At 34.5% G+C, this 57,250-nt stretch overlaps 7 protein-coding genes across 10 annotated transcripts; 4 read left to right on the top strand and 3 right to left on the bottom strand.

Moving 5' to 3' along the window:
- Positions 1 to 201: 201 nt before the first annotated feature.
- On the top strand, positions 202 to 3,948 carry LOC106667655 (nucleosome assembly protein 1;4-like). The gene is made up of 10 exons (XM_014395734.2): positions 202 to 288; positions 374 to 455; positions 1,648 to 2,054; positions 2,113 to 2,342; positions 2,744 to 2,896; positions 2,964 to 3,240; positions 3,300 to 3,365; positions 3,446 to 3,499; positions 3,568 to 3,843; positions 3,903 to 3,948. Exons 3-10 carry the CDS (start codon positions 1,653 to 1,655, stop codon positions 3,936 to 3,938), a joined length of 1,494 nt encoding a protein of 497 aa, XP_014251220.1. The 5' UTR covers positions 202 to 288; positions 374 to 455; positions 1,648 to 1,652; the 3' UTR covers positions 3,939 to 3,948.
- Positions 3,949 to 6,175: 2,227 nt separating this feature from the next.
- LOC106667644 (proliferating cell nuclear antigen) lies at positions 6,176 to 11,079 on the top strand. Its single transcript, XM_014395720.2, has 5 exons — positions 6,176 to 6,594; positions 10,104 to 10,269; positions 10,328 to 10,472; positions 10,543 to 10,682; positions 10,754 to 11,079. The coding sequence occupies exons 1-5, from the start codon at positions 6,374 to 6,376 to the stop codon at positions 10,865 to 10,867; spliced, it is 786 nt and encodes a 261-aa protein (XP_014251206.1). The 5' UTR covers positions 6,176 to 6,373; the 3' UTR covers positions 10,868 to 11,079.
- Positions 11,080 to 12,861: 1,782 nt separating this feature from the next.
- Positions 12,862 to 17,679, bottom strand: LOC106667604 (putative ATPase N2B). 3 transcript variants are annotated; one of them, XM_024227983.1, is made up of 9 exons: positions 17,176 to 17,219; positions 14,553 to 14,757; positions 14,373 to 14,498; positions 14,129 to 14,314; positions 13,833 to 14,074; positions 13,585 to 13,756; positions 13,362 to 13,502; positions 13,173 to 13,292; positions 12,990 to 13,112 (listed from the first exon to the last, which is right to left on the bottom strand). In XM_024227983.1, the coding sequence occupies exons 1-9, from the start codon at positions 17,202 to 17,204 to the stop codon at positions 12,990 to 12,992; spliced, it is 1,344 nt and encodes a 447-aa protein (XP_024083751.1). In that variant the 5' UTR covers positions 17,205 to 17,219. The 3 variants fall into 3 exon arrangements, with proteins under 3 accessions (XP_024083750.1, XP_024083751.1, XP_014251142.1); XM_024227982.1 differs by having other exon boundaries at positions 12,862 to 13,112; positions 14,373 to 14,757; XM_014395656.2 differs by lacking the exon at positions 17,176 to 17,219 and adding an exon at positions 17,410 to 17,679 and having other exon boundaries at positions 14,373 to 14,757.
- Positions 17,680 to 19,327: 1,648 nt separating this feature from the next.
- On the bottom strand, positions 19,328 to 22,367 carry LOC106667605 (general transcription factor IIE subunit 1). The gene is made up of 6 exons (XM_014395657.2): positions 21,973 to 22,367; positions 21,791 to 21,919; positions 20,152 to 20,378; positions 19,899 to 20,088; positions 19,606 to 19,813; positions 19,328 to 19,541 (listed from the first exon to the last, which is right to left on the bottom strand). The coding sequence occupies exons 1-6, from the start codon at positions 22,264 to 22,266 to the stop codon at positions 19,372 to 19,374; spliced, it is 1,218 nt and encodes a 405-aa protein (XP_014251143.1). The 5' UTR covers positions 22,267 to 22,367; the 3' UTR covers positions 19,328 to 19,371.
- Positions 22,368 to 23,752: 1,385 nt separating this feature from the next.
- On the top strand, positions 23,753 to 26,601 carry LOC106667651 (60S ribosomal protein L18a). The gene is made up of 4 exons (XM_014395730.1): positions 23,753 to 23,887; positions 24,045 to 24,224; positions 26,123 to 26,299; positions 26,401 to 26,601. Exons 1-4 carry the CDS (start codon positions 23,870 to 23,872, stop codon positions 26,560 to 26,562), a joined length of 537 nt encoding a protein of 178 aa, XP_014251216.1. The 5' UTR covers positions 23,753 to 23,869; the 3' UTR covers positions 26,563 to 26,601.
- A 1,187-nt stretch (positions 26,602 to 27,788) lies between these two features.
- Positions 27,789 to 32,959, bottom strand: LOC106667483 (mitotic spindle assembly checkpoint protein MAD2A). Its single transcript, XM_014395441.2, has 4 exons — positions 32,584 to 32,959; positions 32,368 to 32,514; positions 28,299 to 28,541; positions 27,789 to 28,243 (listed from the first exon to the last, which is right to left on the bottom strand). The coding sequence occupies exons 1-4, from the start codon at positions 32,657 to 32,659 to the stop codon at positions 28,074 to 28,076; spliced, it is 636 nt and encodes a 211-aa protein (XP_014250927.1). The 5' UTR covers positions 32,660 to 32,959; the 3' UTR covers positions 27,789 to 28,073.
- Positions 32,960 to 35,650: 2,691 nt separating this feature from the next.
- Positions 35,651 to 55,605, top strand: LOC106667539 (endoribonuclease Dicer). 2 transcript variants are annotated; one of them, XM_024227995.1, is made up of 29 exons: positions 35,651 to 35,797; positions 36,066 to 36,103; positions 37,361 to 37,543; positions 37,601 to 37,778; positions 37,839 to 37,964; positions 38,021 to 38,196; positions 38,287 to 38,512; positions 38,573 to 38,718; positions 38,764 to 38,962; positions 40,749 to 40,879; positions 40,952 to 41,192; positions 41,260 to 41,384; positions 41,446 to 41,593; positions 41,661 to 41,879; positions 45,352 to 45,525; positions 45,598 to 45,811; positions 49,501 to 49,667; positions 50,181 to 50,359; positions 50,426 to 50,649; positions 50,705 to 50,943; positions 51,006 to 51,050; positions 52,835 to 52,939; positions 53,010 to 53,219; positions 53,293 to 53,420; positions 53,480 to 53,654; positions 53,715 to 54,000; positions 54,694 to 54,914; positions 54,982 to 55,150; positions 55,219 to 55,605. In XM_024227995.1, exons 3-29 carry the CDS (start codon positions 37,380 to 37,382, stop codon positions 55,470 to 55,472), a joined length of 4,869 nt encoding a protein of 1,622 aa, XP_024083763.1. In that variant the 5' UTR covers positions 35,651 to 35,797; positions 36,066 to 36,103; positions 37,361 to 37,379; the 3' UTR covers positions 55,473 to 55,605. The 2 variants fall into 2 exon arrangements, with proteins under 2 accessions (XP_024083763.1, XP_014251027.1); XM_014395541.2 differs by having other exon boundaries at positions 38,788 to 38,962.
- Positions 55,606 to 57,250: the final 1,645 nt, after the last annotated feature.

Raw genomic sequence — 57,250 nt, forward strand, 5'->3', positions numbered from 1 at the left:
TGTTTATGGGTGTTTCGCTTTTATGTGTGTGTGTGATTTTGTATGTGTGTAGTTTTGTATGTGTTATGTTATGTTGCCTGCGTAGTATATTCAAATAAACAAAATTTTAACCCTCTTCAGCTTTTTGTTTGTAAACCAACCTCTAATAATAAATAAAACAGGCTTTTTGTTTATTAGGAGATTTGAATTTGAATTTTTCAAAAGCACAACTGGAAACGACCAGGGATCGATTGTCAACCCAAAAAATCGACCTCGTTCCCAACCAAATGGGAGAATACATTTAGATAGGTTTGTAAACATTCGGCCCTTTATGAATAATTACGTGTTTTTTAATTATATTTACAGAAATAAACAGAGTTAATATCTTTAATAGGCCGTAATGTTCATGTTGAGGAGGAGGTGAAGCACAACCAGCATGAGTGTCATCAAAGGGGCTTGAATTTTTTCCAATATAGGTGACTATTTCTTTTCTTCGATAAGTATCTCGGAATCAATTTAATTATACTGGTAAATGTAATTTTTCCCATTTTCATCCCAGTCGTTCAATTACACCCAAATTATTTATAGAACAGCGCTTTTTTTTTTGCGGTTTTGTCCAGTTGGTTTGTTAACATGTCATAGTTTTAAGTCTATTAAATAAAGGACTTATCTGTCGACGTTGAAACATAAAAAACCTCACAATTGTCTCTTTTATTTTCCAGATCAAAATTACTTCACTATCAGTTGTTTTTTCTAATCAAAAGCACACACTTTCTTGTAAAATCCAAGCTGTTGCCTGAAAAAAAACAACTAAATCATTAGCATGTTTGTTAAAATATAACTTTCCAACAATCATCAGTATACTAAGGTCTCAAGTTTACTTAAATCAACAGCTATGAGATACAAACCATAATCAGCATGTTGTTTGTTAAGTGTTAAAGTCTCAAATCGCACTTGAAACATAATTTCATACAATCATCTGTAAATGTTTGTATTATCTTCTGCCACAAAAATCTTCAAGTTGTTCTTGCCTGAAAAGGTATAAGTTTCATCAAACCTTCATCAGCATGTTGTTTGTTAAAGTATAACTTTCAAACAATCATCAGAATACTTGCTAAGGTCCGAAGTTGTACTTAAATTAAAAAAAAAAATACAAATCATCATCAGCACACTTTAAGAAACACAGATGTGTTAAGGTTTCTAACAAGTCTAAAGAATAAATGTTTTGTTATATTTAAGATTTGATTTGCATTGGTGTGTTAAGGAATAAAGTCATACTTGAATCAAAATTATTAGGTACGAACCATCATCAAAAGGTCTTATATCATTGTACTTACAACCTGTTAAGGATTTTGATCAAATCGTTCTTACCAAAAGAGATCATTATTCATCAGCATGGATTTTTTAAGTAAAAATCTTTGTTGTTCTTGCCCAAATAGTTATAATTTTATCATACCTTGATCAGCAAGTTGTTTGTTAAAGTATAACTTTCAAACAATCATCAAAATAATTGCTAAGGTCCAAGGTCGTACGTAAATCAAAAGGTACAAGTTACAAACCATCATCAGCACTAAAATTTAAAAAAAATTTTTTTTTTTAAGTGAAGGTTTTAAATATTTTAAATATAAATAATCTTAAAAGTAACAATATTGTATTTTTGCATATCAGAGGATATGATGGTTGGCTCAGGGATGCCTTCACCTGACAGTTCCAGTCAGCAATCACAGTCACAGGGTTCACAGTTGGGTGTCAACAACGCCGGTGATTACACCAGCGCCAACAGCAGTCATCCATGGTCGCAAGTTTCGTCGCAGAGGAGAGGAATGATAAGAGGCAACTACCCTCCACCAGTTCAGAGGAGGATGGACATGTACTACCCTCCACCGAGGTTTCCGATCAACCCGCAACAGTACTTTCAGATGAAGCAACGTCCACCATGGAGGATGCCACGACTCCCGAGATTCCCACCGAATGCCAACCATGAGAACTATATGAATTATCCACGATTCTGGAATTCAAATAACCAAGGGTCTACACAAGCCACTGCCACGCCTTCATCGACTGAAGAAGAAAATGTAAAAAAAATTGTTTATTGTTTGTGAATTTTATTTATTTATTTTTGCTTGTTTTTAGACTGAAGAGGCAGTTCCTAAGAAGAAAAGAAGATCAACCAATGGCACTTCAAGACCATGGGACAGAGAAGCAGCAGAAAAAGCGCTCGCTCTTGAAATGGAATGTCAGAAAAGCGCTGGCACAAATGCCATTGTCATTCGCTTCCCTGATCCGGAACTCTCTAAAGAAATTGTACAAAACTTTCACAGTTCAATTGAAAATGTGCATTTTCAAGCACCATGCGGTGCCAGGTATTTAAATTAATAATATAATTGATAAATTACTGACAGATAAATTTTTCGTGAGATTTCTCTGTATTGTCTGTGAGGTGATGAACCTGAAATTTGGTCGTTATGCTTTTACTCGCTGGGTTGGTCTATCGTACATGTTATTGCATTTTGCAATCTTCGGTTTCACTGTATCTGTATGATTTCTGTGAAGTCAAGTCTATTTGGTAGCTTATTATCATATGGGGCATTATTTTTGTTTTTCAGTGCCTTTGGTTGATTGAGTCTGAGTTTTTTTGATCTGACAGACCAACCTGGCGAGGACAAAATGATAGGTAACGACTGTGTAGCTACGAATGAAATAATCATAAATAAATATTTAAAGAGTTAATTTTATTGGTAATTTTGATTTTGTTCTTTCCTAGGTACTGTTTTGTGACATTAAAAGACGATGCAAATGTAGAAAAAGTTATGAAAGATATCAATAAAGTTAAATTTGGTGTCGGATATTTACAAGCGGAGAAAAAAGTACAGAAAGTTGAAGAGACAGTGGGCCCTGAGAATATCGATCCTTTTACGTATGTGTATTTATTATAAGCAGAAACATACAGTTTAAAACTAAACTTTTTCCTTGGTTTCCTTTAGATTATATGTTGGAAATTTGCCGACGAACATTAGCACATTGGAAGTGAAGGAAAAATTCCCGACAGCGACGAGAATCGATGTTGGTTATGCACAGAAAATGAAATACACAAGATATGCCTTTATACGTTATTCGACGGCAGAGGCTGCTTTCGAGGCTTATAAGACTTCTGTGAATTCGATCATAGCGTCGAGGTCAATCATCCTCCGGTTTAGAAGGCACAAGGCGCCAGTTGGGCCGCCGGGTCAGAAACCGAGCCCGAGTGTTCTAGAAGCAAAGGTACTAAACATACGACAAAATTTAACCTATTAAAAAAAAAATCATTTATTATTTTTCAGCCTGGTGAAAAATTAACAGTAGGTGCGAAATTAAAAGCGAAGAAAGAAAAAGCAAAGGCTGAAAAGGTGAAATTTCGAAGAAAAAAATCAAATTTGATCATTTTAAATAACCCTCATTTTTTTAACTCTTGAAAATTTTCTTGCAGCTTGCAAAAGAAAATGAACTTAAAAAACTTAAAAAATCCAAGAAAATAAAAACAGTGAGTAATGTTTTATTTTACTTATGTTTTACATTTTTTAAAACAATTTTTCTTTAAATTTGATAAAGGAGGATGCGTCATCGGACGAAGAGGAAGTAGAACTCGAAAAAGACGAATCGGAATTCGGCAGTGGCGAGGAGGATGACGACGACGACGATGATGATGATGACGATGATGATGACCCAGACGATGATGATGACGACGACGACGATGACCCTGATGATGACATGGTCCAATATGAAGACGATAATGTAGACGATGACGATGATGATGACGACCTGGACGATGACATCGAGGCGAATGTGAAAGTGGAAGATGACGACGATTATGCCAGTTACGGATACGTAAGTAATGAGTGTATATTTTAAATTTTACAAATTTTAACTTTTTTTTTTTTTTTTAGGCAGTGAATCTAGATCAGTTGACTGAAAACAAATAAAATTGATGAGGAAAAATCAAGCGTATTATTATTTTTATTTTTTTTCTAATGAGAATATCTGGTTTACTCAAGTCATTATTGATTCATATTGATATTTGTATGAATTGAAAGAAATCGTATCATTATTATTTTCACAATGGTTTTTAAATTCATAACTAAATTGATTTAATATCAATTTTTTTCTTCTTATTATTCAGAATTGAATGTTTAAGTAAAATTATGTAAATTTTAGCAGACTTTTTTTAATGAAAATCACAACAGGTGGACAAATAAAAATTGTTCTCCACTAAATTTCTCCTTATTGAACCCGACCAACAATCCAACTTTGTTTATATGTAAGTTTTTCTTTCTTTTTTTTTAATCTATCTTTGATATTCCATGACTCCAGCTCCATTGGTGTCTCTAAGATCCAAGTGGAATTGTTTATTGAAAAATGGCCAACTCCGACCTGAAATCTGATCAAGGAGTTCAACAATGAGTACAAGCCTTCGCATGCCCTCTGTTCAACATCAAGACTTGGTACAATTAACGGACATGAAAGAAATGAAAAAGACCGTCAGGAAATGACAAAAAAACAGCTTTGCCTAGAAAATATTAAGGAAATCTCTTTTAATACATGAAATGATAAAACAAAATCAATATTTTGGAATGACTTGTGTAAGGATCATGAACAAACTTATGATTTATTAATCCATACTTGTTTATTGACCATATTAATTATTCTTTCTAAGGTTTTGGTTGAGATGAAAAAATTATGATTTATTTTCAACAGTTTAGTTATGATCAACATTAAACATACATTAAAAATTGATTTAAATTCCTCTTGTTTGGATTGAGATATTAAATAAAACTTTTAATACATGAAATGATGAAACAGTCGACTTTTTGGAATGATTTGTGTAAGGACCATGAACGAACTTGTGATTTATTAATCCATACATGTTTAGGGGTCATAAATGACCATATTATCCCCATCTATATAATCCTGAAAAGATAATCAGGCTCTCCATTTTTTCCTATTGTTGGCCCTGTCAGCTCTTTTCACCTAAAAATGTCTATTCCCAACTTCCCTCCCCACCCCTTCAAAAGCCAATGTATATATACATAAAAACCAACATCTTACTGGCACTCTCAACATGACACACAAGAATGACACATCTGCACGGAAAACAAACTCTTTAAATGAGTACAAATACTTTGATTGAATCTAAAAAAATTTCTAGAATTGTATAAATTTTTTTTTAATCTAAAATTTTCTAGCATTGTATAAATTCATTTTTTTCACATCCTACATGTATTTGTAAAATTGAAACAGTGTCTATAAATCCCAGGCCCTGAAGAAGATCTCAATAAAGATTGAAACGTTGGCACGATAAAGAAAATGTTCTAAAACCTACATCACACCAGACCGCATCTCACAATCTTCGAATAATCAATGATCATATTAATTATTTCAATTAATTGTTCTTTCTTTCTAAGGTCTTGGTTGAGATGAAAAAATTATGATTTATTTTCAACAGTTTAGTCATGATTAACAATCAACACACATTACAAATCGAAAAATTGATTTAAATTCCTCTTGTTTGTATTGAAATATTAAAGAATCTCTTTTAATACATGAGATGATAAAACAGTCACCTTTTTGGAATGACTTGTGTAAGGACCATGAATGAACTTATGATTTATTAAGCCAAACATGTTTAGTGGTCATAAATGACTGTATTATTTATTTCAATTAATTATTTTTTTCTTTCTAAGGTCTTGGTTGAGATGAAAAAATTATTAACAATGATCAACATTAAAAATGAAAAAAATTAATTTAAATTCCTCTTGCTATTTAAAATTCTAACAAGACTATTTACTACTAGATGTCAGTTATAAATAATGAATTTTTTTGTGAAAGAACTTGCAGTTTATTAGTTACACATGGTTCTTTATGCAAATTATCTTGGTGAATAATTATAATAAAATAAATTATATATAAAAAGTGGACGAATCAACAGGTTGTATTTTTTATAGTTGTTTTTCTGAACATGATCAACTTTTCATGAGTTCGTACGTAGAAGTCATTTTGGCGCCTGGCGGTCATTGTTCCCAGGTGCGTATGCCTGGAATTCTCCCGCCTGTTGATCACTGTCAGTATGATTGAACCTACCTTATATTGATTATTTCATTTATCGCCAGCATTTTATTAATTTGTGACATCGTCGTACCAGAGTAAAACTCGGCTCAGGTTGTTTTTCTATTTGTTAGGAAATCAGTCAAAATTGAAAATATCCTCCGGAGTTTCATCATCGGGGGTTTTTACCGCCAAACCTCAACACCTGGCCCCGGTTCCCGCTTGCGGCCAAGCATAACTTGCCAGTGCGTCCGCCGTCCACCTCGTGCCGTTTCAGATTCCAGCTCCAGCTCCAGCCAGACCCGATTTCGACGAAATGTTTGAGGCACGACTTGTCCAGAGTTCCATCCTGAAGAAGGTTCTGGAGGCGATCAAGGACCTTCTGAACGAGGCGATGTTCGACTGTTCCGATTCCGGGATCCAACTCCAGGCCATGGACAATTCTCACGTCAGCCTCGTTTCTCTCAACCTGAGAAGCGATGGCTTCGACAAGTACAGATGCGATCGTAATCTTTCCATGGGCATCAACTTGGTCAGGTGCTGATTTCCTTCCGATTCCAACTCAATATATACTCTATATATATCTCAATATATACTCTTCCAACTCAATATATATATAAATTTTTTTGGAATTTTAACCAGATTTCTTAGTGGGAATCTCGAATGTTCTTCATATTTCAACCTGGCCGGTTAACCTGCAAAAACACAACTGATTCGTATTTAAACTTAGAAATTCAATCTTGTATAAAGCATGTTCATTAAGACCTTAAGCCTAGTATGCTCTGAGATTCTTTGAATCATGTTGCGGGGCAGAGTTGGGGCTGCGTAGATTCATTGTTGCGATGCAGCCCTGACTCTGCTCCACGACAAAGAACCCTGTCCAGACCAAGATTCAGTGCTTGCAAAAATGACGGAGGAACTAGCCCTCAGGAATTTCCCGTGCTCTTTTTTGCATTGCACCTCTTGGATCCAATTGGAGGTGCATTAAAAAACACCCAAAAAGATGGTGGGTTTGACAAATATTTCACGGCGGGAATCAGGGGAAAAATCTTTTGGACATGTTGAAATTAAATGATGGAACAGGGTTCAGAAATTTTTTGAGGATGTCTCCGACCGATTTTGAAACCATTTTAATGAATGTTGGCGGTCAAATTTCCAAGAAAGATACCAACTTTTGGGAATCTATCCCTCCGGCCAACAGATCAGCTGCCACTCTCCGGTTCCTAGCGAGTGGAAACTTGTATACAAGCCTCATGTACACCTTCTGGATATCAAAACAAACGGAATTGTCCTTTTAAAGTGAGTACTTTTTTCAATTTCGGCGATGGAAACACTGAAGTTTTGGGCTAAACTGTTCAATGTTTGGCTTTTCAATTCCCGATCTCTGTATTCCGTGAATGATACATCCCACAAACACCAATGGGAATGCATGTCTTCGATAAACTGTAATGTCAACTCGATACTCCACAACATAATTTTGTACAAGACTCAAAATCTTCAAGAAAACACTCACTGCAACGTAAACAAATGAAGCAAGAGTGCTTGTTCCGATACACATCCTCACTGGCAAATGTTGCGCAACATTGAGTCAAAGAATTCCACATCGGATGGGATTCAAAAGAGTCTGAAAATGCTAGCCCGCAACACACAGATTCATCGCAACAATGAGTTGGGGCAGCCCAGACTCCGGAGATTCAAAGAGTCGACTCAAAGAATCCCAGTGCGTACTAGGCCTTAAGCAATGAATACAGACTTCATTGGAACTTAATTTCGAACTGGGTTGTCCCACATGTACTCATAAGATGGATTGATAGATCTTGTCAGTCTTGTAGGCAATCTGAGTATATGGATCTGTTCGATACAATATCGAAGTATATCAAAGCAGTCTTCAGTCGTGTATTTGGGGCCGTTGGACCTGTAGCCTGGTTGTTTTAATTTTGGCCGCATAACCAAGCTGCTGGTATGAGGTATGTTCGCAGCAACACATTTTGTTGTATGCGGGTCTGCTTTCTGCAATGAATACTCAGATTAAATTATATAGGAGCCAGCCTCTTCATCTGTGACCAGTATTGGTCTATTGTGCATCTCCATTTTTTTAATAGAGCTCCTCATTAAGCTTAAGGCTTTTTACCAAGCCCCAAAGTTTTTTCAAGGGCTCTCATATTATCCTTCAGGCCCTGGCTTTTCCTCTCCCTGGAATAGCAATTTTAGTCTACATAGGCCTTCGCACCAACAGAGCTATTTCTTCTTATTCTTGGAAATATCTTCATAGGCTTGTTTCTGCCACTCCAAGTCTATACAGATGCCTCCAAAGTCTGCAGTGTCCAGTAGCAGTCCATATATTTCTGCAATGGTCCTTTGATACTTTTTCACATGCCTCTGTCCCGTGTTACATTCTCATTGAACGGAGAAATTATTATTAATCCATTGTCTAATGGAACATGTTTTTGGCAGTTTGGTAAGCCACAAGGTAAAATAGATGTCCTCGTTGAACTTTATTGGCCTCTTCATTGCTCCTCTGCTTTGTGTGCCATGGCACCCAGACAAGGGTAATTTTGTTATTTCCCCCAATGTCTGACAGGGCTCTAATGCAGTCCCAAACTACTGGACTTTACTGTCGACGTGGCAATTGCCTTTGTTGCCCTCTGGCTGTCCCAGTAGATAGCTATTCTTCTATTGACAATCCTCAGCCTTTTTATCTCCCTGGTACAGTGTTCAATAACCACAGTTTCCGCTTGGAAGATGGTAGTGTATTGTCCAAAGCTTCTATGAATTCTAGTCCTTGGTTTATTCTATATTAGGTTTTGGGGCCATCTGTAAACCAGATATGGTCGATATTAACTGGGACCCTTTCTCGTAGTCTGCTCTACAGGGTATTTTTAAATTTTTTTTGTCAAACCTGAATTTAGGGGTCAAGACATCTTCAGGCATCCCCTAAGTTCTGTCTAGCTGAAGCTAAGATTTAGTTGTTTCTTGTTGTTAGGCTATTGGAGCCTGTCCCTGCATTAGCCAATGAATTGTGGCTCTGGCCTCTTCCTGGATAAAGTTGGGTAGAGGAGGTAGATTCAGAAGGACTTCAGGGCAGTAATGAGGATCTGGAACACCCTTATGAATACCTAGGCTCACAATAAACTGAGATTTCCTCTTGAGACGATATTATTAAGCGTTCTGAGTCAAGTGGTTATGTACGATGCAACATCTAAGTTACCAACCCCAAAGTTGCCTTCTATTTCAGATATTACAAGCATTAAACTTAACTTGTACTCATTTTGACCTGCCTATTCGCAAATGATTTTACATGCAGGACAAAAATGATGAACAACAAGCATGTTCTCTTTACTGTGCCTTTTAACCGTGTTGATTTTGTCTAAGATAGCCTTACCAACAGATAGATCAGTTATGCCACTCAACATAGTATGATGTATTGCAGCTCTTTTTTCTGCAATGAATACCTAGGCTCAGATTGAACTTCGATTTCCTCTTGATATATTAAGTGATTTGAGATCTGTACTCCTGTATCATGCCATATTGTCAATTATCGACGCCAAGGTTGTCTTGTATTTGAGATCTTGGTGGTGCTGAATCTGTAACTTCTTGTTTTCTGTCATTTTGGCCTGCCTATCCACAAATGTTTTAAATTTTATAGTTACAGATATGACCAGCAGCATCTTTTAACTGAATTGAACAGGTCAAAGCTTACACTAATGAATCGGTTGACAGTAAGGCTGATCAGCTTTGATCGTTGAACCTTATAGAAGTGTTGTAGGTTGTGTGATATATGATCTGGTTGCTGCCTTGATGGACTAGTCTTGGCAGTATGAGAAAGGCATGTGTTCTGCAGCATCTATATTTACTGAGATGTCGATTCCTTGGGTTACTTCACATTTTTCAAATCTTATAGTTATAGTCTTTTCTGGAGATATTACAAGGTGCATTTAGCACCATTTCAATCTTGAGCTTTATTGTCTATTTATAATTAGGTTTCTCTGGTCAATGCCAAAACTAAATAATAAAAATCACATATTTTTTCTTTTTTTTGTTCACAGCATGGCCAAAATCATGAAGTGCGCAGGGAACGATGACATCCTGACGATCAAAGCTCAGGACAATGCTGATACGGTCATGTTCATGTTTGAATCTCAGAACCAAGAGAAAGTATCAGATTATGAAATGAAACTGATCCTTCTGGACCAAGAACATCTTGGAATTCCTGTAAGAATTTTTTTTTTTTTTTTAAGTAAAGAAATATTCTTAACAGTATAATTTCTAGGAGACAGATTATTCCTGCATTATAAAAATGCCGTCAGGCGAATTCGCCAGGATATGCAAGGACTTGAGTATGTTCGGCGAGTCAATTGTCATATCTTGTTCAAAAGAGGGTGTCAAATTCTCAGCGACTGGTGATGTCGGATCAGGTCTCTATCGCCAAATTTTGTGATAAAATACAGATAGTTTGTTTTTTAATAATTGATTTTTATATTTCAGCAAATGTGAAACTGGCCCAATCTTCAAATGTGGACAAAGAAGAGGAAGCAGTCACCATTGAAATGCAAGAGCCGGTGACTCTAACATTCGCATGCAGATATTTGAATTCGTTCACAAAAGCTACCCCGCTGTCGCAACAAGTATGCCCTTATTTTATTTTTTCCTTTTTCATTGTATTTTCTCCTACAAAAAAATATTTTTTAAATTTTAGGTTCAACTTTCTATGTCAGCTGATGTACCGCTTGTAGTCGAATACAAAATCGGAGACATCGGTCAAATAAGATACTACCTCGCTCCCAAAATTGACGAGGAAGAAGATAACTAAACTTTTTAAACAAATTAATATTAACACAAACATAAACAAAATCACTACAAATACATACACAAAATGTAAATATGTTCACAATTTTTGTTTTCAAATGTTTTCTTCCCTTAGTTAAAATTGTATATAATGATAATGCGATTGAATCTTGAATTTGAACAGAATATTTTTGGCCACCTGTTTTTTTTATTAATACAATGCGTTGAATTCTTTTAGTTGGTTGTTTTAATATCACTCCCCATATATTACCAACCATGATTTCACTATAATCATCTCTTTTACCCTACCATAAGAGTCTACCTTCCGACCTTAATAATCTTATGAGGTTTCCAGTGGTCTGCATGGTGATGTACCAATTTGATCCTTACTGATAATCATGGTCATGTCAGACCAATTCGGTGAGGATAACCAAGTCGCATCGATTTTAGAAAATGCTGATAACCAACCTTAATTTTTTACTACTATTGTTGACCTACTTGGTTTAACTTCCTAGCTACTCCCATTACTTCATTAAAAATTAAATGCCTTCTTAACTACTAATTTTTTTACCTATTTACCTAATTCTTAAAATAGTAGTAAGTTACCTACCAAGTTTATCTTATCTATCTTCCAACCTACGTAATAATTTTAACTACCAGTCTACTACCAACTACCTACTATTATTCACTACAAATTATCTACCTTCCAACCTACCTAATAATTTTAACTACCAGTCACTACCAACTACCTACCAGGTTTACGTTCCTAACCAGCCTCCCTTTTCCCACAAATTATCACTACCCTTCCATTTTTAAAACTCGAACAGCCTACCTATTTTCATTACAAAATATCTACCTCCCTACAAACTAATGTTGATGAACCTAATCTATTAAATTCTTTTCAATTAATTAAGGTTTTGGTTGAGATTTAAAAAAAAATTTGAATCTAATAATTTAACTGACTACTATTTTCATTACAAAATATCTACCTCCCTACAAACTAATGTTGATGAACCTAATCTATTAAATTCTTTTCAATTAATTAAGGTTTTGGTTGAGATTTAAAAAAAAATTTGAATCTAATAATTTAACTGACTACTATTTTCATTACAAAATATCTACCTCCCTACAAACTAATGTTGATGAACCTAATCTAATAAATTCTTTTCAATTAATTAAGGTTTTGGTTGAGATTTAAAAAAAAAAATTGAATCTAATAATTTAACTGACTACTTAACCTTCCAGGTTTACCTTCCTAACTTTTATCTTTTTACTAGTAATTATATACATGCTAACATTGATCAATCTATAATTTAACTACTAGTCAACTACTTAGCAGCTTTTCGTTCCTATTTGTCATTTTCACTAGAGATTATCTACTTCCAACCTCCTAAGTAGTTGATAAATCTACCAAGTCCACTACCAACAACATACTAGGTTTACCTAATTAGTCTCCATTTTCACGACAAATTCTCTACCACCCAACCTACTAGCTTGTTGATCAAACCTACCTAATAATTTTACTACTAATATCTACCTTCAAGGCCTAACTTCCTAATTCTTCTCCATTTTCATTAGAAATTATCTACCTTTCAATCTATTATAGGATGTTTTAATTATCATCATAAAATAATTCCATTATATAGTCATGCTTATTGTTCAATTACTCGTGTGTCCCAGTTGAGTGGTTCTAAACACTTTACAATGTTTGACAAAAATTTTTTCAATTAAAATTGCCAGGTTCGAACCCAGAACCACTAGCATGGGAAGTACAAGTCGGACGCCTTAATCATTTGGGCACTGTGGTCATCATAAACTATCTAACAACCTATCCTAATTATCTATTACTTTCTCTGTAAACTATCACCCCTTATTTTCCTCCTACTCTAGCCATTATCCATTCAATTTCTTACTCTTTCTCCAAACTATATACCAATTAACTATATTCATTTTAAAAAAATTCTCTTCACTCTGAAGTCAACCAAACTAAATCAGGGTGGTGGATAAACTAAGCAAAGCTTTATAAGAATAATAATTTAATTTTCAACAACGCTATTTACGTGGTTGACACCGTTTTCAACAGTGTTCAATTGGTAACATTGATTTTGTACTATTACAATTTTTTTTAACTTCACGTATTATTAATTTTATCTCTTTTTATCCCACTGTTGCCAGTATTCCTGGGTTTGCATTTCTGAAAGACGAGATACAGTCCTGTCAAAGGCAAAGAGCTCTTCATTGCCGGTGAATATATTCGAGCTAGCATTTTCCTGAAATGTTTAAAATAAGCATTACAATGTTAAACCTTGGTGGAAAATAACATTACATACAGAACCAGCCGTAATGTTGAGATCGTCCATGAGTGCTCTGTGCTCGTCCAACGTAACGCCATCCGCCTCCTTTAGGAAAAGCTGTTTATGCGAAACATCTGATGAAATCACAACTCTTACCTTAGAAAAATGTAAATGCACGTTTAAATAATTGATTAAAACAGTTTTTTAAATTAAAAATATACGAACTCTGTTATCATAAAGCGTATCGATCAAAGTGATAAATCTTCTAGTCTCAGATTTAAGCTTCAGACTTAACTGAGGAATATCTTTAATAAGGATTGTGTGAAAAGCTTGGGAAAGCTGCAGATAATCACTCGCTCCAAGGGGCTAGATTAGAATTAATACAACACACTGATAACTTTTTAAAAACTTTTTTTCCTATAACTTTTATTTATTTAAAAATACCCACTCTTGCGCAAAGTTCGTCAAAACTAGAAAACATAATCTGTCCGCAAGTTTTGTCAAAACTGACATTCCTTCCCATTATTGTCAACGTTCTCGGCCGGATTATATCATTTTCCATCGAGCATAGCAATTTGAATATTTTATTCATTTCCTCGTCTGCGTCGACTTCAGATTTTCTGAGAAATATATATTTTTTTTTTTTTTTTTTTTTTTTTTTTTTTTAAAGGACTGAATTTCCTTGAAGAAACTCACATAAAATACACTTTATCTTGCCCTTGTGCAGACTGCGTCCTATAGTCAATCCCAGACTCCAATGATACTATTTTACAGTGGTCTTTAAGTACTTGTATAAATGGGACAAAGTTTGAACGTTGAAGGCCGTTTTTATAAAGATCGTCAGGGTGTCTGTTGCTCGTCGCAATGACAACAACACCGTAATCGAACAATTCGGTAAAAAGCCTTTTCAAAATCATTGCATCTGCTATATCTGTTACCTACAAATGTTTTTATGCTTTATCATTTAAAAAAAAAAAAAAAAAAAAATTAACCTGAAATTCGTCGAAACAGATGAGCCAACATTGTTCACTGATGTCTTGAGCGATGGGTTTAATTACATCGAAAGGTTTTGGTTTTGTGCTAGTTAAGTCTCGAACTATTGTTTTTTTCAGTTCATGGATCCTCGAATGGACGTCAACCATGAAAGAATTGAAATGAACCCTTTTCTTCTTTTCTGTCTAAACCATAGCCGATAATAACTTCTTTTTTTTCTATAATTAATTTGATTTAATATACCTGACAGCAATTGTAAAACAGATCCATTAGCATGGTTTTTCCTCCTCCAACAGCACCATACAGGTAAATCCCATTCGGCGTTTTAACAGACTGTTTTTTTCCTATAAGTTTACTGAAAAAGCTGGCCTTTGGCGGCTCGTAAGTTTCAATCTGTTCAAAAACCTTTTGGAGCTCACCTACGACCATCTTCTGGTGTCTGTCCTCTTTCAGCTCGCCAGCTTGTATGTGGAGTTCGAGCGCTTCGATCGGCCCGCTCTCGAACGTCGGCAGGGCGTTGAGCTTCTGCAAAAGGCACGCGTGGACATACAACTGCCGTCTCTGGGCCAAAACCGAGCAACTCTGTTTATACACCAGTTGTAATACTGATCCAATTAAGTAAGACATCCTGAACAAAAAACAAAACAAAAAAAAACGAAAGAAATTTTGTTGGTATAAGGAAAAGCAGAGATCATATTTAATATGATACTACAAAGTCGCACTACTCTCTCACAAGAAAATCAAATAAAGAATCATTATTTGAAAGGAATGATCAAGGAAGTCCTGACAGGGCCCAATTGTTTCTTAGAGTTAGACTATCAAAGAAATTTTACAAGGGAATATAATGTGAGAAGAATTAACTAATGCAGGACACCGACAATCAAAAAATTCCCTTGCATATTTAAAAGAAATAATGGGGAAAGAAAGAAATTGATAATTTCAACAGGTTTATTGACTTTGCACTGGAGGATTAAACAGACATATTAAAAATATTGTCATACGCAGGATGTGTAGATTGTGCAAAGATCCTAACAAAATTACTAAAAGACTGAAGTTAGAAAATTGCTGCGCTGTTCAGGTCTGGGCAGCTGATCCTTCGCCCAGCCTACTCTCGCCTCTTGTACACACACTTTCGCCCTGTTTCCACCCAGTAGACGTTTATTTTAATTTCCTGAAAATAAAACAACTCCTGAATCAAGGAGCATTGCATTTGCAGGGTCCGATCGCAACCTTCCATAAGGCCGTATTAGGAATATGCTGATATATAACTCAGTATTCCCAAGAACTGCATAGGTTGTGGAAACTGTAAATCACGAGAAATGTCCTGGTCTGATAAAAATTCCTAAGTAAATCCTAAGTCCTACTACCACATACAGCCTGGGCATCTTTCCAATGGCTCTTGGTGAGGGGTGATAACGACTCCTCGTCTGCAGTGAATGGAATGTTGCTGTGTCACTGCTGGATACCCTGAGGTCAAAATGGATGGACCCCTCCCGGAAAAGCCCAGACCTGAAGAATATACACTGGAATTCTTGAAAAAGCTTTGGAATCTGGTAAAAACTCGAAGAGGAGCTCTAGACAACAATGGAGATGCACAGTAGAATACTGATCACGGTGAGCAGATCATGGAGACCAACTTCTCTAATCTAATTTAGCTCGGTTATTCGCTGAGCAACAATTCAGTGTTTGCCTTGCTAATTGTTAGTTTTCTTGTCCGTTTCAAAGTGCACAAATATTCATGAAGTAGCCAAACTCAAAGTATCCACACATTCAGGAATCAATGTAATCAATTGTAATCATCAATCAACTCGGCTATATGTTTTTCCATAATAAACGATTCCTAAGTAGTATATATATAAATTAAATAACATCATAGTGTTATTTCTGTTAGTTAGGAATGGATTGGCCCAGGATAACAGTCTTGGAGATCCTCGATCTGTACCAAGCTGAAACAATACTTTGGAACATTTCTCTTACAAATCAAAAAAATCAAAACGAGGTTTTCGACACATGGAAAATAAGATGAGGCAATTGTACTCCTATGATCGAGTTTGTAGCCACTACACAAAACAGTAACCACAGCTACAGAAATGACAATTTCACTGTTATCCATCAGGATTGGTAGTAAGTTAAGGAGTCACATAGCAATTAGCAAATACGTATTCGCTGTTTCCGCTGGTTGTACAAACCTCGCATGTGTGTAAAACATAGGCATGCTTTTTGGCGAATGCCAAGACGAGCATTTTGAGACTTGGCAAATGTTCAGCAGCATTGGCAAGTATGGAACCATGTTTACCCTGGAGATGATTGAAAAAGGAAGGCAGATGGGGAAAAATGACAGCTGCTGAAAGTTCTATGGACCAGAATACACTTCATAAATTATTACAAAGATTATATATTAGGCAGGGTGGACGACCAAGACCTGAGGGGTTAAAGGCCTAGGTAGATTCGTACCCCATCCCTAAAAGACCCAGGACTTGGTCGGCTCACCTGTCCTGCATAAATCTCTTGGACTTGTTCACAAATCCCAAGATTTTGGACCATTTAATCTCGAGGAGTGATTTGTGATGTCCGCTCCTTCAAAGATTTCAAATCTAGACCTAGCGTACCTATCACACTCTGCAAGGTAGTGCCTTGCCGTTTCTTCTTTTATTTTTCAAAAGCGGCAAAAGGGTATCTGGTAGAATACCCATTACGGAGAGGTGTCTTCTCAGTGGGCAGTGGCCCAAGATTATTGACCATGTAATATACTTGCACTAGACACAGGCAAAGATCATGAGAGAAAAATAGGTAATTTCAGAATGTTTAGGAGGAAGGAAGAAGAAAGTGAGAAATTTAACAGGGAACGATGTCGACAAATCCAATGAACACAGTACAAATCTAAACCAAATTATTGCCCTTGTAGCTAAATAACTTAACAAATTAAGTCCTTTTTAAGGATACATTATCCTTCTGGATTCAAAGTTTTAAACAAGTCTGAACAACCCAAGCCAAAGAAATGTCTTTAAATGCAAAAATAACAAATAATTTTTGGAACAAAACGAACCTTTGACTCAGTTTTTCAGGAATAATCATTATGTAACATTTTACAAGCACAATTAACAGATAACGTAACTATTAGCTTTTTATGTATAAAAAAAAAGAATTTATTTAAATATTTTTTTGTATAAATAAGCAAAAGAAATTATACTTTATTATAAAAAGAAAATGATGCAAAAATCAAAGAGAAATAAACATTGCATAACTTTAAAAAACTGGTTTGTAATTTTGTATGACTCACCTCATAAATATTATTATAATCACAGATGACTTTTCCCCTTTTTTTCCTATATAAAAAAATAAATAAAATAAAGAAGGACGAAAACGTACTATTTACATATTTGAACTTATACGGAGGGGATGTTAATTATTAATAATCTTTGGTGCAAGGACTGGTGAAAAAGGGGAAAAGTGAAGGTAACCCATGGTTTAAGTCTACTATATAAGTATTGACCCCACACGTTGGCCTACATACTACATAGTGCAACTAGCACACTAGCAGGGACGTCATGCTTATGATACTACTGATATCTGTTAACAACTAGATGAAAAATTATTTATCTTATCTGAAATAGTTGAACTTCCAAGTTCTGTTTATCTTCCTAAACTAATCTACTCAAAAATGAATAGATTAGAATAAAATTGCTAATTTTGTAGTTATTTTCCCTAGCATTTTATTTTATTTTTATTATAAATTGCATTAAAATTTATTAGAAATTGACGTTTTTTACTGATATCTGTTAACAACTAGATGAGAAACTATTTTCTTATCTGAAATAGTTGAAATTCCAAGTTATCTACCTAAACTAAACTGCTCAAAAATGAATAGGGATATTGCCAATTTTGTAGTATTTATATTCCCTAGAATTTGTTTTATTTCTATTATAAATTGCATTACAATTTATTAGAAATTGTCATTTTTTACTGATATCTGTTAACAACTGGATGAGAAACTATTTATCTTATCTGAAATGGTTGAACTTCCAAGTTCCGTTTCTCTCCCTATCCATCCCCAAACTAAACTTCTCAAAAATGAATAGGGATATTGCCAATTTTGTAGTATTTATTTTCCCTAGCATTTTATTTTGTTTTATTAGTTGTTGCATTCAAATTTATTGGAAATTGTCTTTTTTTTTTTTACTAAAGGAAAATTTAATTAAAGTATTTTGACAAATAACAAAATCGGTATATAATTTTGTTTATTGAAGAAAATACTTTTTTTGAAACAATTAATAGCCATGTATGATGTCCTCTTTTGGCTAAAACCCCTGTGCACCTGTTAGTCATACTGTTAATAAGGTCACTAATTTCATAAGAAATTGTGCTCCACAGATGTTGCGACGAAAAAAAGAAAAAAAAAGCTATTTGTAAGTAAGTATATTAGGTTTGAATGCTGGGACGCTGGATTCAAACCTGGGACATTTACAATGTGTCAACACCTACACCATTTCGGCCATCAATGCACCCTTTCCGACATACATTTAATGAAAATGGATTGATTATAAAAAAAAGTGTTTATATATGCTAATAATTTTGTAAAGATTTCATTATGAATGTAAATAAAAGTAAAAATTACAACCAGTAGAGTTTCAATGAGAGTTGTGCGTGCAAGATTTCTTTTTTTTTTGTTCAGAAATTTTTGAGGCTGCCGGAGCTTGCGGGGTAATAAACTGCAATGACCAAAATTGCAATTTAAAAAAAACAAAAAAAAAACAGATAAGGATGAGCTCATGCTGAGACTGTTGCTAGTCTGACTCCATTATTATTAGCCATACAAGCCTATGGGAAATGTTTAAATTATGGAATAAAAATTCTAATTTAAGAGAATTCTAATTGAAAAAATTAAATAAATAAATAAATTTTAAAAAATTTTTGTAGGTAATTTAAAATTTTTTTTGCATACTTTTGGCCTTCCAAATGAAGAATTTTAAAAGGATAAATTAAACCTTGGATGGCAATAAGATAAATTAGTTTACGAGTGAATGTTGGAGTCAGAGCTTTATAGCACTCAGAAGCCGTTAAAACGCCCTTAAAAACTAATAATAATAATAAATACAACCAGTAGAAAAAGGTTTATTTCATTTAATTAAAAATGAAAAAAAAATAATAGTGTCAGTTAAAAAAAAATCTGTAAATATTAAGTAAAATAAAATATACATTAAATAGAATAAAAAAAGCAATAAAATTGAAATATTTACAATTATTAATCATAAATGTGTGAAAAATAGTCCTGATATATTCCAATATAGGTTAGCTTTTCTTGCGGGGTCATTTCTGCAATCAGGGCGTCGTCAACGTCAGTGATCGGCACTGATTTGTCACCAACATGAACAACCGGTATCAAATCATCATCGTCAGAATCTACTATTTCAACTGGAAAAAAAAAAAATTATTTTGTTTATTGTAAATAAAGAACTTTTTTTGAAAAAATAATTACTGTCAGCAGGAGCAATCGAGTCAGCTTTAGACTGTTCGTCATCGCTTGAGTCTGAGTTATCTGGCATGGCGGCTTTCACCGCTGCGGCTGTCATCGCACCGTCACCTTTTTTCTCGTGTGCCAACAGAACTGACATAATGTCATCGCTGTTTTTAGGGTTTGAGACTGCCTTTTCAACTTCTGCACTTGCTCCAACAAGCGCTTCAGTCTAAAATGATAAAAATTATAAGAAGTTTAAAAAAAAATATATATATAATTAGTTTAAGCAAGTTTAAAAATATAAAAAATATTACCTGTGGATCATCTTGGGTGACGACTGTGCTTTCAACCATCCAAATGGGCTGTTCTTTCCTTGCATTTCCGCTTCCCTGTACTTCTGATTCTCCAATTGTGACATCAACCCTTGTCTCTTCGACGACGAACCCCTGGCTCCTTGTCGCTTCTCCTGACCACATACCTCCTTGTGTTTTTTTCGTGTCTAATCTGATAGAATTTTTTTTTTAATTAACAAAAACTTCAAAATATTCTACTATGCTTGATACCCACCCTCGTATTGTGTTTATATCGACAGGCTCAGGTTCCAGAACCTCAGGTGCTAATCGGATTCCTTCAACTTGCCTGAGAATGTCGTACAAAGGTTCGAGCTGAGAGTTGAACCTGGCGAGTTGCATTCTCGAATCCTTCTTCGGGAGAGCACTCAAATCTTCTTCTACTATCTCTCGGCAGAATGTACATCGGAATTCGCCAGTTATTACATCAAACAACTGATCAGCCTTGTAACGTAACAAATTTATTTTTGTTAATTTTTTTCTTTTGGGGTATGAAGGTGAAGAGCTTGCAGTTGGTCGATCATTTTGGTCTGGATATCCTTGCCGGTTTAGAAGGTTAGACACTTTATGGCTTTTCACTATGTACAGTGAGTGGCTTATCAGGGTTATAAGCATGGTGAGGCATTGAAGACTGTAAAAAGCTGTATGATAGACCATAAGAGCAAAGATATAAAACCAGAATGATTGGAAACAACCAAGCTACAAATTTATTAAAATAAAATTATTCCTATCATACAAAAGGGCTTAATGTCTAACTATTCAATTTGAACTCAGAACTGTGTGACAAATATGAGTCAGATTCCCTAACTAGTCAGCCACGAACGTTCCAAAATCTGCTTTTTCTTTTTACTGTTTGTCATCAACCTTATTACCACCTTTTATACAGTCTGATCATTATGTTTATGCTTTTCAACAACTATCGCTGAAGATGCAATACAAAACAAGTTTCAAAGAAAATTGCAGCATCTATAGCCATATTTGCAGCACTGGATTTCCACTTTAAAGTGTTAGTTTTTATTTTAGTGTCTAGGCAAACTCCTAAATAAACAAACAGCCCTCCAATAAATTTCCATTTTTCTGACTTTCTTCTCCTTGCCTCCATTTTGAGAAAAACACTTTTCAATTTACCCAAATTGACTTCTAACCCGCATTTTGAACAAAACTTTTCTATGGTGTTAATGTTTCTCTGGAGGCCACAGGGGTGATCAACGACTATAGCTAAGTCGTCTGCATACATGAGGATCTTTACTTTGACCCCACATTCCAATCGCCCGGACAAATCATTGATAAACAATGAAAAAAGCGAAGGGCTTAAAGGGCAGCCTTGCCTAAGCCCATTTGTGACTGGAAAGCCTGCCATATCATCTTTCACCCACATTGCAGATGCAGCACCATCATACAAAGCACAAAGAGAATTTACGCCTTTCTTTGTATTCCCAAAGCAAGTAATTACTGCGTTAAAAAATGTTTATATGATAATAAAGAAACAAAAAATAACAGGAATAGGAAATATAGATGAAAATGATCAAAATAAATTAGAAAGATTTGAGGTTATTGTAAAAATTTATAACATATACAGGTTTTTTTTTGTTCTTCCCAGAAAAAAAGCTGAAAGCTAATAATGCTTTATGTAAAAACATGATAAGAAACAAAAATTAATCAAAGTAGATATGGATAAATAGATTATATTCAAAATGACTTTCTAACCTGGGAATTTTCATCATGGCAGACAAGCCTTCAATAACTTATGATCGAAACTGTTAAGGCAACTGTTATAGTCTTAACATTCTTTTCTTCCTTCTTTCATACAATTAAAAATTTAAACAATTTTATAATTACACTTTGATCAGTTTTACCTCAAGGTCTGTGAAAGTTTTGGAACATTTAGGGCATTTGAAACTCGCTCTACTTGTCGCATCCCTTTCTTCTGTCTCCATCCTCTTTCGCATCAGATCCAATTTGTATTTAACAACATTAACGAAAGTCTGAAACAGAGAGCATGGTGAAATTGTCGAAAGGTTCAAGAACAACATCATACCTTGTAGTTGATGAAGTAGTAGTTGACTTTCTGTGCCTTGCCATCTTCACCGGTCTCCATGCGAAGGCGGACCTGGATGAATTTGTCGTTCTTCAATGTTGCTATCCTCGCTCTGAGCATCTTTTTCTCGAATTTGAGCAGTTCGCAGATGTCGTCCTCTTTCATGCACGGGTTCCTGACGAGCATGTCAATGATGAGGGTGTCCTCGATGGAGTAGAAGCCTCGGACGACGAGTCGAGCCAGCTGCTTCAAGCTGCTGGGCACTTCTGTGACCAGGGGCGTGTCTTCGCCCATAATCGGATGAAGATGCGGATCGAGCCGCCTTTTCAAGATTCAGACTCTGGAGAGTGTCGCCGGCTTCAAAACAAAAACCTTGCAGAAACCTGGCTGTGAAGACTGTCAGGCAATTTCACCAGAGAGAGCTGGTTACATTTCAAACTTTTATGACAAGCACGACCTTTTTTTTTAAGTTTTATATATTGGATCGAAGGAAAAGAGTGAATTTATAAAACTAAATTTATAAAACATGTTGAAAATTCCTGATTCAGAAAAGATATAATCTATTTTCCCATTATTTGCACGGTTCTTAATTAATTTTTCGTTCATAATTATCATATATTAGTTTATTTTTACATAATTTCTAGGAAGAACAAGAAAAAGCCTGTATAAGTTTTTACAACAAACATAAATCTTTTTGATTTACTTTGATTGTTCTTTTGGGTATGTTTGCTTATTTCTGATATGGTTTTTGTTACTCATTGTTTATTATCATATTTTTAAACATAAATTATCATAAGCTTTCGACTTTCTTCAAGGAAGAACAAGTCAGACAGGATATCTTTACCTAATATCTGCAGTTTTTGATACTTAATTATTATATTTTTGATCATTTTTACACAAACTATTATTAACTTTCGATCTTTCATCAAGAAGAAACAAAAAAGCCTATATGTGTCAGAAAGTCAGACAGGATACATTTACCTAATGTCTGCAGGGTTTTTGATTCTTAATTATCATATTTTTGATCATTTTTACATAAACTATCATAAGCTTTTGGCTTTTATTCACAGAAGAACAAAATAATAATAATAATAATAAACTAGTAATGCCTGTATATGTTGTAAATGTTCACAACAAATACAGCTCTTTCTTGTTGAGTTTGACTGTCCTTTTGATTCTACTTTGTTTGATTTTGCTATTCCTCTGTTTTTTTTTAATTTTTAATATTTATTATTACATATATTTTTGAAATATTTGTATAAAATCATCAAATTAATTCTTAAATTTTGTATTCTTATAGGGAGAGATTTTGTATTCTTATAGTGGTTAATTTTTATGTTTAATCTCCTTGCCTTGGTCTCTTTGTGCCTGGTTTCTTAAGTAATTCTAGTTAATGTTTATATTTTTTTAATTTTCTTCTCCAGTGGGACTTTGGTAGCCGAATGGTTGTGTCAGACGAAAAAATTAAGCAAAAAAAAAAATAATAAACCCGTTATATTTTTCTACAATTATTATTATAAAGTAATATTTAAATTTTGTTTTAAACCAATTCAATCCCCTTTTTGTAGGTCGGACGTTTCTTAAAATACGAATTTCTCTAGTTTGCAAAGAAAAACTTTATTTAACCCTTTGTCATTTTAGTTTTATTTTAAACATTCGTTTATTTTTATATTTAAAAAAAAACGTAAAATAAAATAAAAGAGTCTATTTATGAAAACCTTAACAGTTTTGATCATAAGTTATTGAAGTCTGCCATGATCGAAAACGCGTGGCTGAGCCAGTCAGATCATCATAGCACTGGCCTTTCAGCTTTTCTCTGTCAGCTCACGAGGTTCTCGTGTTGGAATACACGACAGTAATTTAAAATTAAATTTTTCTGCTGTGTCTTTAGCTTAAAATGAAAGCAAAGGGAGAGGTGAGTAATTTAAATTATTCAATTAGATAAATAAACGTATAGAGGACAGTAAAAGTGACCCGGTGTCTTGGTCTTGTCACGTCCCATGTGCTGTAACCTCAACTTCATCTTAATACCCTCAGATTTTTTCTAATAAATCCAATTATTGTAATTTCAGTTGAAAGAATTCGAGGTGATCGGTAGAAAGATACCCACCGAGAAGGAGAAGACGGTCCCTTTGTATAAAATGAGGATCTTCGCCCCGGACGCTATCGTCGCCAAGTCGCGTTTCTGGTACTTCCTTCGCCAGCTGAAAAAATTCAAGAAGAGCACCGGAGAGATTGTATCACTCAAATCGGTAATTTCGAATTTCTTAAAGTTTTCTGTATTCAGTTATCAACTAACTTTAATATTTAAGCGTAAGTTTTTGACTTGAGGCTTGCTGACCAGAAGCCGTCTGGAAGCATTTTGAAGACTGCTGTGCATTACAGTACATTTTGTCCAATCTGGTTACATCATCGTTATTATTATCTACAACTGCATAAATTAATGCATTGAAACATAAGTGGTGTGTTAAGCATGAATGTATGCCAACGATGACCTACCTGGCTTTACATGCACAGTTGATCGTGTGGCTCAACCTCCTGGTTAGAGTGGAAGGTGGTATTCCTGAGTGGAAAGGTCACGGTTGTGGAAGTTGAAAATGGAGATTATTTTGAGTGGAAGAGGGTATTAATGTAACCATCTTCTCATCCTGTATGTATTGAGTGTGAGTCAAAATTGATTGATTACATTGATCACAGAATAATAATTTGCTTGGGTTTGCTCTACCTTCTATGAATTATTACCTCTGCATCTTACAAGGAAACAATTGACGATTAAATTTTTAGCTTTTCAAATGCACGATACTACTCTGTTGTGGGACGGGATGCTCTTTCTGCTGCATTGTTTTGTAAAACTAACAAACCCCCAGTTACGACCTTTCCTCTGCTGGAAATATAATGCAAATGAAAAGCATCTCTTTGGGAAGAAATATCCGCCCGTCAGACACTAAGCTCCATGGTTCATCTTTATGTATCTATTATTATGAATGTTTAAAATGTGCCTTTCTAAACCCCCAAAAATTACAAATGAAAATTAGTAATTATTCTCTTATTTATATTATAATATTTCTTTATTCTTTTCTACGGATTCTCCTTGGTCCATTAAGAGCAAGAAAAAAGATTTTAGACTAAATAATTATTTATAAGAAAATATGAGAAAACAAGGAAGCATGCAAATAAATAGAAAAACAAAGAAAAAGAACATAAAGGAAAAAATAATATAATTGCAATAATTACCCACTGGATAAAGAGGTATTTTTCCTTATTAAACACTAGCCACTTATACAAACAGCTCTTTTTCAATCATTTTACATAAAAATAAAAAACGAGGCAGAGAGGAGTAAGGAGAGTTGGTGCAGCCGAAGAGAGCGAGAGAAGCCTACACTGTTTTGTCTGGTCTTTCCTGGCTGCCGGGCAAGTAATGTGGCTCTGATAACATCCGAAAATGCCGCCAAGTAATTTCGTCACACTACCTAAGGTCAGGATTTGCAAGGAGAGAATGGGAGTACACTATCGGCTTTTAAACCGAATAGGCCCACTTGGCTACGCTTTTTTAAATAGATGGCCCAAAATATTAATATGTGGTTGCGACAGTTTTGTTTTCTAATGGTTGTAATAATGTTAAATTTGGAAAAAATCCAGAGTTGTGAATTTTTAAGTAGAACACTGGAAAAATTGTTCTTGACGAATTCAGGCAAAAAATATCTATGAAAATTTTTATTAAGGGTTTTGTAGGGTGCTTAAAAAGAATCCGAATAGCTTTTTACAATAAAAATATTGTTTTGCCTACTTCACCAGAAGCTTCTTTTGGTTGTGGCTTTTTATATATTTATTCTTATTTAATACAATCCTGCGCACTATAAAAATAAAAATAAAAAAATTAAAAAAAAACCACTCCTAACCATCCCTATCTAATATTTTTTTATTTAATATCATACAAAGGAAAAGTTTAATTAAAATTGGTGATCTCATACTATCATATCGCTTGACACTAGATTAAAGTTATGAAAATAATTAAGATTTTTAGTTCCTTCCTGACCCAGAAGGCAGAAAGTCCATATTATAAAGTGTGACATAATATTTCCTATTTGTTGAAATCAATAATTAATTTTAATTGAAAATATTGTAGTATTTAAAAAAAACTAACCCTCAGGTTCCGGAAAAATCCCCATTGAAGATCAAGAACTTTGGTATTTGGCTCCGATACGACTCAAGATCTGGAACCCACAACATGTACAGGGAATACAGAGACCTGTCTGTGAGCGGCGCAGTCACTCAGTGCTACAGGGATATGGGCGCTCGTCACAGGGCAAGGGCTCATTCTATCCAGGTATATACCTTTCCATATACCGTTGCTGGCTTAATTTCTCAAAAAGCTCGGTTTTTATTTATTTATTTATTTTTTTAATTGATCTCTGCTTTGTTTTCTAGATTATCAAAGTCAAGGTGATCGCCAACAGCAAGGACTGCAGGAGGGCTTTAGTCAAGCAGTTCCACAACTCTAAAATCCGTTTCCCTCTACCGAAACGTATCCAACAAAAGAAGGAAATGCCTTTGTTCTCGGTTAGGAAACCAAGAACATACTTCCTGTAATTTTGTTTCTTAATTTTAAATACACATTTTTTAAAATGATTATTGTCTTTTATTTTTTATTCTTGTTCAATATGCCTCTCAATTAGGCAACCAAGCTCTGTTTCCTCTCTGGGCTCACATTCAAATTGAGCTATTTTCAGTTCCACTTCCATTTCTACCTCAGTTAATGGAGAACCTTGCAGCTTCAAAGTTGTGCTTAAGGCTTTTTTTTTTTAAACAAGGGCTTAAATGTAGCCATGAATTTTCCTTTGGCTTTATCATTAATGCCTATTTTCACACTTATTTTCATCCAGACATTATACAATACAATGTACATTATACGCTTTATTTTTTATTTAAATAAGTAGTTAGTTTGATTGTTGCTCCAATCCAGCTGTATATTTTTTATTGAATACTATAAAAAAAATAATATATAGCGAGAGCAAAGTGTAAACGTTCCTTTTCACTCTGATACCTGTCCCTTTTGACCTGAACAAAAAGGGGAGTACTGGGTAATATGAGTGGCCCATTTTTCTTGTGCCATGATGGTCTAAATTGAAACAGCGTAACAAATCAGAGTAGCAGACAATCAAAACTGCTGTTTTTTGTTAATTTTGATGACCACTGTAAATTTGTTCCAAAATGGATGTTGTCAATTCTAAGCTCTATTAAGAACAAACGTTACATGAGGTGGTTGCCAATTTTGGTTCAAGGTAGATGGACAAAGCACACACCATAAGTCCTGATTCTGACCTTTGCCCCTTCAGATTACACCTTCTATGCAATTTCATTAAGGGAGAAAATGGCTACAAAGGGAACAAGGGACTCATAATTTTTTAACATGTTCACTTCAGATGACCATGGCATCATGAGTGAGTTGTTTCACCATGTGGATAATGCCATCATGAGTGAGTTGTTTCACCAGGTGGATAACACTATGGCATCATGAGTGAGTTGTTTCACAAGGTGGATAACACCATGGCATCATGAGTGAGTTGTTTCACCAGGTGGATAACACCATGGCATCATGAGTGTGTTTTTGCCAGGTGGATAACGGCATCATGAGTGAGTTGTTTCACCAGGTGGATAATGCCATCAAGAGTGAGTTGTTTCACCAGGTGGAAAACGTGAAATGTAGAACTGAAGTTCTTTCAAATCTCTCAAAAAATATCCCTAAAGACAACTGAAATCAGTCCCGCAGTGAATATATTAAAGCAAGTTTATGATGCCAATAAATAGTCAATTAATTAATAATGTAAAATTTGTTTATTAAGAGTTTATCAACTTATAACATTTTGTCACAGTTATTTTATATAGGAAATGCGAAAGCTTTGTTACAAATGTTAAAACAATAATTTTACTTTTAAATAAATACACTTCTTGAATCCTGGTATAAGGAAGAAGATTCAAGTAGTGCACTGCATAAAATTACATAATTAACAATAATAAAATGGTACACTAATATTTTATCGATGTTAACGTGTAGAGGAGATATGTGAAAAAGCAAATGATAGAAAAACGATATTTTAAGTTCAATATACATTGGCTTTGTAGCTGACGACAGTGTCCACTTTGTAGAGCGATGTTGAAAACGACCTTAGCTTAACCTCCTGTGAATTGGCAATAAGGCAGGGCCCCATTTCGCCCCACTGATCAGGTACATCGATATCGGGCAATGTGTGTATTAATATATCAAAAGAACCTGGAAAAAAATAAACAAATAAATACACATAAAAAACAAGAATGGCTCTACTTACAAAGGCAATCGAGAAGAGGAAGAAAGCTGACAGTGGAGCATATTTGCCGTAGTACGTCCCTGATTTCTTTCTGTATGACTTTAATGTCCTTGTTGCCCACCGGCTCTTTCCCGTTAATGACTTCTTTGCCTTTCATCGCCTCTTCGCATTGTAATTTGAAATCCCACCTTTCCAACACCTCTTTGTTTGAAATGTTGGTGATCACTAGTGATATCATCTGGATCTTCCCGAGCATGAGCCACTCTAGACAGAAATGCATGGAATTGTTAGAATTTTTAAAAATTAGACGCCGGATTTATTTGACGAGGTTTATTAGGCTGTACGCACACTTTGTAGTGGGGACTGGTTTCAGGGGTTCAGCGTACAAACTGTCGGGTCTAATTATTCAAAGACATAAGCCTATTATTTCTAATTCTGTCCATTACGGCAGAGAATAGAAAGACTAAACGATCAAATAATAAATATTGGACTTATGTCAATAAAAAACATACAGGATCTGGAGATGATCAAATTACAAGATGTTAGATATTTTTAGATCTAAGACGTGATGAACCATGAACCACGTTCATGTACAAGGATGGCTTTTAAGAATGCCAAAAGACTCCTGATATACTAAGAAATAAAACCAGATCTAATCATCACAAAATTGTAAAGAAAATAAAAATAAATCAGATATCTATAACAGCATCCGTGAAAAAATGTGAAGAAAGCTAAACTTTGACAGACCCTTCCAATTACATTCATGACAGAAATCTTTGGAATAAAGGCAAGTCTAAGTTTCAGGAAGGGGCCAAAATCTGGAATATTGATGGATGAAAGATGGTCTAAGGGTAAAAGGGCTAAAAATCAGACCCCATAGGTTCATGCAATACAACTCTGCATGGATCTACATACTTTCAGATGGTCAGGAGGCTATAAAAGCACTAAATATGTATGCTTTTAGTTCCAAAACAGTCTGAGAGTGTACAAATTGCCTAACGGTCCTAGAAGAACACAGCAAGGTTACCTTGAGATTCCAGATGATGGTATGGTAGCTGACCAATTAACCAAAGAAAGAGCCGTATAATCCAAGGGATCGGAACCACAACTAGGTACACAGAGTGTGGTTAGGGCTGGAAAAATGGCTCGATGAAGCAAGCTAAGGGATTTAAATATCTCTCAAAAACTCTCTTTCAGCAGGCAAGATTTCAGGAAAATTACAGGCCTCTACTCTATACTGGCCCTCTTAACTGACTAAACAAGTGGGAAAAGCACAAACAGAAACATGCCGATTCTGCCATGAGAAACCATAGACATCGGCATATATCCCGTGAATCCAAGGCACTTCGGTAAGGCGGTTTCTCTCACCTAGAGAGCTCAAAGGCACTCAGTAAGTGCTTGGTTTTGTGGAGAAAAACACAGTTTCCATGGTACAGTCTTAAATATAAGGCTTATGGGGTGTTGAATCGCACTTAAACGGGTGCTTGTGACAAACACATGGAATGCTTGGACAAGAGCAGTTTTACAAGGGAAGTCGAAGAAGTTGTTTGTCTGTGGTATCTCTATCGCCCCTATACACTAAGACGGCGACAACACAGTATTGGGTCTATCCGATTTTAAGGGATAGAATTATAATATTATTAGAATAACTGTCTCTACCCAAAATTAGATGATTATGAACTACCCAAAATTATTCAATTATTTTAGAATGTCAATTAACCCTCGGCAATTTTTTTGCACTTGATTAAGGGCAATATTTAATCAAGACCTCAATGCATGAGGGATTCCCACTAGAACAAAAACTAGTCATAAAACATTGGAGAACAAGAGTGCACCCACTTTTAAAAATAGATTGGAGAATAAGTTAAAAGCGCCAGAACTTTTTTATCATGCTGCAATGCTGAACTGCTTGACGGTAAAACCACCTATAAATCACTGGAACGTGGTGGTTGATGAGATATAGTCATTTGTGATGGTTGTGACAGATACGGAGCTGTAATAAAGATAATAATCGCTACACACAACGTTCCACAATGTAGGTCTTTTTTCAATTCATCGATCAGGAGATCAGTGTCAACAAGATACATTTCTGTCATAATGATTGGGAAAAAAAAATTCTTTGGTAAAATGCGCGTTGATCTGAACAGACCAATTAGTTACTTTGTATCTCGACTCGGTGAATCGCGCATTACCATTTGCACCCTCTATTTTGAACTTCAGCATTTCACTAACGCACGTCTGTAAATGCGCGTTAGAAAATGCTTCATGTGTACTAGAACTAAGTTTCACAAAAGGTTGCAGTGGTAAAAAAAGAAGAAAAAAGCTACATATTTGAAGATGTTAGATATTTTACGATCTGAGAGGTGATCAACTGGTAGTTGATTCATCTCAGATCAACCGATATTTTCTAATTTTTACTGTCAAGGCTGAGAATACAAAATATTAATCCAACAACAAATACTGGACTTACATCAATAGAAAATATACTACAAAATTGAATTAATTGGGGATGATCAAATTACAAATATGAAAATATCAGATATTTTGACATCTAATATCTCATGTACCTGTAGTTTGTTCATCTCACATCTGCATATCTTTTCTAATGCTGTCTGTCAGGGCTGAAAATAGAAAGACTAGTGATGATCAAATCACAAATATGGAAATTTTGAAGATATTTTAAGATCTGAAGTGTGATGAACCTGTAGTTTGTTCCTCTCAGTTCAACCTGGCCAACCTGTTGAATTATTCTGCCTGCACAGCTGAGTATAGAAAGAGTAGGATGATCAAACCTCGAATATTGGACTTTTGTCAATAGATAAAAGACAGATTTGGACGATTAGTGAAGATCGACAATTCAATTACAAATATGAAGAAGATATTTTGAGATCAAGATCCGATGTACCTGTAGTTCGTTCATCTCACATCAACCTGGTGAGCCTATTTTTCTAATTTTGCCTGTCAAAGCTGAGAATAGAAAGCCTAGGACCATCAAACAACAAATATTGCAGTTTTCTCTATAGAAAATACAGATCTCAATGATTACAGTCGAATAAATTACAAATATGAAAATGTTGAAGGTATTTTGAGATCTGAAGGTTGAGTTCATTTCAGATCAAACATGTCAATTCTGGATCTCTGACATCCCTTGTGAATCTGAGGCATTAGACTGTATACGGTATAGCTAGTTCAATAAGGCAGTTCAGAAGTGTTAAATATTTTAAGATCTGAGGGGCGATGAACCTGTAGTTTGTTCATCTCAGATCGAACATGTTAATTCTGGATCTCAGAGCGCACATCTTTTGTGAATCTGGGGCATTGGACTGTATACGGTATAGCTACTTCCGTAAGGCAGTTCAGAAGTGTTAAATATTTTGAGATCTGAGGGGCGATGAATCTGTAGTTTGTTCATCTCAGATCGAACATGTTAATTCTGGATCTCAGAGCGCACATCTTTTGTGAATCTGAGGCATTAGACTGTATACGGTATAGCCACTTCAGTAAGGCAGTTCAGAAATGTTAGATATTTTGAGATCTGAAGGGCAATGAACCTGTAGTTTGTTCATCTCAGATCAAACCTGCCAATTCTGGAATTCAGAGCGCACATCTTTTGTGAATCTGAGGCACTGTGTAGCCACTTTAGCAAGGCAGTTCAGAAGTTTTAAATACTTTAAAATCTCAGAGGTGATCAACTGGTAGTTGATTCATCTCAGATCAACCGATATTTTCTAATTACTGGCAAGGCTGAGAATACAAAATGTTGATCAAACAACAAATACTGTTACATCAATAGAAAATAAACAAATTGGGATGATCAAATTACAAATATGAAAATGTGTTATTTTTGGATCTAATATCTCAAGTACCTGTAATTTGTTCATCTGACATCGAGCCTATTTTTTTATAATTTTGCCATGGCTGAGAATAGAAAGACTACAGTGATAAAACAAGAAATATTTTTGAGTTTGAAAAAATTATCTTTTGTTTGACCAAGGAACTAATGTTTGCAAAGGAACACAAGTTTCTGATTTTGTTTTCACCCTTGTCATTCATCGTAATATAAATTACTTGATAAATAAGCAAATGATACCTTTAATCTGGCTCAGCACGGAATCGAGGAACGAAAGTATTTTCTCATCGGTTGTTATGAACATTGACAGGCCGAAATGTTCTTCCTGGCCGAAACTCTCAGAAGGATAAACGCCCCTCTGGTACAGTATACTGTTGATGCCGAAATCTGAAAATCATGATCATAAATTAATTAAAATTAAAAAGTCAATATTAATACACATGCCGAGCTACTTACTCAAATATTCCAATATGATCTTGGACGAGCCCTTGAGTGTAATGGCATTATCTGACTTTTTCAACTGTTCTGTCATTATTATTTAATCACTATTCGTTCGATTATTTTTTTAAAATTAAATAAATAAATTTAAATTACGTAAAAACCAATGTATATTTTTTCCTTTGACTGCGTTTGTTTTAAGTTTAACTCACATAACTTGCTCTGTGTTAGCTCGAAAAGCATGGAAAAGTGAAAATTTTGATTAAATTTATTGACAAAATACTTAAATAAACGACAGACTCAAACAAGTCGGGATAAATCAAAGAAACGGACAACAAAGTGGGGGTGAGGAAAAACGGTTAAACCGAAAAAGCGATCACAGCGGCAAGCGCTACGAATCGATATATTTCACCGAGAAACGATATCAAATATAACAAATTATAAACAATAACAACGGCAATATAATTTATATTGTTATAAAAATATAACAAAACAAAGAAAATTTGTTGCTAAAAGTTAAATCATAAATTTAAAAAAGTATGTAGTAGTTGTTGATCAACAGTAGTTGTAGTTCAGGTTAGTGTTAAGGTCCAATTAGATACAAAAATCGAATTCCTCTCAATAATATTATAAAATATAATGTAATATATATCATGTAATACAGACAAGTTTAAAGATTTAAGATTATAAACAATTTAGCCATAAATCGACAAAGTTCATTGGAAAAAACAAGTTTTTTTTAAACACCCAAGAGGGAAATTTCGTTCAATATTTAAGAGATAAACATCAAAATTTCACAATTTCAATTATTAACTAATCCAATAAAATTGTAAACCGTAGGAAAGCATCATAACATAATTATTGTTTAAAATTTGACATTTAGCAAGTCCTATTAAATTTAAATTGTTGGCAAACAATATAGCCAGAAATGGGATCCTTTCCCCAAAAATTTCAAAAGTTAACTGATCCTTAAACAATTTAATTTGCCAAATATTGTAAAAGTAAATGTTATCAGAACTCTGTTCTTTAAAGTTCGACAATTATACAATTAGCCGGTCCATTTGCATTTAAACTGTCATCTGAAAGCTAAACATTATGAAATCATTTTATTTTTAAAATCAAGTAATCAAACAAGTCTAATTTAAAAAAAAAATTCTTGCCCTGTTCAAATTTCAATTGACAGCCATAGGCAAACATGAGATCCTTATAAAGATTGCTTGAAATTAGATACTTTCAAGATTATTAAGTGAGATGCAGTCTGGTGTGATGTAGGTTTCAGAAAAGTACTTTCAAGTTTAAACTACAGGAAAATTAAGTTTAAATTATTCACCGTACGGATATTTTTAGTATCTAAATGTTAATAATTAACTTTGTCCATTAAAATATAAATTATTCAAACATTAGGTCAGAGATAAATGTTACATTTTTATACTCTGAACTTCAATAATCAGCTAGTCGCTTCAAATTTAAATTTTTGACAGAATCATAGTCAGATATTATTAAATCATTATTCTCTGAATTTCGACAATAACTAGTATTTTCACTTTTTAAACATTGGGATACTTTTATGGGCCTAAATGTTGATAATTAATTTTGTCCATTAAAATATAAATTATTTACTTCAGTTAAACATTAGGACGGATATAAACATTATATTTTTATAGCCCAAACTTCAATAATCAGCTAGTCGCTTCAAATTTAAATTTCTGACAGAAATCATAGACAAATATTATGAAATCATAATTCTCCAAATTTTGTCAATAACAGTATTTTCAAATGTTAACATTTGGATCTTTTTAGTATCTAAATGTTAATAATTAACTTTGTCCATTAAAATATAAATTATTTACCATAGTTAAACATTAGGAAAGAGATAAACATTACATTTTTATACTCCGAACTTCAATAATCAGCTAGTCGCTTCAAATTTAAATTTCTGCCAGAAATCATAGTCAAATATTATGAAATCATTATTCTCCAAATTAATGGCCATCGGTGGCCGCAAGGTTTAGTCTTTGACACGGCGCTCATCACTGTAAAGTAAAGGTCCTGTAAGGTCATACTTACAAATGGGCTTTTTTCAAAAACACCGATACCCTGAGGGTTGATGCAAAAAAAAAAAAAAAAAAAAATGGAAAATTCATTTAACGATTTGAATGAACTTTTCATATTAACCCTGTTTAGCTTCTAAATAACCCTTTTTCCCCTCAAATTAACTTTTTTTAATATTTCAAATTAATCATTTTTAACTTCAAATTACCCCTTTTTATTTCAAACTAAGCTCTTCTAATGTCTGATTAATCCTTTTTGACCTCAAATTAACATTTTAAATTCCCAATTAACCTTTTTACAATTATCCTTTTTTTATTTCAAACACCTTTGAGAAACTTCCAATTATTTTTTTTAAATTTCAGATTAACCATTTTCAACTTCAAATTATTTTTTTTAGTTTAAAATTAACCATTTTTTAGTTCAAATTACCATTTTTTATTTCAAATTAACGCTTGTTAACTTCATGTTATGCTTTATTTGGAATTAACAATATTTATAACTTCAAATTATCGTTTTTTATTTCAAATTAGCCATTTTTGCTTTCAAATTATCGTTTTTATTTCAAATTAAACTCTGCTAAAGTTAAAAAAAAAGGATACTTTTATGTCCCTAAATGTTGAAAATTAACTTTGTCTATTAAAATGTAAACTATTTACCATAGTTAAACATTAGGACATACATAAACATAAATTTTATGTCCCCATAAATTTTATAAATTAGCATTTTAAATTTAAATTGCTGGCAGATACCATTGTCAAAAGTTATGATATCTTTATTCTTCAAAGTTCAGTAATTAGCACATTTAAAATTAAAGTGTCGACAAATGTTAGAACTAAACATTATGTTATCCTAAATTTGATGTGCTCTAGTCCAACTGGAAAACAATTGGCTATGATCAAAGCTAATCAATATTTTCCCACTTGGATTTCTAGTGTCCTTTTGCCTTTTCTAATATAAGAATGCGTCTTTTTTTTTTTGAGGGGGAATTTTTTCAAACTCCACAAGGGAAATTTCGCCGAGCAGTCGATTGATAAACGATAACAGAAACTTACGTCATGTGGAAATGCAATCATTCCTGTTATGCAGTTCTTGGAATCAGGCATCAGCAAATTCAAGAACAGTTGCACAATTACATGAAAAAATGGAGAATATGTTATATCATGTCAACTAAAGCATTCAGGTTTCTGTTTTTCTCATATTATTTTATTAACATTTTTTAAAACTATTTCTTTTTGATCTTGATTTATTAAAAAACAAACAAAAAACACTTTTGTTGAAGTATAGGACAGTCAATAAAGCCTAGTTGTATGGTGTTTTTAAATCGTCATTGTTAACTTATTTTTATGTATTTTTTACCTGAATTTACACCTCTGGAATTTTTTTTATGTCAACCATATAAAATATTCATTCAAGTATTAAAATAAAAATAAAATCTTGTATCTTTGCAGGAGGTGCATGTTGAACAGAGCTCTCTACAAAAGATAAGGTGAATCTAAAATCCTGGATATTAAATATTACTGTTCGTTCTCTCCTTTAAATTTAGTTTGACTCAATCCTAATCAATATTTTTTTTTTTAATAAAAACCACAAATAAGTCCTTCTAGTATTCTATTTCAAAGAAGTGCCAATTGAGTCCCATTCGTACATTCTAACACGTAGCATGTCCAGCAAATCTAGGCTGGTAGAGGAAACCGTTGAACTCATTAATAAGACTATCACCAGGTATGAGAATAGGGTAACCCTCATATGGATACCTGCTCATAAGGGGCACTATGGCAATGAAGAGGCGGACAGCCTGGACAAGGAAGGATCGAATACTGCGTTTGTCGGGCCACAACCGGTATTACCCCATTCTTTAAGCACAGCGAAAGAGAGTTTAAGTTGCTGGGGTATGAAACAATTCCTTAAAGAATGGAATATGTCCCCCGGATGCAGGCAATCGAAAGAGTTTCTGAAGGAAATCAAACCTAAAGAAACGAAATGGTTGTTCTCTCACTCTAGGAGGGGAATTAGGAGGCTGATAGGTATCCTAACGGGCCATTGCCACTTGAGAAGACATCTCTTCATAATGGGTACTCTACCAGACCCTTTTTGCCGCTTTTGCAAAACAAAGGAAGAAACGGCTCGACACTACCTCGCAGAATGCGATAGGTATGCTAGGGAAAGATTTGATACTTTTGAAGGAGAGGACATAACTAAAACACTCTCCAGGATAAAATGTCCACAATCTTGGGGTTTGTAAATAGGTCCAAAAGGTTTATGCAGGACTCGTGAGCCGAACAGGTCTCGGACCTTTTAGGGATGGGGTACGGGCCTACTCAGGCTTTTAACCCCTCGGGTCCTGGTCGCCCGCTTTGTGTAATATATAAAGGTGTGTTAAAGGTACATTAAGGAAGAAGGATTGCTTTATTATGGAGGAATCAAACGATTTCAGCAGTTATGTCATTTCCAGGAACTTTCTTGCTTAATGACTTGTGAATTTAAATTGACAATAAACACCTTAACATAAATTAATGAGATATTTTTCTTTAAAATATTGATAAAATTAGCTAACTCCTTGGATGTTTAAATGATATACAATATTCAATTGTTGATATGTTTATTCCTTAAATTTTAAATTTTAACTTATCAAAAACTACAACGGTTAGGGTTGGGGTTAAAAAGATTAAACAACATACTCACTCCACCATTTATCATTTCTAAAAACTACAACAGTTATTATTGTTTTTTATATTTATGATAGATCCTCTTAAGCGATCAAGATGGTAACAGAAGAGGTAGGGCTTGATTTTGAGCCTCGAGAGTACCAAGTGGAGATATTGGAGAAGGCCCTTAAAGAGAACACGATCGTGTACATGCCCACTGGGTCTGGAAAGACATTCATAGCAGCAATGCTGATAAAATACAAAGGGGAAAAAGTTGAAAAGTAAGAAATTCTCTTCTTTTAGAGAAAGGATAGTTTGTGATCTGATGTTGTGTTTAGAAAATACACGGAAGGCGGGCAAAGGATATTTTTTTTAGTTAATACTATCCCGTTGGTGAATCAACAGGCATCGGCAATTAGGAAACACGTGTCTTTCGTTGTTGGAGAATACTCAGGTGATATGAATGTTGACTATTGGAACCAGCAGACATGGGAAGACCAATTGGACCGTCATCAAGTACAGGCGAAGAATTTTTTCTATTTAGTCGTTACCGTTTTAAAACGAATAATTTTATAGGTTTTAGTGATGACAGCTCAAATATTTCTTGATTTAATTCTCCACGGTTATATCAAATTCAGTTCAGTCGCTGTTCTTATTTTGGATGAATGTCATCATGCTACAAACAACCACTGCATGTCTCAGGTAAGTTATTAAATTTAAAAGTTGTGATTAATGTTACAAAAGCCTTTTATTTTTAGATTATGTCCCAGTATAAACAGTGTGCAGATGATGAGCAGCCCCTTATTTTGGGCCTCACAGCAACTCTTCTTAACGCCAATTGCAAGGGAAATAATTTAGATCAACAAATTTTACAGTTAGAAGAATTGTTGTGCTCGAAAATTATAACTTCTGAAAATAAGAAAATGGTTGAAAAGTAAGTTTTTGGCAAAGCGCTAATAATAATTAAGTAAATAATAAATAAAAAAAATTGTACTGTGTCTTATGAAATAATTGTCTTGAAAAGATTTTCAGCAAATCCTATTGAGTATGTAGTGAAGTACAGCAATTTTATACCGGAGAGAAAATGGTCTGAAGAAATAAGTAATTTGATAAAGTATATCGCAAGCCATTTACGTGCCGCTTATTTCAACTCGGATCCTGTCTCAATTGGTACATATGATGGAGGACAAGAGCTGAAGAATAAACCCAAATGGGAGAAGAAAATATGCCTGTTGCTGGCCAATATTAGTGTGAGCATGTAATACATGTTAAAAGAATAATAAAACTAAATTGAAAAAGTACAATTACAGGAGGCGTATGAGACTCTCGGTTTATACGCTGCAAGTAAAGCGGCCCTTATTGTAATCGTTCGTTTAGAGAGGATCGCACTTTCTAAAATAGATGAGATATTGGTGGCCATCATCAAAGCGACAAATACTCAACTCCACCTATTCAGGTGATTTTTATTATAAATACTAACAATGCTAATAAAACTATAAAGTGATGGATGTAAATATCAAATTAGGAAAAAAATTGCAACCCTGTTAAATGAATACCACCAGGATTCGCAACCTCTTATGTTTTGTTCAGACAAAATGACGCAGCTTTTCAAAATTATGCAGTCTATCAGAAAGGAAGAATGCACAATCGTATTTGTCGAAAAAAGAATTACGGCTCAACTTTTGTTCTATATTTTTGAAGTAAGTATAGCTCCCAATATAGTAAGCGATATAGCAAAATGTGTGATAATCAATTTATGTCACAGCTGAATATAAATTAATCATTGTTAAATAATCAAAATCTCTGCCCATAATCCATAATACTTTACAAACGAATGAAATCAAACAGGACTTTTTTTCTTATTAGAAAGAGAAATGATGCTTGATGCTTTATACTTTTAGGGGGAAACGGGAGTGTGAAAAAAAGGCCAGGGGCAATGGTGGAAATTCTATGGGCTTCACGAGCCAAGAGCCTTTCACATTAACCACTTGGCTCCGCGGACCCCCGGACAAGATTTGAACTTCTTTTTCTCTTTCTAAAAGCCTTTTCATCTTCTTTTATTAAACAGTCATCTTTCACTCAAAAAGAGTCCTGGATTTATTTGATTATCAAATTTATCAAATCCTTTTCTATCTACCAAGAAATTGGGGTTTTTCCTTACTTAAATCTTTAACTTGCTTTGCGTCTCAGAAGCTGAAGTTTATCCTACCCCAGCACGTATCTAATGAGAAACTAGACAAAAAAATGTCATGTCTCAGGTTTTCCCAAAAATGCTAAAAAAAAATAAATAAATAAAAAAAATAAAATAAAAAATAAAATAAAAAAATAAAAAATAAGTATGTTGAAGGGTGTTGCAGAGCCACGGAATATTTCCTACGAACCTTGGAAACAAGATGTTGCCATAGTTGGACAACTGATCAAATAAATTGTAAATTGGGGTTGTAACACCCATCTTCGCTGGTCCACCTGTGGCATGGGAACTCCCCCCTCCCAGATTTGATTTTCCTTTCCTCCCCTACTCCGGTATAGAAACTGGTAAAAAAAGGGATGATTTGGAAATCAAAAGTCAGTCTAGACCAAGGGCTCAAAACCAGTGAGTCTAACTGGAAGAGAAGCATCCACACTCCGTCTGGGACTCACCAAGGGGACTTAGCCAGCCAGAGCGAGAACCGGAGAGGACCAGCCGTTGCTACTCATCGGATCAGGTTGACGGTCGAGAAACCGGAAAGGTATTAAAGATGCTGAGGACGCTGATCATGACTAGCGTCATTTAGAGTAAGTCCGTTTGTTAATAGACTCATCCCAGATTTAGTGTTGTGGCTGACTTGTTAGAGTAATTAAGATTTTGTTGTGGTTGTCTTCAACAGTCGGAATTGTGTCAAAATATATGTTTAAGGAAATACCTGGTTTATTGAATTTTAGAATCTTACCTTCCCATACACAAAAATAAGTAGCAAGGCGCTTACGCAGACTACTGTCTCATCACTTAGAGAAAAGCAAGTGAATATAGAGAGATGGTTTGGCCATTTCGCTGCTTACACATGTATGATTTTAGGAAGGTACGTGCTGGGTAGGATGGATGTCAGCGCAAGGGACTCGAGTGCCAAACACTGTAAAAGGCCTTGAGAAAGATCAAGCATCCAGCAAAACCAATTACAAAAAATTCCTTTCCACACAGCCTTGATCTGTTGCTAAGTTCCACTACCTTACTGGTATGACCGATAATATTTTCCATCGACTATACTCGACCATAGTTGGCGATGTGATGCCCTACATATTAGTGTTGGGGGAGGGGTAAAAAAAAAAATGGTTAGCTATCCTATTGGGTGAGTTTTCACATATTTATCAAGTTTGTTTTGTTCTAACCACTTTTTTACATTTTTGTATATTTTTTGTGTGTTTGTTTTATCAAGTATAAACTCTTGCCAACATTTTTTTATTAAGTTGAAAGTAATGAATTTTTTAGTTTCTTTTACTCATTTGCAGGATTTGCAGAAGTACAACGAAAATTTTAAAAATATCAAATCAGATTTTATTGTTGGTTTCAATTCCACTCCTTTAAACAACACAAGAGAGTTGCTACTAGAAAAGAAAAGCAATTTAGAAACACTGAAAAGGTTGCATGTTTGTTAATTTATATTTTGTATATATAGAGCTTAATAACAATAATGTAATTTTGGAAATTTTAGGTTCAGTTCGCACATAACAAATGTCCTTTTTGCATCTGATGTCATTGAAGAGGGCATTGATATCCCTTTGTGTAATAAAGTCATTAAGTTTGATGTGCCTAAAACTTACAGATCTTATATTCAGTCGAAAGGAAGGGCGAGACATTGCAAAAGTGAATACATTCTTTTAGTCGAAAATGATGACAATAGGTTTATCAAAATGTATCCACAATTTAAAATAATAGAAAATACTATATTTACTGTATGCTATGAACTTTTTTATACCTCTGTTGTGTTATATTTTCATGGTTTAGCATATTTTGTTGTAGATACTTGGATTTAAAAATAATATAAGCATTGACGATTTGGAAGTAGAGAACATAGAATCATTTGAGCCTTTTGGACCCACTGGCTCTAAAGTAACAGCTTTTTCAGCCATTTCATTGGTGAACAGGTAACGACTGTCGATATTTTATAAATTTGGGACTTTCAATTTAAAAAGAAGACATTGTTAGGTACTGCCACCTTCTGCCTCAAGATAAGTTTTCACTTTTGACAGCCTCCTGGTGGTGCAAACAGTATTACTCCAAGGAAAATGAATCCAATATGTTTATTGTTTCAGTTAAACTTCCGATTAACTCTCCGATCAAGGAAGTCATGGAGGTTATTATTCAGTTTGATTATACATATAACTTTTATTATATATATATTTTTTTTTTTTTGTAAACAGAGTGGTCCTTTCAGAACGAAAGTGAATGCAAAGCGAGACGTTGCAGTGAAGGTCTGCAAACGTCTTTACGAGCTTGGTGAGCTGAACCAAAATCTACTACCATACGGTTCGAAAACGGAGCTATTGAATGATGAAAGATTATTTCCACGGTGGATTGAAGAGAATGCCGAACAGTACAGATCTGGGTCTAACAAATGCAAACGAATCTACACGCAACGTGTAAATAAAACAAAATATTATATTGGTGGGGATGTGATAAGCATAAACCAAGTTTACTGGAATATTTGGGGAAAAAAATTCACATGACATTGAATTTAATTGTCTTGATATTTGTATTGATGTCTTGAGGCCAGTGGTTCAATTCGCTTGAATTTTGATTGAAAATGTTTGCATCTTTTCTTTCCATTGTGTAAAATGGGAGTATTTTTCCTTCTTTTGAATTATGAGAAAGTTTGCAATTTCGCTCGGCATTGCTCGATTTGTGTGTATATTTCTATGAGATTGTCACTTCCCTCCTTGGTCTTCTCGTACACTTTCAAAGAATCTGTGGTCCCAATATCACCATAAAAAAGTGGGCCATTGTGTGGAAAACTGAAGGTGAAAGGCCAGATCTCAATAGGATGAATTTGGTAGATGATCTTTGTTGGGTCTATTCACCATTTCTGTAAACATAGCTCGGAATTAAATAGAATTACCTTCAAAATACCCAAAAGTATTTTTTTTTTCAACTCTGGTCTGGTAGAGTTCTTGATGTGTTGATTATAGCGGCATGCAGGGGTTGTGTGGTTGACAAGAAGGGTTTGTCAGGGATTTTTTTTTTTAAAGTAAAAAAACAGCATTGAAACAAAATTTAATGCAAATGTAAAAATATAAACTGTGCCAGTGAAATTGTAAAAAAGAAATGCCACTAAACATCCTAGAAGATGATGATGTCTTGGGGTGTGCAACAACAAGTCTCAAGTTCCAAGGCTTTATTTTTCCTTTGGGAAGTAGAAGAGAAATTGTTATCACCATCTAAGCTAGTCAACAAAAGACCAAAATCAGCCATGCCGCTCTGTCCTGCCATTCTTTGTGCACGTAAATTGTTAAGGCTAGTACACACAGATAAAATTGCACAACTCATGTCTATAGACAAAGTTTTGCGATTGTCTGTAGACAAATCTGGAACAAATCGCTTGTTGTGCAACTACCTGTAGATAGTGGATGGACAACTTGAAACATGTTGCACAACATTTTGTTGAATGGTTGGAATAGTTGTTCTGATAAGTTGTTCTTGTTTCTTGCTTGCGTATTTTATTTGCAACCATAAGTAGCCAATTTTCAAAATCCATGGTGGTTAGCTGGGTGAAATTTCTGAAACCTGTACTATCTTCTAATTTTAATTTTTCCGGAAGAGTCAATCCAAATTTTAGGACTGTGTGGGACAAAAGTTATAGATCATATTGGATTTGTTCTACAATAGTATACAGGGTGAATTGCTACTCGTGCTACAAACTTCTCCAGTAGATTCTTCACCCTAAAATGAACAAAAAAGTTCATATTGTCCATGGTCCGATTCTCAACCATTTCAGAGTAATTTCGCTTTTTATCGATTTTGAAAGATATCACGTCCTGGCGTCGGAAAATCGTGATATCTTTTAATCTAAACATTTCTCTGAAAATCTAATAGCACCGTTGAAATTCCCGTTAATTTTTCAATAAGAAGATGACGGTGGCAAAATGTTTGGGCTAATTTTTTGTGTTTTATTTCAGCCAGAACTACAAAAAGAGTGGAAAATTGTGTAAATCGGAAAGTGTATAAAGTAATCCAGAGTTTCTAATTTTAGTCTCAGAAGGCAGCAAATTTGAGGAAAACTACCTGATTTAATAACGCTTCCAACGCACTCGTCATTTTCTTATTTAGTGGTTGTGAGACCAAGATGTTGATGACAAAAAGAGAAAAAATGGTGGTTCAAGGATTGCTAATGTTTGAGAGTGACTTGCTACTCGTGCTACAAACTTCACCAGTAGATTCTTGACCCTAAAATGAACAAAAAAGTTCATATTGACCATGGTCCGATTCTCAACCATTTCAGAGTAATTTCGCTTTTTATCGATTTTGAAAGATATCACGTCCTGGCGTCGGAAAATCGTGATATCTTTTAATCTAAACATTTCTCTTAAAATCTATAAGCACCGTTGAAATCCCCGTTAATTTTTCAATAAGAAGATGAAGGTGGCAAAACGTTTGGGTCTTTCTTCCTTGACCTTCTAGCTGTTTGTAAACTTCTTAAGCATTACATACTAAATGGGCATTAAATTAAATTAAAAAATTTCAATGGAATTATGATTTTGATTCTCTCTAAAAATTAACGGGGATTTCAACGGTGCTTATAGATTTTAAGAGAAATGTTTAGATTAAAAGATATCACGATTTTCCGACGCCAGGACGTGATATCTTTCAAAATCGATAAAAAGCGAAATTACTCTGAAATGGTTGAGAATCGGACCATGGACAATATGAACTTTTTTGTTCATTTTAGGGTGAAGAATCTACTGGAGAAGTTTGTAGCACGAGTAGCAATTCACCCTGTATAGACAAAATCGACGATTTGTCTATAGACAGACAGATTAGGTCTACGAGTGTACACTATCCTTTATATGGTATTGCACTAATTAATCTCCTTTATGCTGCCACAATTGGATAATGAAATTCTGTCCAGATTTTGAGTTGAGCTCATATAGAACTTCCCATATTACCCTACCAATTTACTGACAAACCCTAGTCGGTTTGACTGTTAATTTTTTGTTTTTGTAGGATCGGCCTGAAAACCTGGACGGAAGAATTAGTTTTGAAGAAAAAATGCTCTTGTAAAACATTCACTTTAACTGAAAATTCGATTTTTCCCTGATGTGTATGAGATATACATTTTAAAATCTTTCGAGTATGTACAATGTTTTGGCTTTCTTAACTAATCTCCTAATATATTGGACAATCTAAAATAACTAAACAATAAAATTGCTTTTGTTTGGGTACTAGTGCACAAAGTACAGAAGGATAACGAGGAGGCTGATAAATTGACCAGAAGGTCATGAACCCTTTTGTGGTGTAGTAAATTCCCAAAAACCTACATCTATCAGACAATGTGTTAAATATAAGTCCTCGGTTCAATGGGAATTTATCCCAGCACTCTTTGCATGCAAAAAAAAAAAGTCTAAACTAACAGATATGTGTTTAGACACTAACGGAGTGCTAGTTGGACTGCTTGCTGAACACTTAATTTTTCCTCTAATGGTTTGCAATGTAGGCTAATTCCTATTTCCAGGAGAGAAAAAGCCAAGGCCTGAAAGATAAACATGGGATTCCTTAATATTTGTCTTTTACAATAACCCAATATTGGCTGATGTGCGCAAGGTATTTATAAAAAGGCCGACTCCTTTTAACTTTAACGTTAACTCAAGATCAGCTTCTGCCTATGTTATAAAATTTTATGAATGATAAAAGTAAGTAGAAAATAATATAAAAATATTATTTTAAGTCCCATAGGAATTTCTAGCTTGAATCATTGGTCTGTCTCTACTTGCTGATCCCATTTAGACCACAATTTGAATTTTTTGAATACTCATGTTTTTTTAAACTATACTATTTTATTATTTAAAATTTCACAATTCAAAACTTTTAGTTTAATATTTATGCTTTTTTTTGTTTAAGTTTCCTTCATGGATGTGTGAGTGTAAGCCAATGGTGGACACCGATCTTTACATACACTTGTTCGAAATCAGTCCTGATTATGAATGCCCGAATGTGCCGAGGGAGAGAGTGTTCCACGAAATTCTCAAGAAAAATAATCAATTTGCAATCATCTGTACAAAAAAATGGCCCAAAGTAATTATTTATTGTTATTATTTAAGTGAAAGGAAATGCGTTTAAATAAAATTTAACCTTTTATTTATGAAGTTGTGCAGATTTGACCTGTTTATGAACGTAGGTAAGATTAAAGTCAACGTTAAAGTGAACGAGAGGAAAATACGACTGACGCAAAAGCAAATCGATGATCTTTTCCATTTTCATTGTCTTCTCTTTACCAATGTTGTTGCCTTAGTCAAGCCGTTCGTCGTTAAGGATTTTGAAAATTATGAAAATTCCTTCTTCATCATACCAATGGTTCCAGGTAAGGTTTATGTTTTAATTTTCAAGTCTAAAATAATTATTACTTTATTATTCAACGTGTTATTAAGAGGAGATCACTGTGGCTGAGTTCATTACCCATGCCATTTAAATAAATAAAAATGATAATAATTATATACTTGATTTGTTGAAAACGTCTCATAACAGTACACCACTCAGGAATGGGATTTTGTCTGCTTATTAGATGTTTGGTTTTAACTTAAATAATTTAAATTTCTTTAAAACAGCTCTGCTGGTGGGAGGTGTCATGAGAATCAAATTTAAATTAAAATACCCAAGCTTCACTAATAAAATGGAAAGTTATGAGCAGAATGAGTCCCTGTACACTGGCTACACTGTTAATTCATTAAGAAAAAAAAATTCTGATTATTGTGGCTCCTGATTTCACCCGCAATTTGTGTATCTACAAGGAAGGTTGATATGTGGATTTCCTCGCTAGTCATTTATAACAGGAAGGGAAAAAGGAAAGGGAAAAACTGAATTTTATTGAAAAATCTATAAATGTCTGTATCCGTTACTTAAAATGCCTGATTATTAGAAGGTTTTTTTTTTCTAAGTAAAGAGAATGGAATAATGCCAGGGAATATTATTGTCCGATTGTTAGAAGTGTCCATTTGGGAAAGTTCAATTGTATTGGGTTATTTCGAAAATAATGCAGGTTTTTATGTTTTCTTTCAATTACCCCTCTATAAAATAAACTGTTTATGTTTGATGGCTTATTCTTTCATTAATGTACGAATGTTAACACTTTTTAATCCTCTTCCAAACAAAAATTTTTGTTTACCTCAGTAGCATTTCATTACTTAAGAATAATTCATTCTTTACCAAGATGTCAACACTTTTTTTTTTTCATTTCATTTTGCGAGTTTAAACTCAGACAGGACGGTGCCCAAATGGCCAGAAATATTAATGAAATCTAGGGTGATGGCAGTGTGAGCACCATTCAGATATGGTTTAAAAATTTTTGAGACGGAGAGTAAGTTTGAAGACAAAATCGTGGAAGGATTTCTTGCCTAGAAGATGATATTCTGTGTCCCAGAACTGTTCAACTCGCAGAGAATCTTTCAGTTAGCAAACCACCTTAAGGAAATTGGAAAGGTGAAAAAAAGCTCGAAAATTGGGTTCCTCATGCATTAAACAACCGGCAAAATAATCGTTATGAATTTTGCACAAAACTTTGCCGAACAGACTGGATATAATTGTTACTTGTGATGAGAAGTGTTATTTGATAATAATAGACATTTGGAAGTGGCTCGACAAGTGGAAGTGGCAGAACCACATTTTCCAAAGTCCCCAAATCATAAAAAAAATGATGGCGGCTCTTTGGTGTGCTTCATTCGGGTTGATTTACAATTTGGGCTTCTTGAATCCTCGCGAAACAATCAATGTCAAAATGTATTTCTCTCAAATTGAACCAATGTACCAGAAATTGGCATTATTGAAATGGTCGATCGGAAAAGGCCGATTCTGTTACATGACAACTCATGGCACCATGTCTCACGCATCTCCAGACCTCTCGCCTACCGACTAGCATTTTTTCAGATACCTGGAAAATGTTTGACAACACAAAAAATTTATTGATCAAAAGTTATTAGAAAATGCATTTACAAAATTTGTTAATAATAAAGACCGGGGGCCGTGGTAGCCAAGTGGTTAGCGTGAAAGACTCTCGGCTCGTAGACCCCGCGGTCGTGGGTTCAATTCCCACTGTCGCCTCTGGCCTTTTTTTCACGCTACCCTTTCCCAAAAAAAAAAGCGAATACGCATAATAACATTGTCATTGGCTAATATGCACAGAACATAAAGCCATAAAAAAAAGACTCAAAATTCCATCCAGAGGATATAGAGAATTTGCCATCACATTGGGAAAAATTAAAAGTGATGGTGGGTATTTTAATTAATAAAAACTGTTTAAAATCATTTATTTAATTGGTTTTATTTTTTACCTAGAATACGCACGAACATCAGTGTTCCAGGTGCCATGAACCTGCATTATTTTCCAGACTACCCAATAAATCTGATCCCTTGCCCCTTGCCTGATCCCTTGGATAACAGGTTGGACATAAAGCATAAAATAAAGTCAAAGTATTCCAAATATTTAATGCCATCCTCAGGACCACTTATTTTCCCTCCAAGTGGAAGCTTGCCCACATAGTGATGATCCCCAAGCCACAAAAGGACAAATCAAATCCGGAAAATTATCGGCCAGTAAGTTTACTTAGCATTGTGGCTAAAACTTTTGAACGGCTAATTCTCCCGACCCTCATAAAATACCTGAAGCCACTGATCCCAGATCATCAATTTGGTTTCTGAGAAGGACACTCCTGCCCTCAACAGCTCCAGAGGGTAATTGACAACATCCTTGATGCCTTCGAACATAAAAAAGTCACGCTGGGGTTGTTTCTTGATACAGAGAAAGCTTTCGACAGAGTATGGCATATAGGACTATTAGCAAAAATAAAAGATAGCCTACTGGACACCTACTACCGACTTATCCTTTCCTATCTGTCGGAAAGAACTTACTGTGTCAAAGTACAGTATGGCATCTCTGACCCAAAGCCCATATTTTCTGGTGTCCCACAAGGCAGCATTGTGGGGCCTCTCCTCTATTTGATGAGCGTGAGTGATCTCTCATCCCAAATCCCAGGAACAGTCAAGACAGCACTTTTTGCTGATGATGTGGCTATATTGAGCACAGGAGAAACCAGCGCAGAGGTACAGCAGACCCTGCAACAAGTCACTGACCAAGTTTCTGAATGGGCGGACAAGTGGAAAGTCAAGCTAAACCCAGATAAATCAAAATTAGTCCAGTTCACTTATCTGAAAAAAACCACTGAACAACTGGTACTAAATAATAAGAATATCAGTGAATCGACACACACAAAATATCTGGGTGTTACTCTTGACCGGAGGCTGACTTGGCATCAACACATAAGTGATGTGCTAAAGAGATCACGATGCAGACTAATTGACCTCAAACCAATACTTAAGAGCCCAACTATCAGTCTGAGCAACAAAAGACTAATATATATGTCCCTCATTCGACCCATATGGCTATATGGCTCTGGTGTTTGGGCCTCAGCGTCGAACAGCCAAATTAAGAGAATCCAGACATTTCAAAACAGGGCCTTACGGATTTTAACTGGAGCCCCCTGGTATGTGCGAAATACCACACTGCACCGAGACCTGGACATTCCTCTAGTGGACCGTGCACTGAGAGACAGCTATCGGAAGATGTTTAGCAAATTCCAGTCCCACCCAAACACAGAAATCCAAGGGATACCGGACCACCTACCTCAAGCGCAAGCGACACACCGATATGTTAACTAACTATAAATAACTGTGATAAACTGTAATTAAATTAGATTAAATCATGTGTAAATAATTTAAATATTAATAATAATTCTAAATAATTAATGGAGGGAGCTGCTGAGCTTAAGGATCCAAGAACTGTTTGATGCTGTTAAACATTATGCCACAACTATAAGTACTATGTACAAAAGTTTAAATTAAAAAAAAGTAATTCCTGTTAGTTATACAAAAAGTAGAGCTTAACATGCTAATTACCAGTATGAGATTGTGGACGAGACCATTTTATTTTTTTTTTTTTGGTTTACTAATGCAGTGATAGAAAATATTTAAAACATCCTAAAAATAAACCTGTATTTTAAGGTCCTGACGATTTAATGGACATCGACTGGGACACTATACATCAGCACAAATCAATCCCTGAAATCAAACCTGTTCCATCTGAGAACCGAATAGGGTTCAAGTTCTCAACGCAAGATTACCTCGGCAAAGTCGTCGTGCCTTGGTACAGGCCTAAAGGCTACACAACTGTAAGTTCTTCTAATTAAAAAAAAATTATATTTATATATAAATCTTCACACTCAATGATTAACCGCTACTCAAGTTAAAAAGTTAAAATTTCTACCTTGAAGAAGTGGGCAAGGAAGAGGTGGAATGTCGTGACTATACAGTGGATGCAGTTTTTGCTTGAACCGCACTTTTGCAATTAACTCACAGTGCACGGATTCCTTCAAAAGTTAAAAAAAATTCTCTCTTTTTTTCCAGTATATTTTTATTTTTCTTAACTTGCAAAAATGGCGATTCTTGCCACTGGTTTATTTAAAGATTTTTAATGAATACTTTTTATGGTATGGTCACCACTATTTGTCCTGAACCTTTGCTGGCTTATATTGTTGGTTTTTAATTGTTTACAACTCTATTCAATTTGTGTATTGAAATTCACTTTTTCAATTTCAAGGATCAGAAACATGGTTTTGAGGCTTAATTAATATTTTTTCCCACTAAGTTGTGAAACGTTTCAAATTACTATCTAATTATTTCAGAGATATATCGTCACTCAAGTCTATGAAGACAAAACACCAAAGTCAAGTTTTCCTAGTGAAATCTATGATTCTTACACTCAGTATTTTGACAGCCGTTATAACCTGACGATTGAAAATTTAGAACAACCTCTGATCGAGGTCCGTGTTATATCTTCCAAAATGAACTGTATAATTCCAAGGTAATTGAAAATTTCCTCGGATAAAAATTTCGACTGTTTATTTAATATCGTTCGAAACATTTCAAGAGGTGAGTCTAACTCGTCAAAAAAGAGGCGTAAAGGGGAAAAAGTGTTAGAAGAGGTCCTCGTCCCTGAATTGTGCACATTGTTGGACTTTCCTTCTGTGTATATGTTGAAGGCGACTCTCATCCCGTCCATCGTTCATAGGATCCAGCATATTTTAATTTCAGAGGAGCTAAGGCAGAAAATAGCGGCTGAAATCCAGCTGGGGCCGATTTTACTTCCAGACGGTAAAAATTGTATGCCATTCGCTCAATTGAAAATTAATTTTTTTTTTATATACAGATGTTACATGGGCTCCCTTAGAAGTAGATCAGCTCGCTATCAGAGAAGAGGACGACTCCCTGCAAAGTACAATTGAAGTCAGCGATGAACTTACTTCAAAAATGAAGTTGCTTACGATGCACAACTATCCTTGGAAAAAAGAAGATGAGCCTCGCAATATAGAAAAACATTTATCTGAGATTGATTTAATATCTGTTATTCATTATCAAAAATTCGTCGATATGGCTATTCAATACGAGGTGATTGATTTATATTTGGCAATTAATTAATAATAACAAATAAAGTCATTTTTGTTTTACAGGATAGTGAAAACAAGATGCAACTGATAAATTCTAATAATTTAAAGGTAAGCGATATTTTAATATTACACTCAAATTTATCGTAAACCTTAGAAAATGTCAGATTTACAGGATTTCCTAAAAGATTATTTCTTAAAAATAAAATTTTTTGAAGGGTCAACAGATAGAAAAATTATTAGGTTCATTATGTGAAAGTAAGAAAATGCATTGTATTCAAATTTAAACTTCAACCTTTTCTTTAAAAAAAAAAAAAAAAAAAAAAAGTTTCCCAAAACATGTAACACTACAAGTAACGCTTAAGTCTTTCGTTAGTTAGTAAATAGAAAAAAAAAGTTTGTAAATAGAAAAAAAACCCTGGGGAAATAAAATTGTTCGATCATGAGGAATGCCCGTGGTTATTAAAACCATTCATTTGGGAATTTTAGGGAAGTTCATCTGTATTATTTATCAATATTATTAATTTATTCTTATTTGTTTAAGTCACTTTGTGCTTCAGGGACATAGAATTATCTGTGTTTAGCCTTTTTTCAGGTTAAAGTTTTCTACAATTACAACTGATGAAGATTGGTAATTAAAGAAGTTTGATGGTTTGATCTTAATTTTGTGTTAAAAGGGTAGGATAAGTAAAAAAAATGGTTTCGAAGGTAATCTCATACGAAATTTACTCAACAGGGGCAAATTATACCATCAGTGATGACAGTGATGAATAATTTATTTTATTACTCTTTTTCACTCTTCTCTGAAGTGACCAGGAAGTGCCAAATGTGTTTGAGAGGATTGTTTCTGGGGTGAATTATCTAAACGTTACTATTTGCAAGTAACATGTAATAATTAACAGTAATTCGTCAGATCTTGAGGTGTCTATTATAAGAGACTTACAAACACTGTATCAAGGTATGGTCTTAAAAAAAAGCAAATTTTCAGGGGTTTTAAGAAATCCCATGTTTTGGGAGATTTGTGTTGTATGTCCAGTCTTTTTAGTTTAGATCTAGACACTTGACAATAAAAAAATTGATCCAAAGTCAATAATAGATCTTACAGTTGTTTTATAGTTCAGTAAGCTAGTCTTAGGGTTGGTATGTCCTAGTGACATACATTTTAGTGCATTATGAAATTTCTCTACTTTAGTCTCAATTGTAGCAATAAGAAATTTTACCTCACCTACCAGTAGAAATGATTTTTGATCCAGGATCATAGTATTAGGGAGAGTAAATTTTCTTGATCTCGTAAAAGAGCATATTTTTGATTTTTCCATCCATTGGTGAATGTCCAGTCCAGTAGGTTTAACACCGTCAAATTCATGGTTTCCATCGCCGCCCTCTAAGGACTTACGATTAGAATAAAAACGTCATCTGCTATTTGTATAATTTTCATATTTTCTGAAGCAACTGCAACATTAAAAATTTAAACAGAAAAATTACTGCTATTTTTGTTGTTGTATGCTCTCCTTAAAATGAAAACAAATTGGTGTGTTTTTCGGACAACTGTTTTTCAAAATCACACATCAAAATTTGATGATGATCTCGAGTATATAGCTGAATTTCCATTAATCAGGCAAAAATATGGAATGGGATTTTGTCCCGTACTAGAAGGGTTCACATGTAAAAAAATCCTCAACTACATAAAAGTAAAAATGAATTGAATTAAAAAAAAAAAAAAAAAAGTAAATCAGCGAGTTTGGTCTATTGTTTGTTTTTCAGCTGAATAAATGTTTTTAGTAGTATTACTAATTAGTACTTTTCATTTGATTTATAAAATGTTAATTGTGAAAATGGATAGTTTATTCAATAACTTTACCTATTTTTTAAAACTTTGGCTTGTTGAATTTTAGGAGCCAGAAGTAGAAGCTGAGCTTTCTGTAGAGGAACCAAGTATTTCCATTTTCAATGAGTCGAATGATCTTAGTATTGGCCCCCAGTTATCTGAACTCCTACAAGTGCGTTTATTTATTTTTTCTCATCTTATTTTTTATATTGTGCTATTTTACGGCTTTTCGTTTTATTTAGGTATTGACGTCTAAATCAGGCTGCGATATAATAAACTATGAACGCCTTGAAACGCTCGGAGACTCTTTCTTAAAATTCATAGTTTCACTTTCACTCTTCACCTACTTTAAATTAGACGAGGGGAAATTGACTCAGGTCAAAGGGAAAATCGTCGGAAATCGAAATCTCTTTTATTGTGGGAATCACATCAATCTTGGATCATTGATGAAGGTGAGTTTTTTTAATTAAAGTTTTTTAAATTAAACCTTTACTGTTTTATATTTAACATTTAAAAATGTTGCAGGTGTACGATTTTTCACCGAGTGATTGGGAGGTACCCTGTTTTACACTCGAAAGGGTTTTAAAGAACTTAATGAAAGAAAAACATAACATCTCAGCAAATGTTCTTCACCATATCGAATTAACAGAACAGTAAGTGAATTTCTGAAAAGTATTTTGAAATTTTAGAAATTTTATTGTGTGTTGAACAGGGAAAGAGATACAGGCCTTCTAAGCAATGAAACGTTAGAAAATTTCCATAAGATAATAACAGAGAATAAAGATCAAGACAGCGCTTCTTCGAGTGTTCCTTTGCTTGGTTTACAGGCAGTATCTGACAAAATGATTGCCGACTGTATCGAAGCATTAATCGGAGTGTATCTAAAAGTACGCCATGGACATTTTCTAACCGTTGGACGATTTCTAATTGATTTTTTTCCCCAACAGTCTTGCGGGATACTCGGCGCGCTTAAATTGTGCAACTGGCTTGGCATACTCGCCCTGGAGATATCCGACATCAAACAAATTCTCATTGATCCTGCGCCATCAGCGAACGTGAACGAAATTGAACACATCAGTCGGTATATTATCGAGGCGGATAAGCTCGAAAAGAAATTAAAGTATAAATTCAAAGATAGAAGTTTCCTCCTTCAAGCCTTAACACATTCCTCGTATACGCAGAGTGTGACTGAGTGTTATCAACGTCTCGAATTTTTAGGCGATGCTATTTTAGGTATTTACTCAATTAAAAAACTGTCTCTCTTTTTAAAATTGTCTCAATTTGATTAGAGTTAAAAAAAAAATGATTTTAACATGAAGAAAATTGCATAAAAAAGTTTGGGACTATGAAGTGTATATAATTGAACTTCACGTACGACCGCTCGGCAATGAGATTTTATCCACTTATTAGAAGAGGCCTAATATATTTTTTGTTTTGTTTTTAATGGCTTTATGTTCTGAGCATATTAGCCAAAGACAATGTTAATTATGCATATTCGTTTTTTTTGGGGGGGGGGAAGGGTAGTGTGAAAAAAAGGCCAGAGGCGACGGTGGGAATCGAACCCACGACCGCGGGATCTATGAGCCGAGAGTCTCTCACGCTAACCACTCAGCTACCGCAGCCCCCGGAAGTAAAAAATTTATTTAATTTAAAAAAATAACATACACATGATACCATAATTTTCTCTTTCTTATGGCCTTTTCTTTGATAGAAAATTAAAAGTATTTTTATTTCTAAAGCTAATAGAATAATGCCCAGGAAAATAAAATTTGTATATAATTATATATATTAAATGAGGGGTGTCCAGTTATTGGATGTGTATGTTTGGGGAAGTTTGACTGTATTTATTAGTTTTCATATTTATTTTTCAATGAAGAGAAAATATTATAAATCCAAAATTACATGTTTTGTTTTGCCTTTGGACAGATTTCCTAATTACTATCCATATTTATGAGAAGTGCGGCAACTTGTCGCCCGGTGAGTTGACCGATTTACGGTCTGCCCTTGTCAACAACGTCACCTTCGCCTGTCTCATCGTAAGGCAGGGGATACACTTACATATGAACTTCCTTTCCTGCGAGCTTTCAGAAATAATCAACCGTTTCGTAGAACACCAGGAAAACAGGGGACATAAGATCGGAGCGGAGGTGAGTAACCAGAGCGAATTTGGTTAATGTTAAACTAAAAAAAGAAATATTTTTAAAATCGTTCCAGGTATTGTTTTTAATCGAAGAGAACGATGTAAAAGTAGCTGAAATTGTCGATGTTCCAAAGGTGTTGGGAGACATTTTAGAATCATTAATAGCCGCGGTTTACCTTGACAGTGGAAAGTGTTTGAAAACCACATGGAGGGTTATTTATAACCTTATGAAAAATGAAATTGGTATGTTTTATTAAAAAATTAAAAAAAAATTTATATTATTATTATTATTTTTTTTTAATTTTGTATAGAGGAGTTTAGCAAAAATGTACCGAAAAACCACATTCGTGTACTTTATGAGAAGTTTCCCAACCCTACTCCCAAGTTTGGCAAGGCGGAACAGATCGAGTTTGGCAACGTTCAAGGCATACTCATTCCTCTCTTCGTAGCCAGCAGCGACAGAGAATCTAAGATTTTCCACGGCATTGGAAAAAACAAGGCACAAGCGAAACTTGCAGCCGCTAAAGTTGCATTACGCTATTACCACAGCGCAAGCGAATCTTAGTATAAAAAAATTTACGTTTCAAAATATTTATATATAATATTTTAATATAAAATTTAAATTTGTTCTAAAAGAAATTCTATTAAATGTCACACATAAATATTAAATTTAAGTATTTTCTATTCTTTTCTTTTTAGATCTTTTGTATTTTTAGCTCCCCTAAGAGATCTCGTGCGTCTAATGTATATTGTGGTTTGAAATAGCTGTACCCCCTTGTATCGTAGGGTATAGTTTTTATTTATTTATTTTTTTTAAATTGGCATCAAAAACTATACAGCCATGCTACAAAGAAAATGTACAATTTTACAGTTCACACTATATTCTCACTGACACGTCATTCAAAAATTTTATTATCACATTATAGACACTGGGATTCTTTAATAGATTTCTGCTTTCCGTAGTCGGGTGCTCTACTCCTTCCCTCTCCAGATCCTGGTAGAAACCACTTCTGGCTGACAAATACCGGCTGCAGCGAAATACCACGTGCATAAGGTCTTCCTCCACTCCACATGCGTCACAATTTAGGTTTTGTTTTATGCCGATCTTGTGAAGATACGCCGCGCAGACGCCATGGTTCGTTCTCAACCGATGTATGGTTGTTATGTCTCTTTTTGCCATGTCTAGTTTGTTAAACCACGGTATTGTTTTCACAAGTGGAAATAATGTTTTATAAGCCATTCCCTTATCCGAGGTAGAGTATTCAGTTTGCCATTCTATTTGGATTCTTGTTTCCAATATTTGAAAAAGGTCTGTGTAAGGAATCCTTATGTTTCTAGGGGTGGGTAATTGTGTGGCATTTTTTGCAAGTTTGTCGGCTTTTTCGTTGCCATAGATGCCTGCATGTCCTTTTATCCACACAAAGGAGACATTTTTTTTTAAGGTGGAAAGGTTGTTGACAGTCTTTTTTATGTCAGCTACAATATAATTCTTAATGTTAGCAAATGTGTTTTGCAGGCTCTGGATTGCACTGAGGCTGTCTGTGCAAATTATAATATGGTTCGTTGTAGGAAGGTTAAATGTAAAGAAAATTAGAGCTGCCTTAATTGCTAATAATTCCGCTGAGTAAATTGTTATTTCTGCCGGCAAAGGAATTGATTCCCCTTTATTGATGCTGGGGCAGAACCAGGAACATCCAACCTTACCGGACATGAGGGATCCGTCGGTGTAAATAGTTAAGTGGTCCTTAGGGAAAAGTTCCTGAAGATCAGCAAGCACTTGTTGATTTACTGCTACAGGATTTTGTCCGGAGTAGTCTTTTAGTACATAACAATTAAGGGGGTTTCTAGTTATTTTTAGCTCTGTGGAGAAAATTGGAGGGGTATCTCTTTGTTCAATTTTTTCTTGATATTTTGCCAGAGTGATAAAAATTGTGGTAATTGGTGGAGGTTTTTTCTTTTGCCAATATTTTTTTGTTAGATTCATTATGGACAGATCACAGATGCGCTGAGCAAGAGATGTTTTTTTCACCATTTGGCGCAACACAAAGCGCCCTGCCAGTTTTTCTCTTCTGTATGACAGTGGCTGGTCGTTACATTCAGGGTATAGTTACTTGGCTCATTTGCCTATCAAACAATTTCTTCCCATTCCTCTTTTTATAATCTTTTTATATTTATAATCTGTTAATATTTTAGTCTTCTATATATATTGGCCGCACTCGTTCTCGCCCTTCTGATCTTTACTCCCTGTCACGGCACCTTTGAAGGACCGGCGACACGGAGCCTAGCGGCTGCCCCATGGCCACGTCGGGAGCCTTTGTTTTTGGAGCACACACTGTCTTGTGC

This window comes from Cimex lectularius, unplaced genomic scaffold (assembly GCF_000648675.2).
Source record: "Cimex lectularius strain Harlan isolate CLEC.00 unplaced genomic scaffold, Clec_2.1 scaffold74, whole genome shotgun sequence".
Lineage (NCBI taxonomy): Eukaryota > Metazoa > Arthropoda > Insecta > Hemiptera > Cimicidae > Cimex > Cimex lectularius.

Bases quoted from the DNA above. Each gene is read 5' to 3' on its own strand.
- LOC106667539 (XM_024227995.1), top strand. From the start codon at position 37,380: ATGGTAACAGAAGAGGTAGGGCTTGATTTTGAGCCTCGAGAGTACCAA. The intron at 50,360-50,425 runs GTAATTGAAAAT...AAACATTTCAAG, and splicing joins ATGAACTGTATAATTCCAAG to AGGTGAGTCTAACTCGTCAA. The intron at 53,220-53,292 runs GTGAGTTTTTTT...AAAATGTTGCAG, and splicing joins ATCTTGGATCATTGATGAAG to GTGTACGATTTTTCACCGAG.
- LOC106667655 (XM_014395734.2), top strand. From the start codon at position 1,653: ATGATGGTTGGCTCAGGGATGCCTTCACCTGACAGTTCCAGTCAGCAA. The intron at 2,897-2,963 runs GTATGTGTATTT...GGTTTCCTTTAG, and splicing joins GAGAATATCGATCCTTTTAC to ATTATATGTTGGAAATTTGC. The intron at 3,844-3,902 runs GTAAGTAATGAG...TTTTTTTTTTAG, and splicing joins ATTATGCCAGTTACGGATAC to GCAGTGAATCTAGATCAGTT.
- LOC106667604 (XM_024227982.1), bottom strand. From the start codon at position 17,204: ATGATTATTCCTGAAAAACTGAGTCAAAG. The intron at 13,293-13,361 runs GTTCGTATATTT...CATTTTTCTAAG, and splicing joins ATACGCTTTATGATAACAGA to GTAAGAGTTGTGATTTCATC. The intron at 13,113-13,172 runs GTATGTAATGTT...TAAACATTTCAG, and splicing joins TCAACATTACGGCTGGTTCT to GAAAATGCTAGCTCGAATAT.
- LOC106667483 (XM_014395441.2), bottom strand. From the start codon at position 32,659: ATGACAGAACAGTTGAAAAAGTCAGATAATGCCATTACACTCAAGGGC. The intron at 32,515-32,583 runs GTAAGTAGCTCG...CATGATTTTCAG, and splicing joins GATCATATTGGAATATTTGA to ATTTCGGCATCAACAGTATA. The intron at 28,542-32,367 runs GTATCATTTGCT...ATTTCTGTCTAG, and splicing joins CGTGCTGAGCCAGATTAAAG to AGTGGCTCATGCTCGGGAAG.
- LOC106667605 (XM_014395657.2), bottom strand. From the start codon at position 22,266: ATGGGCGAAGACACGCCCCTGGTCACAGAAGTGCCCAGCAGCTTGAAG. The intron at 19,814-19,898 runs GTAATATTTTTT...TTATCATTTTAG, and splicing joins TCACCCAAGATGATCCACAG to ACTGAAGCGCTTGTTGGAGC. The intron at 19,542-19,605 runs GTAATTATTTTT...TTTTTTTTCCAG, and splicing joins CTCGATTGCTCCTGCTGACA to TTGAAATAGTAGATTCTGAC.
- LOC106667644 (XM_014395720.2), top strand. From the start codon at position 6,374: ATGTTTGAGGCACGACTTGTCCAGAGTTCCATCCTGAAGAAGGTTCTG. The intron at 6,595-10,103 runs GTGCTGATTTCC...TTTTGTTCACAG, and splicing joins ATGGGCATCAACTTGGTCAG to CATGGCCAAAATCATGAAGT. The intron at 10,683-10,753 runs GTATGCCCTTAT...TTTAAATTTTAG, and splicing joins CTACCCCGCTGTCGCAACAA to GTTCAACTTTCTATGTCAGC.
- LOC106667651 (XM_014395730.1), top strand. The intron at 24,225-26,122 runs GTAATTTCGAAT...ACTAACCCTCAG, and splicing joins AGATTGTATCACTCAAATCG to GTTCCGGAAAAATCCCCATT. The intron at 26,300-26,400 runs GTATATACCTTT...TTTGTTTTCTAG, and splicing joins CAAGGGCTCATTCTATCCAG to ATTATCAAAGTCAAGGTGAT.